General features: G+C 38.6%; 3 protein-coding genes across 3 annotated transcripts; 2 read left to right on the top strand and 1 right to left on the bottom strand.

Annotated features, from left to right (window-relative positions):
• The first annotated feature begins 30,296 nt into the window (after positions 1-30,296).
• On the top strand, positions 30,297-40,727 carry DPPA4 (developmental pluripotency associated 4). Its single transcript, XM_081077411.1, has 7 exons — positions 30,297-30,426; positions 32,264-32,420; positions 34,074-34,234; positions 34,321-34,371; positions 34,613-34,874; positions 36,191-36,386; positions 38,249-40,727. Exons 1-7 carry the CDS (start codon positions 30,385-30,387, stop codon positions 38,277-38,279), a joined length of 900 nt encoding a protein of 299 aa, XP_080933537.1. The 5' UTR covers positions 30,297-30,384; the 3' UTR covers positions 38,280-40,727.
• Positions 40,728-42,969: 2,242 nt separating this feature from the next.
• Positions 42,970-43,440, bottom strand: LOC308506602 (large ribosomal subunit protein eL21-like; the record flags this gene model as incomplete). The annotated part of the gene is made up of 1 exon (XM_081070292.1): positions 42,970-43,440. One exon carries the CDS (start codon positions 43,438-43,440, stop codon positions 42,970-42,972), a length of 471 nt encoding a protein of 156 aa, XP_080926418.1.
• Positions 43,441-53,986: 10,546 nt separating this feature from the next.
• Positions 53,987-64,929, top strand: DPPA2 (developmental pluripotency associated 2). Its single transcript, XM_081075466.1, has 7 exons — positions 53,987-54,089; positions 55,900-56,047; positions 57,446-57,591; positions 57,681-57,734; positions 58,165-58,414; positions 60,932-61,127; positions 63,860-64,929. Exons 1-7 carry the CDS (start codon positions 54,057-54,059, stop codon positions 63,900-63,902), a joined length of 870 nt encoding a protein of 289 aa, XP_080931592.1. The 5' UTR covers positions 53,987-54,056; the 3' UTR covers positions 63,903-64,929.
• Positions 64,930-72,089: the final 7,160 nt, after the last annotated feature.

Raw genomic sequence — 72,089 nt, 5'->3', positions numbered from 1 at the left:
AGTAGAGAGAGACCGGCAGCTAGGGCTTGTCCAGAGGTCTATCTAAGGGTCCCCGGTAGGTGAACAAATCCCGATGAGGATGCTGTTGTCTTGTAGGCCATTATAGCCATCCAGTGGGTAGTTTGTAAGCTGAGATGCATTGTAAGCAACAGCATGAGAGAATACCTATAATAATGGATACAAGAAAAATGAGAAAAGTTTCCTTAAGTACCACTAAACTGGGAAGCTAGGAAGTAAGGAAGGAAAAATCTAGGCCAAAGAATCTTGTTTTCAGTTTAATATTAGAAACTGTATTGTGAATTTGTTGAACTTCTTAAGTTAACATAGGAAATAACAGAATTGAGATTAGAATTTAAAGCAATGGGCAGCAGTTAGTCAGGGCTTTGAGGTCTTTTGATAAAACTTTTCTAGAGTCTTTTTTTAAGTTTAATTTGTTTATTTTACATTTTCTTTAAGGTATAGACCAATGATAAGAAACTGGCTGAGTAAAATGAGCCCAAATCTGGGAGCCACCTTTATCTTTAAAACCAAGCAGTTTTTAGAGGAAAAAGGTCCAGAGTGAGCAGTTGAGACAGAATAAACAGCTTCTATATCAATTAGGAAATTAATAGGCTTACCTGCCACGTCAAGATCACCTGTTGTTTTACGCCCTGTTATAAGAATAGCTTGGGACACGCTGCGAACTTCAGGCCCAACAGTGATGACAGTCATTTTTGGGGAGCGAGTTGGTCCTTGCTCCCTTCAGAACAAGGGGTACTCCCTCCTCTAGTGCCCTTTAATTTGTACAGGGAACACGGCTGTTTTGGAGGATTAGGACTCCAGTGATCAGGTCTTGCACGTCCAGAGTATGCTTCTTATACCAGGCGTTTTCTCTTCTGGGGCTTTTGTGGTGCCTTGAGATGACTTCAGCCCTGGGTTGTCTCTAACTGTGGCCAAAACTTTATTTCTCATTTTTCTGTTTTGGTTGTTAAAGACATTTAAACAAATTCCTGGCCTTCTCTAGGATCTGAGCCTCTTAATCAGGGATGTAACAGTGGGCCAGAACCATTAGAATTCCCTGCCAATTAGGGAAAAACATCAGGCTAAGCTTCCTTATATTGGCCTATAGCTGATACCGAGGAAGGTACATGAACTCTAGCAGTTCTAAAGTATAGAAGTTCACTGAACTATTAGCAAAACTTAGTTTTAGATTTAATTTTTGAATAACCAATGACCTGATTGAGAAAGTATAAAACATAGAAAATTATTTGGGTGACATATATAATTCTTGTTTTTTTAGGTAGAAAACTTTTTTTATAATGTCAGTAGCAGACCAATAGTCTAATAAACTTTATCTTAGTAGAGACAACTTAACTTTTACTTTGTACCAGCTTACTTTTGAGATTTAAATTTACTTAGTTGACTGTATTTAGCTTAACCATGTATAAAACTCTCAAAACTTCTCACAAACCTATAATTTTCTCAGTCCCTCTTAGTTTGTCTCTTTTTACTCATTCAGAAATAACCATCTTTAGTACAAACTGTTTTATTTCAGTACATTCAAAAATGTATTTCCATACCTTATACCTTCCTTGAAAACACACACCATTTTTTTCCAGATTAGAATCCATAACCTTCAGAGCCTTAATTTTTACTGACAACTAAAAGCAAGCAATTAGTACTTCCGCTGGCAAATCCAGGAATATATTTGGCAACCTTCAAAAGCATAGGCTTTTGTCATAAGATATAAGATAGATTTATTAACAGATCTTAATTTATCTCTTATCATTCCTGTGACAAGAAGCCAGAAATAGATGAACTTAGACCTACCTAATAATTAACACCTCAGCATTTTGTTATTCTGAAATACCTAGATATTTAATCTAAGCAATTTTTTTGACAAATTCTGTAACAGAGATAACATGACTTTAAAAGTAGGCTTGTTTAGAATGTTAGTACTCTGGGACTCCAATCTAAAGGCGAGTTCCCTTATAATGAATCCCATTATGGGTGGTCCCTGCAGGACTTAAAGCAGCTAAGTAAGGGAGATGACAGGGGTCTGGCTTAAGAATTAGCTGCTTGGTTTTTAAAAGTGCCACTTTTTTCCTTCAGTTACCTCAGCCTCAGGCATTCCTGTTTATAGGTTGATTAGGAGATGGGTGTTTGTGATGGGGAAACTGACCTTAAAATGGTTCCCTGCCATGTGGACTGAGCTAAAATGGTGGCCCAAGCGGAGAGAGAAGTCCCCAGCCTAAGCCCCAGGCCACTTCGGCATAACCCCCTCCAAGCCACACCTTGAGCCAATCACCAGAAGACACCTACCCCTCCCCCAACTGAAGGATGGCCCCAACCCATAAAAACCTGCTCAAAACCTTGCTAGGGGCTCAGTCTTTTGGGAAGAACCCCGCTGAGCCCGCCGGCATAACAAAGCTGACTCTCCTAACTCTCTGAGTGCCACTTGGGTTCTTTCTGGTCTTGGATTCTGCAACATTTGTTGAAGGGTTCTCCTCAGGAGAGGAGGATCCCGCTGGAGGTTCCTTTGGAGGAGTCCTTTTAGGAGGAGTCTCCTTAGAGAGAGTCTCCTTAGAAGTAGACTCCCTAAGAGGAGTCCCCCCAGAAGGGGTCTCCTTGGGAGGGAGGCAAGAGATCACAGCCAAAAGAGCCAGGCCAACTCCACATTTTTTACAGAGATCTGTGTTGTCCCTCAGGGTGAATAAAGCCTGAACATATGGAACTTCTGACCATTTGTCCTCCTGTCTGAAAAACAGGTCAAGCTATATGATAGTATTGTAATTAATACTTCCCTCAGAAGGCCAAATCTCCCCATTTTCTAACGTGTATTTAGGCCAAATCACTGAACAAAAGAAAACCAGGCACCTGTTCTTCAAAGTCTGAGGGTCAAATTTGTCCCAATGTTTCAAGATGCAATTCAGGGGGGTGAAGGAACGTGAGGGCTGATTGCCCATCTGAAAGGGAAGAACAACAAAAAGGCGTCCCTTTGCAATTCATATCCCACAACTTGCTCTAGGGCGTCCCCTAGAGGCGTGGGCCACGGACATCGCACGACCGATTCCGGGGTGAGTGGGGAGACACCGCACGCCAGGATTATTTGTGCTTATCTGGGCGGCCCGGCCCGTGCCTCCGGGTGGGCACCTACCCGAGCCCCGCCTGAATGTTTGGTGCTGGCCCACATGCCAATTAAGGCTGTGGCCAATAATGAGGTGCCTTAAGGAGGTAGAGGGGTATATATGTCCCGACCCTGGGCATCACAAAAATTGATGACACGATTAATATAATAGTGGCCTTCTAAATAAAGAAGTTTAAAGAGGGAGTATATACGTAAAGCTTGTAGGGAAGGCATACGGCCTAGGCAAAAGGGAGCGGAAGGAGTCCCTGAAGCCCAATATGTGAGGGGGGGGGACAAAAAGAGATATCTGAAGCCCCAAAAAGCTTCAGAGGAGGCTGTTTTCTTAAGGAAGAGCAAATCCGGAATGTGTTGGTCCTCCTTAACAACTTTGCCTCATGGTGGCTGAGGTGGCCTGACTCTCTGGTGGCCCCTTTGTCTCTGCTGTCCCTGCAGTAGTGCCGGTCTAGGGGTGGAGCCAGGTGGCAGAAAAGCCACGTGGTACCCAGAGGAATACAGCAATAGAATAGAGATGAAAAATTATGAGATGAAAAACTACATACAAACACAGACCTCACTGGTGCTTGGATTTGTCTTGAGACTGGCAGGTCCTGAATGACCTTTTCCAAAACCGGGTTATCCTATCATGGGAGTTTTCAAGCAGTGGACACCCTAATGGCCATTTAACTGACCTACCTGTGCCTGCAAAGGACGGCAAACAAAAGAGGTGAGTGATAGGAAAGTGAGAGGTTTTGGGGTCCCCTAAAAGGGGCTTACCTCCTGGCTGGCTTGTTAAAATATGTTACTGCAGAGTGTTGAGGAGTCTCACAGGGAAGGGACCCCAGACCCTCAAGAGCTAGGGAGAGATAGTGACAGGATGAAAGAACAGCAGAGACAAAGGAGTCATCTTGCTGTCACCCTTATGGGTAGTCAGGCTGGGAAGGGACCACAGGGACTTTGGGACCTACCATAGAGTAGCTACCACTAGGATCCCTCAGTTGTCTGCAAAGGCCCACAGTCCTGGCCACACACCAGTATTCAGTCTCCTTATGGAAAGGAAAAAGGCAGCAGAAGGATATGAGAAAATAGCAGAGAGATGCGGAGGGAAGCCTCCAAATGGCACCCTTACAGGCAGTCGGGCTGAGGGAAGACCCAGGGAGCCTTTGGGACACACTGCCGAGTAGCTACAGTCAGAGTCCCACAATTGCTGCCAAGGGCCATTCACCTCAACCTCGCGCCATCTTTGGGCTTTACTCAACCCAAGAGAAAAAGCAAGAGAGAAGGCAGTTGAACTGTGGCAGACATTCCTCCAGTTAAGTGCCAAAGGGGATCAACCATAGCTCTTCTGCAAGACCTGCCCTCCAATGCTTAAAGTCGGCAGCCAGGCTAGTTGCTTTTAAATGGCTGATGGAGGCCCAGTATTTGTGTGACAGGAGAAAGAGACAAAAATTAATGAAGACTCATAGGGTGGGCAAGTAGAAAGGCACAGATAATATTTACATCTCCTTCAATCCTGGACACGAGCCCCCAAATGATGTAAATGATGTTGGATCTGTTGACAGTTTCTGGGTGTAGGCCCGGATCGTGTCTCGTGAGACCGAAGAATGGAAATATGGACCCAGGAGAGACAATGAGTTTTAAAAAGATGATAGTTTATTAAAGTCAGGAGAAAAAGTTGCAGCTTCTGAGCAAGATGGGGTACCCAAAACTGGGAAGCCCAGTGACTGAAGTAAAAGCTCTTACTTTTATACCTTCCCTTGCCTGCTTGGGGGACGGGGTTGGAGCCTTCTAATGGAATTAATCTATCAAGTTTGTCCTGCTTGCCCATCCTGAAGGGATTAACGAAATAACCCATTCCTATCTATCAGATCTGCTCCTTTGTCCAGCCAAAAGGGATTTGAGATAATTTATTAACCTCAAGGCACATTCTCATATCTTTGTCCTGGAGTGAAGAAGACATTCCAGAACCTGGAGTTTCAGGATATGACTGCTTTTTGTTTATTCTACCAGGGACCCCCCTGTCTACCTAGCAACATGCTAAGTAATTTGTCTCAGGAGCAGGGTGAGCCAGCAGAGAGTGGTGGGGATAGGTACCCTCAGACTGCAGTAGGTGTCACTGTGGGAACAGAGCCAGGAGTGCAGTTTCGAGGCTCTCAGCCTCAAGTGGAAAGGTGCTGGCTCAGGTAGTAAATGGCCACCAACTGTGATTGGATGGCCATCAGCTGTGGCTAGTTGGCTGTCAGCTGTAACCAGTGAGCCATTGGCCACTAATATAACTGCTGTGAATACGCTAGCAGTAAATGGGGGGCTAGCAAGAAGATGGTGGCTGAGCTAGCAAGAACGGATTACAGTTAGCAAGGGGTTGGTTGGTTGGCAGAGAAGCCGACAGGTTGCGGATTGTGTGGCTCCTGTTTCCTGTGTCTCTAACCCAACCCCCAGCGAGAATATAATGGTATGCCTCCCGTATCTATGGCTCCCTGGGTGTTCCTTTTTGGCCTCACCATGTCCTGCGTTCTTATGTGGGGAGCGGGAGCTGAGACCCTGCATGACACCCATCATGATAGTCACATTAAAAGACGTAAGCCATAGTCATAGGTTTAGATTTTATTCTAAATTCAATGGGATTTTCAAGATTTCTATTTTTAAATGTCTGCCACTGAAATGTTGAGCACTGGCTCAATGGTAGGCAGTGGAATTATTGTGCAGGATCAACTGGTGTCCGGGAGTTAATATCAAAGTCTTCTGCTGCTCAGCATGTGTTCCCCCCTCCATTCCTCGAATCCCCCACCACTACTACTAATAGTAATTCCTGGGAGCAGGGTTGAAAATGTGGAAACTTAGGTCCTGCCCCAGGCAGACAGGATCAGAATCTGCATTTAATAAGCTGTGAAGATTCAAGAACATTTAAAGTTTAGGAAGTGAGCCCTAAAGCAGGAAGTCTAGACACTAACTTCATTTTGGAAATCACCTTGAGAACTGTAAAAAAACAAAACAAAACTGATGTCTGTGTCATTCCAAAAAGGGTGGTGCAATTGGTCTGGGGTCCAATCAGGGCATCAGAAACTTTGGAAGCCCCATATCTTCCAAAGGTTGAAAACCACGGCCCCAAAAAAGAAATTAACGAACCAAAAAGAAAGAAAACCGCTGCCCTAAAGTCCCAGTGGGTGACCAGCAGCTGGTTTTCAATTTCAGCTGATTTCCCCTGCTCTTTTATTCTTTATTTTTCTTCTTGCAGTCCCCAGTGACTCACCTTGTTTTCCTTTCTCTGGTCACTAGCAAAAGTGCTTTCTCTCCCTGGGGATTTTCAAATGGACCATACTGAGAAAAGCTATGGGACTGGTTCTGCCAATATGAAAAACATACTGACTTTTAATGTTAAGGATTAACCACTCTCTCTAATAAGCCACAAGCTGTCAAATAAAAAACCCTAAACAAGTTGCAAAACCTACAATGTTCTTACAAAAGCAATCCTAAAGTTCCTGATTCCCTTCAAATGGAAGGCCCACTGTGTTTCCCCGAAAATAAGACCTAACCAGACAATCAGCTCTAATGCCTCTTTTGGAGCAAAAATTAATATAAGACCCGGTCTTATAGTAAAATAAGACCAGGTATAATAGAATATAATACAATACAGTATAATATAATACTGGGTCCTATATTAATTTTTGCTCCAAAAGACTCATTAGAGCTGATTGTCCAGCTAGGTCTTTTTTTCGGGAAACACGGTAGCATGAAGAACTCAACTCTCTCGTCAATCCCCAGCTTTTCAAGTTGACAAGCATTCAGAAAAACCTTTTCTTCCAACTAATTATGGTAGAAAAATAGGTAGTACTCAGCAGTTAATTTGCATCTCTGAGGAGTTGGTTCCTCCCAAATCCCACCCAGCACAGAAATGAAGCCCCTGGGCATTTCCTGCCAGAACTTGAAGTCAATTCCTAGACTGACTTCTGGAGCAGACAATAAGGGTCCCTCAATTGCTAAATTACAAAATGTCTACAACAGCTCTCCCTCCCTTAATAAAGTGATTTATTTTCACACATTAAACTTCTATAGGGACAAGATGGGTATAAGGAAAATGGAAACAGACTCTCCAGATTTTCACACAATGATTTCACCTTCAGTCTTCAATGTAGTACCGCAAAAGTTTTAGCTGAAATTGTCTAAGTATCATTATTTAAGAGGAAAATTACAAAGAACAGCATCTCATTTCTCCTTATTTTATTTTATTTTATTTTTATTTATTTTTTATGAATTTATTTTTAATTATAATTGACATATGGTATTATATTAGTTTCAGGTGATTCAACATTTATATACTTTACAAAATGACCACCACAATAATGATATAGGAATATTTCTCTGTGAGTCTCCAAATGATGTAGGGGACTTTGGAGTGAGTGCCGGGGTTTTGTCTCAGGACAGCTGAAGAATGGAAAACATGGAACCAGTGATGGAGAAACTGCCTAAAATGGTGGTCCAAGTGGAAAGAGAAGTCCCCAGCCTAAGCCCCAGCCCACTTCCCCATAACCCCTCCAAGCCACACCCCGAGCCAATCACCAGAAGACACCTACCTCTCCCCCAACTCAAGGAAGTCCCTAATTCATAAAAACCTGCTCAAAACCTCCTAGGGGCTCAGTCTTTGGGAAGGATCCCGCTGAGCCCACAAGCGTAATAAAGCTGACCTTCCTAACTCTCTGAGTGCTGCTTGGGTTCTTTCTGGTGCTGGTATCCATAACACCACGAAAGGCAAAGAGTTTTAAAAAGAGGATAGTTTATTGAAAGCAAAGGGTCAGAACTCCCAAGCGGGAGGGGGTACCGAAAGGGGGTGCCCAGTGACTGAGGCAGAAGTTCTTACTTTTATACCTTTCCTTGCCTGCTTGTGGAAGGGGGCTGGAGCCTTCTAATGGAATTCATCTTTCAGGTTTGTCCTGTTTGACCATCCTGAAGGGATTAATGAACTAGCCTATTCCTATCTATTAGATCTTCTCCTTTGTCTAGCCAAAAGGGATTTGAGATTATTTATTAACCTCAAGGTATATTCTCATGTCTTTGTCCCGGAGTGAAGGAGACATTCCAGGGCCTGGAGTTCCAGGATATGGCTGCCTTTTGCTTATTTTACCAGGGACCTCCCTGTCTACCTAGCTACATACTAACTAACCTGTTTCAATAAGGCGAGTAACCATCTCAGCCAATCAATAATATAGTTAGACTTAGCTAGTTTGCAGTTTGATCCACCCTGATATTCAGCTGTTTTCTCTTCATTTCTCCCTTTACTTATTGACTTAAGAACTCTGTTTTGTTCCCTATTTTAAGGCTACACATACTTTGTTAAACCATTTAATCAGCAGAATTATAAACAGAAAATAGCAATTTCTTAATCCTCAGGTGCAGGTCCTGGGGACCTATGATTGCAATTCCCTAGCAGGTTGTTGCTAATGACACATACAGCACTCTGGCCATGGATGATAAATTTAAGACAACATTATATTGGAGCAGACTTGAAGCCTCAGGAGACCTCCAGGAGGCAATTTCTCAACTATCAGCCCTAAGATCCTAATGATGACCCCCACTTCTCTTTCTTCTTTCCCATATACCTGCCTATAAAAACTCTTAATCATTCTTGTTTCAGAGAAAGTGTGTTTTCTTTTCCTAGACATTAGTCTGCCATCTACTCTAGCTGCTGACATCTAGAATAAAAAACACTTTTCTCCTCACCAACCCTTGTCACTCGAGTTTTTTGGGCTCTCCAGATGAGACAAGTTAGTTAACATGTCATTCGGTAGACAGGAAGGTCCCGGGTGGAATAAACAAAAAAGCAGCCATATCCTGAAACTCCAGGTCCTGGAATGTCTCCTTCAATCCAGGACAGAGACATGAGATTACGCTTTGAGATTAATAAATAATCTCAAATCCCTTCTGGCTGGACAAAGGAGCAGATCTGATAGATAGGAATGGGTTAGCTCATTAATCCCTTCAGGATGGGCAAACAGGACAAACCTGATAGATGAATTCCATCAGAAAGCTCCAAGCAATTGCTTCTCAGCCTTTTGGCTAAGATCAAATGTAGAAAGCTCCAAGCAGTCAAGGGAAGGTATAAAAATAAGAACTTTTGCCTCAGTCACTGGGCACCCCCATTCAGTACCCCCTCCCTCTCGGGAGCTCTGACCCTTTGCTTTCAATAAACTATCCTCTTTTTAAAAGTCTTTGCCTCTCCCGGATCTGTGTTTCCATTCTTCGGTCTCATGAGACATGATCCCAGCACTCACTCAAGAGTCCCCTACATCTTTGAGGACACAGAAATATTCCTACCATCACAGACAACAAGAGGCACTGAACCTTAGTTTTGTAACATACGTATGAGGTCTGAAATTAAGTTCATGAACTAATACTAGAAAAAGTGCTACATACCTCATTGCTGAATATCACTATGGTCACCTTCAAAGTACTCCCCTTGTAAAGCTATGCACTGATGCCAGCGCCTAGTCCACCCTACAAAGCAATTTTGGAACTCTTTCTGGGATGGCTATCAGAGCTGTCGTCATATTACCCTTGATGTCCTGAATGTTATCAAAATGTCTTTCTTTCAACATTTCCTTTTTCTTCTGGTAAAGAAAGAGGTCATTGGCTCCAGATCAAGTGAGTAGGGAGGGTGTTCCAATACAGTTATTTGTTTACTGGCTAAAAACTCCCTCACAGACAGTGCCTTGTGAACTGGTGCATTTTCATGAAGCAAGAGCCATGAATTGTTGGTGAAAGTTTAGGTTGTCTAACTTTTTTATGCAGCCTTTTCAGCACTTCCAAATAGTAAACTTGAACTGTTTGTCCAGTTGGTACAAATTCATAATGAATAATCCCTCTGATATCAGAAAAGGTTAGCAACAAACTTACCATGTCTCCCCAAAAATAAACCCTAGCATGAGTTTTTTAGAATATCCCCTGAACATAAGCCCTAATGTGTCTTTTGGAGCAAAACTTAATATAAGACTTGGTCTTATTTTCAGGGAAACATGGTAGTTGTCTGACCTCATAGTTATTGAAATGCTATTAATTCTATTCCCTTTGCTGTGCATTACATCCCCGTGACTCATTTTCTGACTGGAAGTTTGTACTTCTCTTTTTTTTTCTTTTTTTTCTTTTTTTAAAGGAGGGCGCAGCTCACGTGGTCCATGAAGGGATCGAACCAGCAACTTTGGTATTATTAACACCATGCTTTAACCAACTGAGCAACTGGCCACCCCTGAAGTTCGTACTTTTTTATCCCTTTACCTTTTTTCACCTCTCCTCCTACCCCCCTCATTTCTATAGGTTTTCTACACAAAGAGCCTAAACAAGTAGTTATTTTAAATCTACTGCTTGACAATTTGTTAGCAAAGGCATTTAAACTGCCACTGGAACATCAGACTAAAATGATCAGTAAATTCACGAAAATGCAATCTTTATTCAAAACTCACTTAAAAATAATTAGATTGTGAGAGTGGAAATATAAGACTTATTTCCTTTATTGATGATAAATATGAATATTTAGTGACCAGTACTGCAAGAGAACCAAAAGATGTTTTATGAAATATTTTGCAGTGCTTTCTCAGGAGGGCTTTAAAAGAGAGACAAGGGAGTGGTTAGAAGTCATTGCTTTTTACAATGGTGACGTTATAATCAGTCTTCTTCCTAATGTTCAAACTATGAAAAAAATATTCTACTCTTTGAGTCCATTTGGTTGGTGTTCTTATGTTGACTCTGGATCTAGGCCAAGAATAATTGAAATTAATCCAGGAATTGAACTTACTCATTCTGTAACATCTGGGCCTTTGTCAACTGGCCTTGCTCCTTCTCACAGTTACATTGCAATTATCAGCACCAGTCTCCGATACTTTGAACTTCATTTCCCTCCCAAGGACTAGTTTTTCTATTAGTACTATCATCTTAAGCATATATAATGCAATCAGTAACTTCATTACGTCTGCATTATATTTTCCATGTTTTGTTCCTGATCAAGTTTATTCCTGTCCTAGGGCCTTAGCACTAGCTCTGCCCTTTGTCTAGAATGTTCTTGCCTCAGCTCTTGTTATTTAATTCTCTGTTTTTATGTTCCCTTTGGTCACTGTCTGAAATGATTTGTTTTATTTGTCTCTCCTTCCACTAAACTGAAGCTTCATATGCTTGGGGTCTATTTAGAGCCCTATTCCTCGCACCTAGAACTCTAATTGTAACATAGTGTGTTCTCAATAAATATTGGTGACTACTGGGGCGGCCAGTTAGCTCAGTTTGTTAGAGCCTTGTGCTAATTAACACCAAGGGTGCGGTTTCGATCCCTGCATGGGTCACTGTGAGCTGCATCTTCCTTAAAAAACAAACAAACAACAACAAAAAATGTTGACTACCTTTCAGAAAAAAGTTGTGGATTTTCTGTTATTTCATCCAGTTGTGGCAACTAGAACAAAAATTTATGGATCATTATCTTTAATGCATCAGAAAAACACCAGATTTTAAAAAATATATTATTGTGTTTCAAAAGACTTGAAAATGACCATTCTTCAATAATGAAACATTTAATGGTGGAGGTTGAATTGCAAACCTGAGATCCCCCCTCCCACCCCCAAAGTCAGAGAATAACAAAAATGGATCTTTGATACCATTTTAATTTCTGTCTCTGTGACTAAAATTCAGATTGGATTCACTGTCTCAGAAAGATATCAGACCATTGTTATATAGAATATAAAGTATCCAGAAGAGAAATCTTTGTATGAATGGCATCTTAATAATATTGATAACTCAGAATATTTTATAAGTAAATTTATCTCAGAAAAAAGTTTTATTACTGTCATGAGTCTGTAATTACTTACCAATATATTCTGTTTTGTTTCTGAAAAAAATATTTGTATATGTTTGCCTTGTACATACTGATGATAATCTGATAAACCACAGCAATTTCAGGAGGAAGACAAATTCACTATATTTTATACCATAAACCACTGCCAGAGTTAATACACCATTTAGATTATCTATAAACTGCCTTCTTCTTACATCCTAATTGCTTTAAATCCAGCTGCATATGCCACATGTTTAAAGGAGGATTTTATTTTTTTAACTGCATCTTTGGTTTTCACATATAACATAACTCTTATTGGCAGTTATGTTCCTGCAGAAAGAAGAAGAGATCATCTGCTACTTGGACCTTTGTTTAGTTTGTAAGGTATTTCACTGGCTCTAATGTGCCAGATGTTATCCAATTGTTAGCAAAAGAGTGTTTTCTTAACCGTTTGTGGGCTTATGTCTCCATTTCATTCTTCAGCTGTATTGCACTCTGCCCCCTATTGTACAAATAACAATATTGAAATATTTCCCAAGAAAACATGCCACTTCTTAGCTTTTACTTCCTTGTCTACAAGGAATCTGGAGTCATCTGCACTTGCCTCCCAGGATCCTCTGGGTCTCCTTCCACAGTACTAAATGCATCACAGCTGCAATACTGACCTTCCATCTGTAAGGGTAAGACAAATCTGAAGCTGACTGAGTCGACTGAGATTATAGCTTACTTATAAATTCAGCTATGCACTATGAAGAGCTTTAGCAAAGATATTTACCTGTTCTGAAGAATGTACATAGATTATTTATGCAAACTAAGAGCAAGTCATGCTATACTAGCATCAATGAATGATAAAATTATGTTTGTTTTATAATCATTTTCCCAAACCCCAAAACCCATTGAAAATACTTTAATGTCATTAACAAATGGTATATATTTAAATAATCTTATAAGCTTATACATCAACTATACCAGTAGAACTCATCACTTTAAAATTTATACAAAATAAAAAAAAAATTTTGACAAAATTCTTGCTATTAGCTAATATTTCCTTTACAAATGCACAAAAACTAAGAGGAAAAGAAAGTAACTCTTGATTCATTACAGAAGGGTAGGAAGAAAAAAACAATTATTTATACAATAATAATAACTATTATTATTATTATTATTATTATTATTAAGTTATAATTACTTTACCCAAGGTCACATAGTGAATAAGCAATGAAGGCAAAATTCTAAATATCAGGAAAATGTATCACAATTACATCTTAAGGCATATACATATTGAATCATTATGTTGTACACCTGAAACTATAACTAAACTAATATTGTATGTCAACTACACTTTAATTTTAAAAAAGAATATCAGGAAATTAAAAATTTACTTTGGATTTTTAAAGTTATCATAAATTAAGGTTAAAACAAGAAAAGCTATAGAGGCTGGGTTACTCATTCCAATATTTTTTATTATGATAACTTAGACACACACACAGTAGAGAGAATACTATAGTGCATTTCCGTATACCCATTATCCAGACACTATTCTTATCAAACTTTTGTCACTTAACTTTGTCTATCCTTTCCCTTTGTGAAACTGTTTTAAAGCATATCCTAGATATCATATTATTTTATATCTACATATTTCAGCATGCATCTCTGACTAAAGAAATGTTAACATTCACTGAATAAAATTACGAATAAATCTTTGGGGGGGTGGCTGGTTAGCTCATTTGGTTAGAGCATGGTGCTTGTAACACCATGGTTGCTGGTTCAATCCCTGCATGGGCCAGTGTGAGTTGCGCCCTCCACAACTAGGTTGAAACAGCTACTTGACCTGGAGCTGATGGGTCCTAGAAAAACACACTTAAATAAAAGTTAAAAAAAAAAAAGTAAATAAATAAACAAATTTTCAGTGTTGGCTAATACCCAGGCCATACATTATCCCTGTCTTAAAATGTTCTTGTATTAATTTGTTCAAAGCAGGATCCAAAAAAGATCCACATCTCACATTTGCTTCTTAAGTCTCTCTGAATCTAGAGTAAGATACTCTAACATTTTCCTCTATGTCATTGATTTGTCCTGTAGAATATTCCATATTCTGGATGTGTTTGTTTCCTTCCCTGTGCCAACACTTAATTTGTTTCTTTCTCCCATAATTTTTGTCAATGGAAGTGAGCCCCAGTCTTGATTGATTAAATTCAGGGTCACCATTTTTAGCAAGAACACTTAGCATGTGGTATTTTTCTTGTTGCATTTCATAAAACACTACAATGTTTGATTGTTTCTTTATATTTATGTTAAGATTGATCAGTGGATATATGTAGTAACTGCTGAATCCCTCCATTATAAAGTTCATTATAGGCCTTTCAAGTACTGATATCATCCATTGATAATTGTTGCCTGAATTATTATAATAGGAATTGCAAAATTTGACTTTTTAATTCTATCATTCCTTCCACATTCAATATCTGTAACCTTTCTGTAGAGAACTTTCCAACACTTACTGGGGCTATTGCTTAACTTGACATGCTGATTGTACAAGAAAAGCTTAATCCTTTCCATTTAATTGTAAAATTTAGGATAAAAGGTTGATGTCTTAGCAATTACCAATGTTATACGATGGATTGGAAGGGATGAGGTTGTTGGGGATCCAGAGGGGGGTTTGCTCTTGCTCGAACAAGCATATTGTCTCTCTCCTCATTAGTTCCATTATGAATTTATTATCCTCTACAAATAATGTGTTTCCTTGAAAACAAGACCTAGTCGGACCATCAGCTCTAATATGTCTTTTGGAGCAAAAATTAATGTAAGACCCGGTCTTATTTTACTATAATACTGGGTATAATACAACATAATGTAATATAATATAATGTAATATAATATAATATAATATAATATCGGGTCTTATATTAATTTTTGTTCAAAAAGATGCATTAGAGCTGATGGCCTGGCTAGGTCTTATTTTCAGGGAAACAGGGTAAATATACATCTATCTCATCAGTTTCAGTGATGTCCAGTGTTCTATTGTTTGGCTAGATTAATGGTGCTCGAAATGTGATCCCTGAACCAGAAGCATCGACATCACCTAGGAACTGATTGGAAACACAAATACTCCAGCTGCACACCACACCTACTGAATCAGAAACTCTGAGGTGAAGCCCAGAAAGCTATGTTTTAACAGTCCCTCGGGGTGGATCTGATACTCACCAAAGTTTGAGATTCAGTGGGCTAAATCATATTGGAATTAACTATTCATTTGATATTGCTTTTATAACTTTGCCTCACACGTCTCAACTTCATCTGCTTCCCTTTAGAACAGGGGTGTCCAAACTGTGGCCCGCAGGCCAACTGCGGCCCGCGATCCATTTTTTATTGGCCCACAGCAAATTCCAAAAACATATTTAGTTTACTTAAATAAAGCAGGTGAGGCAATATGTACTTCACCTTGAGAGAGTGGCCCGGCTGTTTGTGTATTTTACCTTACATGGCCCTTGGTGAAAAACGTTGAAAAAAGTTTGGACACCCCTGCTTTAGAATGATAGGCTTGTTTTATATCCTTTTCCAGGGTGCCCATAGTTGTGTACTTGCACTTTGGCGGGTAGAGGGGGCCTTTTTTTTTTTTTATTACTGTCTCCAATTTTAGTGAGTTCGTGTCAGGGTTTGGCAAATTCCATTTTAGTTATTTTATTTTTCTCGCATAATTCTTAGTTAGAAGCAGTAAAATATTTATAAGAATCATTAAATAGGAATCTACTTTTCATGTAAGAAAATGTGATGCATTTATTTCTCACATAGGAAGAAGACAATCATAAAGAACAAGGAAGTAGAAGAGTCATTTGTAAATGCTGCTTTGTTTAGAAGTTGGTTAAAAAAAAAAAAAATGCTGGGCTGGCCTGGTGGCTCAGGCAGTTGCATCTCCTAACTCTGAAGGCTGCCAGTTCGAGTCCCACAGGGGCCAGTGGGCTCTCAACCACAAAGTTGCCAGTTCGATTCCTCGACTCCCACAAGGGATGGTGGGCTGCGCCCCCTCCAACTAGTAACTGGCAACTGGACCTGGAGCTGAGCTGCGCCCTCCACAACTAAGACTGAAAGGACAACAACTTGAAGCTGAACTGCACCCTCCACAACTAAGATTTAAAGGACAACAACTTGACTTGGAAAAAAGTCCTGGAAGTACACACTGTTCCCCAATAAAGCCCTGTTCCCCATCCCCAATAAAATCTTTAAAAAAAAAAAAATTGCTTCCCAAACAAAGGTCAGTGCTTTAAAAAATATATATGCACCTGAAACTAATAATAGATACATACATATATACATTTACTCTGGGTTTTAACCAGTGTGTTACTTGAGATCATTGTCAAATCCAAAGCAGATACTGGATCTATATTATAATCACTGAAAAAAAGACTTGCTTTAAAGTATAAAGCATCAGTGTTGGGAGTTTGCTGAATCTCATCAATGATTATCAAGATGCTACTCAATTGTAAAGGAGAGTAAATATATATCTTACAACTAGTAAAGCCCCAATGTTAATTTTTTATTGAGGTTGATACATTTGCCCCATGAAACATAAGAGTGTTGAAAAGAATAAAAAAGGAAGACTTTTTTAGTAAGACAGATTTTATTATGCATTTTTTCAAAGTAAAGAGGAATCTTTCAAAAAGAAATGATGCAATATAACATAAACATGGATTATCATATTGCATTGAAAAGGAAGAAAGCCATCAGACTCACTGGGCATGCCAACATGAGTTATAGAGAACAGTGCAGTCCCCATGGATGAGATATCTTGCACTCCAGGACTTGCTTTCTGTATTTTGTATTCCAACACTTATTTAGCGCAGTAGTTATAGAATTAGGGAAGGAAAAATCTAATTTGACCAAAATGATAGGAAGAGAAGTAGAAGGGCACTAAAAATAAATGTACCTACTTAAATATCTTCCATTCTATTTTCCCTACATCCATCATCACGATACCTTCCCCCAACCTCACACCACATACCATCACAACCATCATCACCCCTACTTGCCAACTAAAGCCTTGACTTGTGCCACATACCCAACATTAATATAGCCCATCTGAGTGACTAATCTGAGCCAGCATCAGGATGTCTGTTCCAGACACTCAAACTTAGCCTCAGAAACAATGAGAAGCCTGAACCAAGTCCCTGGAACATTTTATTTGTCATCATTCAGTCTTCAACTCCTTCCTTAGCCAATTCCTTTGCCAATATTTTTGTGCTAGGCCCTTAACCTAGGGCTGACAATAAAAAGTTAAATTAAGATGCAGACCTTTTAATCAAGAAACTCCCAATCTAGCAAATCATTATATATTGTAGAATAAGAGTGCAAGATCTGCAAAAATCAAGGACAGAATTAACTGGAATGAAGCAATATGTCAGATAATTAACTAGGACATGTTATCAGTCTGGTTATAATTTAGAACACTAGATCGACTCCAGAATTTGTAATACTAGGCTGTTTAACAAAGAAAGATATATTATGGTTCTCTCCTCTATGCTGCCTCCAGAATCTTAACAAAAGCCTGAGAGGTACTCGGTTATATACCCTTGGATTCATTTTCTGCCATGTTGGGTCATGGCAGGAAATAACAGCTATCAACAGTTACCAAGTGCTGCACAACTACTCTCTTCCACATCTTCTCTTCAGTTCAAATGTGGTGTTCCTAATACCACTATCTTCCTGGTGCCCTAATTTAAACCTCACTTTTATAACAAAGTTTAACACACATCCTACCCAATATCTAATAAGTTCCTGTGGGACTCTACCTCTGCAATGCTTTACATAACCTTCATTGTGTTTTTAGTCCCACCAACAACCACCTCATTCTGGTGTTCGTGGTCCCTCAGAGAGGGCCCATAATAGCTCCTTACCAGAGTAGTTTTCCTGAAGCACAACTCCCATCATGCCTCACTCAGTAACATAGCTGTGCTCATCATTAACTTTGCATCAGTGGTGACACATAAGTAGTCAATAAATGTTTGTTGGAATTGACCCCTGATTCCTGCTAATGAACTTTCCAACGTAAGCAGAGAGAATTTAATATTCATAGTATTTGCTTTACTGTAGTATGAAGAGTGTTTATGTCCATTAGCTTGGAGTTTCTCCTCTGGACAGCTGTAAACAAAATCAAACACCTACATATTCTTTTTCTCCTCCCTTTGGTTTATAACAGGGCAAAAACACACTGCCTTTCTTTTCTTCCACTGCTTTCAAACCAGGTTACAATTGTGAAAATTACAGACTCTTACCTTTACTGCTTTTCTGATTGGTTACTTCCTAATAATATAAAGGGCCAAAATCTTGTTGGAAAATTGGCCTTGAATCACGTTAATTGAGTTATCATAGCTTTATTCTTAAATGCTTTTGAAAAAAAAAGATATATTTGGGACGTTCGGATAGGTCAGTTGTTAGAGCATGAGCTCCTAACAATAAAGGTGTCAGTTTGACTATCACATGGGATGGTGGGGTGCGCCCCCGGGAACTAGATTGAAAATGGTGACTGGACTTGGAGCTGAGCTGCACCCTCCTCAACTAGATTGAAGGACAACGACTTGACTTGGAGCTGATGGGTCCTCGGAAAAACATGCTGCTCCCCAGTAAAGTCCTGGAAAAACACACTGTTCTCCTTCCCCAATAAAGTCTTTAAAATAAAATAAAAAAAGAGATATACATATATATATATATATATATATATATATATATATATATATATATATATATATAGAGAGAGAGAGAGAGAGAGAGAGAGAGAGAGAGAGAGAGAGAGAGAGAGACCAAAATTCTGAATATATTCCAGAATTTTTAATGATATTTTACTGATGTCATATCTAGGACAATATTTGTGAGATTCATCTTACTTGTGCATCAAAACTATTGTTCACTGTCTACATAGGATCATCAATCTTTGTAAACACCTAATTTGGTATTGTGGAAACCAATATAAGGGACATGTGGGTTGAATGATCTCATCTATTCTTTTTTGGAACTAACTACACATAGACAACATGGGAAACTTTCTGAGTAATATGTTCTACACAAGACTGCACTGATTCCCATGTGTTTCTAACACCATTCTGCTTTAATCATCGCTAATTGACTTTGTTAGTAGTGCTCCTTAGAGGGATAATCTAAAAAAAAACAGAATCAAAGCTATAAGGAAACAATAGCTGTGCCATTCAACAGAGTAGCCACTAACCATATGTGGCTATTTAATTTTTAATTAAAATAAGTAAAATTTAAAATGTCGTTTCTTAGTCACACTAGCTGCATTCCAGATGCTCAATACCCACATGTGGCTAGTTGCAACCTTTTAGACAGTGGATTGTATAAAACATTCCCATCATCCCAGAAAGATCAATTAGACAACTCTGCTCTCTAATTTAGGGCATTATTGTGCTTTAAAATCATCTATAGGGCATTTTAAAAAATAGCACTCTAGGCCCAAGAACTCATTTCTAATCATTCTCAGGTGACGCTGGTGCTGCCGCTGATGGTCACATTTTGGTAACCACTGCTTTAGGGGTTCACATCTCAGGTTACTGAGACCGAAACGTGTGAGTTTGAATCTTAAGCTCACTTCTCATTAACTGTATGGTGCTAAATAACCTTCTGATCATCAGTTTTCCTCACCTGTAAAGCGGGAATAATGACAATGATAACTAATGAGATAATATAAATATAACGCTTGGCACACATGTGTTCAAGAAATGTTAATTGTTTTAATTATCTGCATTTGCCTAGAGTTTTCCTATTACCTAATGTTCCTATAGAACACAACTAGAGGAAATCAGTCAAAAAATGGGTAGATTTTGCTGGATCAATGGGAAGCAAGTATTAGCAATCACTGTAAGTGTTCTCAGACTATTCTCTAAGGAAAGTGCCTTCATGTGGACTATTCTGGGCTGTTGGGGTAATGTCTATATCACTGAATAAAGAAGGTCGGAGTCCAAGGGCATCAGGGGAGGATGGAAACATTGAACACAAACTGTACAAGTCTCGTCACTTTATAAGGATGTCCCTACCTCTCACCCTTAATAAAATTTAGGATACTTGTTCCATTCAGAGACTTTGCCTGATAAATTGGAAAGTTATGTTTTCCTTTCTTCTCATTGGCCTGAATCCACACTCTGAACAAAAAGGGAAGATCTTTTACCCTATTGTACCATCATTAACATTGTACATACGTTGAATCTCTTTTTAGTGTAGTTTGATTGTCAAGTGGTTAAAATACTCTTAGGTAAAGAAATACTTTATTTTAAAATACAGTCTCAACACAGAAGACAGTGGCTAATTCTTTTTTTTTTTTAATTGGGGTGACAATTGTTAATGAAATTACATAATTTCAGGTGTACAATTCTGTATTACATCATCTATAAATCCCATTGTGTGTTCACCACCCAGAGTCAGTTCTCCTTCCATCACCATATATTTAAGCTAATTCTTTTTAATATTTTTCTCCCTAATTATAAAAATAATGCATGTAAGTTGCAAGACTTTCAAATATTACACAAATGTCTGCCATAGAAAATAACAATGCCCAATAATTCCTTCCCCCATTCTCAACATTATCACTGTACAAAATGATGTCATTGCATATACATTGCTCTGAAATTTGCTTTTTTACTTAAAAATACTTAAGTTTTCTTTCCTACGTGAAAGTACATTGCTCTACCTCATGATTTTTAGCAGCTGGAAAGCATTGTGTTTTATGACTGCATCACAAATTCACCTAATCAGTTATCTATGGTTGGATATTTGGGCTATTTTAAGTTTTTCCGTATTTCATATTTTCTAATAAATTTCATATTTTGGAACATTTTTATATAGTCTAGGTTGTATTTTCTTTCAGTGAAACTTTGATTCACTTAAAATTTATTATATTTTATGTCTTAGTGATGCATTAAAATGCACTAATATTCTTTAAAATATTGTGTACTTAAGACTCTTCATTCAATTTAACTAATCTTATTCAATAATTCTGAATGAATGCATGTGAAGAAGATAGATGAGAGGAAGTGGAAAGACTGCAGGCCACTGCCACAGGTGCACCTCTCCTGTCACAGAATTCTAGGGCCTCATACTCCAGTTTACAAACCTGAAAATCTAAGTTCTTCACCTTTAAATGAATAATCTTGGTACACAATCTCACAGGAAACAGGTGTTAAAAAGAATGTTGCCAATTTACAAGGACAAATGTAATTGTCAAGAGAATCATATAATCGCTTTCATTCTCTCTCCAGTCAATGATCATAGTTAGACAACTTCTAGTTGGAATGTCATTTGGTAAGAAAACACAGCCTAAAGAGTTAGTTGAAGGTTCTCCATGGCTCCTGTCATCAGGCCCTAACGGTCAACAGCACCTATCTTTCCCTTGCTGCACAGACTGGACCATGTTAGACAGTTGGAAAGCAAAACACTCAGGAATCAGAAAATTACATAGTTGTAATATTCAACTAATTTTCAATGTGTTCGTTACAAAAAGTCAAATAATATAGTAATACATAAAGTTAATATTGAACACTTAGTCCCTACCTTTCTCTTTTTTCCTTGTGTTTCTCTCCTTTGCTCCCATGTTTATATTCCTCTCTGAAATTCTTTCACTTTGTGCTGCTTTTCTTTTCCTATTTTGTCTTTGTTTCTCTTGCTGTCCTCCCCGCTGCCCCTCTCCCCTTTCCTCCCTTTCACCAACAACCAATTCTTCTTCTAGCTGGGTGTCCTACAATTTAACTCAATTCTGACATTATCTTCTTAAAGATAGCATCATATCTCAGAGGCTAAGGGCTCAGTTCTACAAGACTGCCCACCCTCACCCCCACTTCAGACCAGTAGTAAGTCCAAGTTGTCACTTGTTGCTTCTCACCCACCAACTATACATTGGAGGTTCCAACGATTTCCTCCTTAGGTTCAGTTAATGTGCTATGGTGGCTCCCAGAACTCAGAGAAACATTTTGATCACTGGTTTACTGTAAAATAATATAACACAGGAACAGCAAGGTGGAGAAGATGCACAGAGCAAGGTATGGGGAAAGGATATGGAGCTTCTATGCCCTCTCCAGGTATGCCAGTCACCCACCCAACACCATCCACGTGTTCACCAACTGAAGTTTTCAAAACCCCATTCTTTTGATTTTTTATGGAGGCTTCATTACATAGACATAATTGATTAAATCATTGTCCATTGGGGATTGATTCAACCTCCAGCCCCTCCCCCTCTCTAGGGGTGGGAAGGAACTGAAAGTTCCAAAGCTCTAATCACGTGGCTGGTTCACAGGCAATCAGCCCCCATTCTTAAGTACTTTCCTAATTCATCTCATTAACATAACAAAAGACTCTTTTACTGCCCCCATCACTTAGAAAATTCCAAGTGTTCCAGGAGTTTTGTGCCAGAAATGAGCATGAAGACCAAATACATATTTATTATTATAAATCATAATATCACAATGTGGAAGGCGCAAGACACTTGCATTGTTTTGAGATTCCATGTATATTAAAAAATGAACAAATGACAACATAAATTTACAGAAAATGTATAATTGTAGACAACATTTGCTTCTAACAAATTTGCATGATTGACATATTTTTCATTTAATCCTTGTAGTGATAATTGGCTGCATGGGTAACCTCATTCGGAGATCATTTGAGGTGTCTAAAAGTGGGGCTATTTGAGCCTGTGAAGCCTGGATCTCTTGGTTCCCTTTATAGTAAGACCTAATCTTGATTATCATGAAAAATTTAATTAACTTGGGGAAAAAAATACTGTTTGCCTTTTGCTTATATTAGTTTTTCTGTGAGTGATTAACTTTCAAAAAAATGTTCTTTTTCTATCTATTTACAGATTTAGAGTTTCACTGTTTAACTTCTATTATGTAAGGACCCAAAAGTTCATGTGCCTATAGATAGGTATTATATGAACATTTAAAGCCACCAAAAAAAATACAAGAAAAAGTGTATTTTTTCTTGTATTAAAAGAGGATTAGTAGCAATGTATTTCTGGGGATTTCTAGATCTATCATTGATATACAGAATATTTACAGTAGTGTATTTCAAGACTCTAACTGGAATAATTCCTATACCCTTGAGTAAATTCTGTAAATCTTTTGCTTCAGTAGAGTGGACAGGCCAGTTCTCTGACACATTCTTGAAATGGGGATTGAGTTGATTCTGGGGGAGCAAAAAATTCTGTCTCCATTTTCATCTCTGTATGTTTCCACCACAACTTTAGAACAGCTCAGAAGATGTCCCTTATCATTACGTTTTTCTCCAACGATAGCAAATGCTTCAAAGCCACAAATCGGGTGGTCCAACAATGCCTTTGCAACTAGGGGTTGACGTTAGAAGGGTAGAAAAACAGAAAGAGAAAAGTGCTTTCAAAATCAAAATACATTAAATTCTAGAGACGCTTTCACTCCGTATTATATTTGAGAAAGGAAACACGCAAGAATAAGGGAATTGCAGAGTTGCAATTTTCCACTATAACACACCATCACCTACATTTTGCTTTCCTTTGAGAAACTCAGATAAAAGGCATGAATGCAAAAGTGTATGAATGCAAAGTGTTGTTACCTATCTTTTCTTTGAGGTTTTGGTTATTTAGTAATTATTCTTTTACTGTTCTATACATGGTTATGCTTCTAGCTCAGGAGGAACGCAATTATTATAAAAGCCACCCTATTTTAGAGCCAGGTAAAATTTAAAGCCACAAGAAAGTGAATTATATTGAATAGAAGTTAAGGCTTCTGAGCAAAAATGCAGACATGCTGCAGAATTTAAGCCTGCTTTTATCAATTCTCACCGCTAAATTCCTTGGGATGGTTATTTCGACGATAGAGCTGAAAGGACTCCAGGGGGCGCCATTCAGGCCATGCGCAGGACCCCTCGAGGTGGACCCACAGCCTAACATACTAGCAAGCCTAGTGTGCAGGATGGTAGGAAGAAGGAGCCTGAATGAAGATAAGAACCTCCTTAAGGAGGCTATTACTGTGGTGCAGGTGAGAGCACACAAAATCCTGAATGCAGACAGTAGCTGTGATGACGAAGGTGAGGAATCAGTGCTGGGAAGGAAGCATTTAGGAGGTGGACTCAGTAGGACTTGTTGGGTAAGGAGAAGTAAGGATTCTGCCCTCACACTGGGAACTGAGGAACGTTCTCAGTCAACACATCCTGCGTAAATCTTTGTGTTCTCTTTCCTTTCCTTCAAAGTAGGTCATCGTATGCAGGTGAGTTCTTATGATCCACAAAGACCACTACAGAGCTAGATACTTCGCATTTTCAAATAAAAGTCGTTCATTAAGGTCTGCAGACTCTCCCACGCCTCTCTCCCTCAGCAACGTACCAGCAAATGATTTGGGAAATCAATACCAATTAATCTGCAAGCACTATCAGTTGGCTTGGCGAAGAACAAACTTTAGGAAACATCAATATCCTCTATGGCAGTGATGAATCTCCTGGAGTATTGATAGATATAATTTATCTTGGCTTCAAAAAGCATTTACATATGTCCTCAGTAACATATTTGAAACAAACTAGGGACACAGAGCCATCATGGTAATTGTGTAGGTTGTGGTCTCCACCTGAATGCTGCAGCGAAAGGAGATGAATGGAGACTGAAATAAAACTCCTGGACCACTTGCCAAGCCCTGTGGCCATCCTCAAAGCTGCATCAGCGAGGAAGAAGTGGCGGCAACTTTTTTCTAATTGGTCCGTTTAAGGGGATGTTTTTTGCAATTTGTCAGCCCCAATGTGTTTTCCTATGTATAGAATCTTTTCAAATCTTTTTTGAATGCATACTAAATTTTGTATGTGTGAAGGAGACCAAAAGTTTTACCTTTGAGGATATTGATTTTAAGCTAGTAATTAAGAAACAAAAGACTCAAAAAGAAACTTTGACCCGCCCCCCCCTTTCCTGCCCAAGAAATTCAGAAAGACAAACCTGCTTCAGGAAGGAAATCTTTGGATCTTGCCTTAGCCTACGTTGAATTAAGCAAGGTAAATAGAAGGGTTTCAGGCAGGGGCCTGTTAGCTAGATGTGCCCTGTGTCCCAGTGTTTCTGAATTGCCTAGCAAGAGTTTGCCTGTCCTGTATGTTCTACTCTTCCTCGTCTACCTCTAACTCACCCATTCTCATTTTTGAAATCTAAGACCCTGTTCCCTTCCTTTTCTCCTTTGTCTAAAATGTCTTATATACCCAAAATTGTTACTTTTGGAATTTTCATGCTTATGTGAATTCTCCACGTGCATGTATTAAAAATTTGATTTTCTCCTGTTAATTTGTCTCTGGTAATTTGATTATTAGGCCAGTTAGAAGAACTTAGAAGTTGGGAGGAAAAGTATTATAATTGTTTTAGTCCCCACGTGTGCTAGTGATGGCCCTAGGATACACAATTTCTTTGGTACTTTGCACATACAGGAGGATCAGAAGCTGGAAACTTAATAACCAAGTAATGATTCCTTGGTGCACAGTTAATGGGGAGGAGGGTGGGAGTAGTAGGGGGAAGCAAAAAGGACAGCATATTAAGTGAGATTTTCAAGGAATATTATTGTTTTATACAACCATTTCAGTACTTATATATGTACTGGACAAATGCATAGGGCCTGAGGCTTACACAACTTTGGAGGTCCCACTTTAAGAAAAAGAATGTAAAATTATGAATGCAAATTTTCTTGGGTCCTCACAGGAGTGAATTAATGCAAGTCAAGTACCCGAAGCCTTAAACTTCAATAGCTTCATGGTAACTGCCCCATTAGCATGTCCTGATCTTTACAATAGATGCCGAAGGAAACTAAATACGTAATTCAATGACATAATGTTTGCTCATATTTTGGAACCCTTCCTACTGTGACATAATTAAGGGCCAGAACCACCTTTTTAATCACTCTTGCCTGACACGTGATGGAAGGAAGAAAGGAAAGAAGGAAGGAAGAGAAGGAAGGGAGGGAGGGAAGTTGGGAGATAGTTTATAAAGAAACAGCTTTGTTATTTTCCTTTCATGCTATTGTATCAGGTCTACCCACCTAGAACTTTTCTCTTTTTTCATCAAAGTTATTAACTAACCTGATGACCCATCGTACATTCCAGATTTACTTCTAAATGACTAACCTGTTTCATAAAACAACCTCATAAGAGCAATGATGTCCCATTACAGGAGATACCCAAATGGTAGATTGTTGTAAATTAGGTGTGTTGAGTTCCAGTAGTTAAAATAGCAATATCTTGGATATGGAGAAAGAGGTGCTCTCATACACTGTTATAAATTGGTAAAATCACTCTGGATATAAATTTCACTACATAAAAATTTTAAATAAGCCTAGCTTTTGACACAGCACTTGGAGGAAAACACAGCACAGAAAGATTCCGAAAGTGCTGCATCCGGCCTCCACAGTCATGGCTCCTACCAAATCTCTCCATTCTATCAAATATGAAATGCAGGCTATGTATGATACAATCCCATTTTGTCTTCTATAAATGCAGATTAATTCCTTTGGAAGATCCATTGCCTTCAGGTAAACAACGAAAGGCCTCATTAACACAGCTCATTTTATCCAATCAAACATTTTTTTGGAAGAGCAAATACACCCAAAAACAAAGAAAAAAGAAAACCGGGCAGGAATATTCTACATCTCTCAAATCTGACTTTCTCTTCAACACTATAATAATAGAAACATCTAACCTTGATCCAACATGTACTGTGCCTCAGACACTTTATTTGGGACATGTGACAGCCCACTTCACTCACCCACAACCCTCTGAGTAAGGGCTAGTATTTCGTTTTTATCTTTTTTTATTAGTTTCAGGCGTATCAAACAACATAATTTAGACGTTTACACTCCTAGCAAAATGATAAACCCTCCACAATTCTACTACCCCTCTGGCATCGTACGTAACAATTACAATACCATTGACTATATTCCCTGTACTGTGCTTTCAATCCCGTGACTATATTATATATATATATAAAATTGTAGTTGACATTCAATATTATTTTATATTATTTCAGGTGTATAGTGCAGTGGTCAGGCATCTACACAATCTCTGGAGTGATCCCTCTGATAAGTCCAGTACCCATCTGGCACCCTACGTAGTCTTTACAACATTATTGATTATATTCCTCATACTGTAATCCACATCCTTGGGACTATTTTGTGACTACCAATTTGTACTTCCTAATCCCTTTATCTTCTCCCCCATACCCCCAAGCTCGCTCCCATCCGGCAACCATCAGTTTGTTCTCTGTATCTGAGTCTATTTTTGTTTTGTTTGATCGTTTGTTCAGTTCTTTAGATTCCCATAAGGGCTAGTATTTTTATCAGCCCCATTTTACTAGCGAGGAAAGGGAGAGACCTAAAGATGTAAGATAACTTGCTCAAGTTGCCGCAGTGAGGAAAGGGAATGTTGGGGTTTGAATACAGCCTGGCTTTGAGCCTGTCTTTTAAGGACAACTCTACATTACCACTCCAGTTGCCAGTACCTCAGGCCTGAAAGTGCTGCAGGAGCTCCTAACTTACCTTCCTCTGTCTACTCTGATCTATCTCCACTTTCTCCTTGTTGCAGTTGAGAGATTTTACAAAATGCTCATCAGAGTCTGCCCAACATCTCCCCCACCTTGAATTTTTCAATAGCTTCCCATTGCTCTTTAGCTAAAGATCAAAAGGCCAACCTCTCCAGACTCAGTGTGGGGACAGAGCCAGGAGTGCAGTTTCCAGGCTCTCACCCTCACGTGTAAAGGTTCCGGCTCGGGTAATAAATGGCCATCAACTGTGATCAGATGGCCAGCAGCTGTGGCTAGTTGGCCGTCAGCTGTAACCAGTGAGCCATTGGCCACTAATATAACTGCTGTGGCTACGCTAGCAGCAAATGGGGACTAGCAAGAAGATGGTGGCTGAGCTAACAAGGGCAGATTGCAGTTAGCACGGCAGATTGCAGCTAGCAAATGAGTTTGGTTGGCAGAGAGAAGTGGATGGCAGTTTGCGGATAATGTGGCTCCTGCTTCCTATGTCTCCAACCCAGCGGCCAGCGAGAATATAGTGGTAAGACTCCCCTATCTATAGCTCCGTGGGTGTTCCTTTTTGGCCTTAACCATGTCCTGCGTTCTTATGTGGGGAGCGGGACCAAGAGCCCACATGACACCCGGCATGACACTCAGTTTACGTTTTCTTTCTCTCCTTCAGAGCCACACAGCCCTTCTTTCAGTTCCCGAATTGAGCTAGACTGTTCAGGAGTGCTGCCTTTCTGGCCAGATCATCCCCGTTCTCTGTTCAGTTAGGTCTAAGGTCCCCTGGTCCTTCAGATCTGATACTTTCCTGACTTCTTGAAGAGATCAAAGTCCCTACTGCAGGATGGCATACTTAGGGAGCTTTCCTGTTTTTCAAGTGTCATAACTGAATAGTTTATATTTGTCTTAATAATACATACAAATACAATCCATTAAAAATCACGTAAAAGAGCATTTGTTTATGTTATTGGTGATTAATATTATTTGTTTAATGTTTGTTCTAAGAGACTTGTAAGCCCATCAGGTCATGGTTCTTGTCTGCTTTTGCCCACCCCTCTATTTTCGGCATCTGGCAAATAGATGCCCAATACAATTTTGTTCCATAAATTAATGAGAATCAATTATGAGTATTTATTGAACTCAAGATAGATAGAACTTTCTTTAAGCATTGACATAATAACATTTTAAAAAGTATTAAACAGTTTTTCTTTCAACTATAAAACAGTTGTAAGAAATTTTACACTTAAATTTGTATTAACTATTTCTCTAAAAAAACACAATGAACTTACAGTTATTCCTATTTTACATTTGAGAAGCCAAAGTACAAATACATTATACTTTGCCCAAGATTGCTTATAAATTACCACAATTCAACAAGCCGACAAAAAGATACTTGGTTTTTTGTTTTATTCAAAACTCAGTACTATTATTTCCAATTATGCTCAGGGATTTTAAATTTAATTGTACTAATCTTCTTTGTATATAGGACATCAGCTAATCCAATTTCTTTTAATGGTTGGTACAATCCTTTTAGAATTGTGTTTCCCAAAATGGTGGTGAGTCTAAGAATTCCTAAATCATAATCTGAACGCACACTTCATCTGTTGATATACAAATTATTGATTGTATCTTGCCCAGGATGAGTTATCTCAATATCTGGATTTGTACTTAATTTAGAATTCAGCAATGTTACTTCCGATTATACTAGGAAAAGAAAGATGACCCTATTTATATATTGCTAGTATATATAAACCTTAAATGATAAGTTTTTACAGGCTGTTGTCTATGAGTCAGAGTAAAAATCTGATCCATCAAAGCCCAATACAACCTCTCAGATGATCTAGAGTCTAAATACATACTTGATTTCCTCTTTGGTGCTTTTGGGGCTTGCTCAGTGCACACCTACACTTCCTGCTCTTCTCCAACGTCCCATTTACTTTTTGCTAGCCTGTGAGCAGATTATCACCTGCATCTGGGTAAGGACCATCTTCATCATTTTAGGGCAAGCAACGAGATGTAGAAAAACAAAACAAAGCAAAGGAACAAAACAGGCTTTGTAACCTGACAAAGGAAAGTTTGAATTCCAGCTGTCACTGGCTTTTAACATAGGTGATTCCTTCACTTCATATCTCTAATATTTGGCAGTTTGGAAATGAGGAGCAATCTAAGGAGGCATTTCTCAGACAATTTTTAAGAAGAGAATCTTGACCTTGTTTGGGAGTCAGTAGGTTAGGGGCTTGAGTGGTATAATCAGGCCTACCTAGACTTGATTTCTTGTTCTCTCACTGTGCCATCGAACAAGATACCAATATACTTTTACATCATTTATAAAATGGAGAACAACAAAATAATGGCTGTGAATTTTTAAATCTGGAATTTGGTACATAACAAATACTCAATGGACTTTAAAAACTATTATTAGCCAGTGGCAGGCAGGAAGGTTCTAGGTATTACTATTAGTACACATGGAAAGCTAGAGTTTTTATTGGTTGAGTAACTTGCCTAATTAATGAAATGTATGTGATACATGAAAACGGTTTTGCTTTCTTCAAGCCACCAGTTCAGACCCAGAATTCTACTGTTTCCACAAGTTCCAGCATTAAATCCCTTCATACATCTTGTTGAGAAGTCTCTGGAACTTTTGTTTTTCCTTTGGAATTTTTCTGAAGTTTTTAACTTCTCTAGTTCTCCTGAGCCACACCTTAGATAATGATTAAAACGCTTACTAAATAAGGGCCAGGAATGGTATTAATTCATTCATACAAGAATTTACTCATGAATAAGAAAAGTACACACATTTAGCATTCACAAAATTGTCAGGGAGGGAACAGAGAGGAGGAGAAAAAGAAAAGTGCCTCTCAGTGGCAGGAAGTGGGAGGAGACTTTTTTAAAAAGCAATCTTGGGCCAGGAGCCATTTCATAAGTACGAAGATCTTCTTTTTATCAACCTCTACTTCTTTTTTGAGTATGGAGAATGCAAAAGGTATGGAGAATGCAAAAGGCAACAAAGTAAGTACATTTTAGTGAGTTTGTTTTCTGTTTTTAAGTCTCGTCATGCTCTCTCTCTCTCTCTCTCTCTCTCTCTCTCTCTCTCTCTCTCTCTCTCTTTCTCGCTACAAGCACACTTCTCTTTTTGAGGAGAAAAGAATGTGCCTTAGAATTTCCTTCTTTTCACTTGAAGGAAAAAGTAAAGTCCATGATTGCAGCCTGGTACATTTGAGTGAGGAAATAATAAGAAATGGAGTTTCCTGTTTGGGTTTTGAAGAGATGATTTATCCTGTCAGAAGCATCTAGTATCAGCTAGAAGGAAATGGTAACAGGAGAAAAGGCGAGGGGAGAGAAAGACTTTAGGAAGAGGTAGATGAACTGAGTCTGAGAAAGAACGAGATTCTTTAATTTCCCTTCAACAGCTATAGGTCCTAACTAAAGGTGCTGGGTTTGAGCTAGTCTTTTTCTCCCAGGGACGGGGAAATATTTTTTTTTCCCCCAAGTCCAAAAAATAATTAGAAGCCAAATAAAGTGATGAGGACTCCAGACTGAAACTATAGGTGAAGAGGCTTTGAGGCATGGTACCGAAGAATTGGACTACTGTGCTAGGGAACCCTGGCGTTCTCCGGGTCTCTAGTAGAACCAGTTCATCTTTGCCCTCTCAATTTTAAGACTTGTGGTATCCCAAAGTGAGTATTTTGTGAAAGGATTATGCATATGTACGATTTGAATATGAATGTTAAACTGCTATAGAGATGTAAAAATGCCATACAATTGTTAATTTGTCTAGTACTCCCCCATTGATGGGTGCTGGAAAGGATTTAGATTTGGGAGCAAGTTGACCTTGGATTTAATGTTTATCTGAAGTGCCTATCTGTGCCTTTAGTTCTGTAGCCTCTCAGCCTCAACACCTGAAAAACAAACTAATAAATTGTCATAAGAGTGCTGTGAGGATTAAATGAAGGAAAATAAGGAAAGTGTCAAACAGTACCTGATACAAGATAGAGGCTCAACAAATATTAGTTTCTCTGTATCACGCAACTTTTATTCCCGCTGTCATTGTTTCTTTGAATTCAATGAACCAATAAGTATTGAGTGCCTGCAATGAAAGGGAAAGAAATTCTACCTTGTTAGAGCTTACAGTCAAATGGAGTAACAGGCATTGATCAAATCACACAGGCAAATAGGAAGTTGCAATTGACAAATGGTAGAAATGAGGAAATCAGAAGTAGATTTGATTTGGCCTATAAAGGCAAGAAAGGGTTGTCAGATGAACCAACACTTGAAGTGAGATTCTAGAAGAAGAATAAGATTTTAAAATGTAAATAGAAATGGGTGGGGGTAGAGCTGAGGGAAATCCCTTCAGGCCAAAGTAACTAGGTTGGAAAGGAATGCTGTGACTGGAACTTGGGGCTGTGGAGAGCAAGCAGCTTGAAAAGAAGCTGGTAAGTTATATTAAAGACATTGATTATTTTCATATTTTACTGCTAAGAACAATAAACCATTGAATCAATGTATGGCATCCCTCTGGGAAACATTTATTTGAAAGAGGTCAAGAATAAAGGAATGAAAACAAAAATCTTCCTGGTGAGAGATAAAGATAGTGGGTGATATAAGGCCTTCCTCCATATTTCGTCTTTTCTCATACATTCAAGTTGGCCTTCTCCCATTTCCCCACCACTGCTTCGCTCTCTTATAAATACCTGGGCATTAAGGTGATACCTGGAGAATACACACTGCCAGTGGAATTTAGTGGCTGCCTTGATGTCTTGGGTGTGGGTTATCTTAAGGCAGGCAGTATTAATGTGGTAGGTCAGGCACCAGAGGAATGACTGACTGCCTCCTCTTTTCCTAGCAGAACTCCTCAAAGAAGTCAAAGGAGAAGAAAAAGACTTGCAAATCCCAAGCTCTCTCAGTAGAAGCTGAAGAGAAACAGCAGGCTGTTGGTGAACCAAGTACAAAAGGAAACTCAGGGAAAGGAACCAAACGAGAAAGGTCCATGAAAGAGGATGAAGGTAAGAGGTCCACACACAAGTCCTCAAATCCCATTTCCTTGGGTTGAAGAATCCTGAGGAATTTTTCTGTAGTAGAAAAGGTAGAAAAGAAATTTTTGATCTCTATTCTACAAATCCTATACTTCCTTCGAGACCTTGCTTAAATTTCACCTCCTTAATGCCTTCTTTTGGTCACCTCTGTTAAATCTTACCACTTCCTGTCTCCAAACTCCCCCAATATATTTGGTTCTGATTTTCATTTTGCTTTCACTCTGACAAGGAGAAAATTCTGTGATATTCTAAATTAAATTACAGCAGCCCGAGAGTGAGCGAAAGGGAACTGTTAGTCTGTTTAATGGCCCTGGACCAGCTAAGAAAAGATGCCTCACATCCCTCTATTGTCTGTTGGAACTTCAGATTAATTTCCAGATTATTTTAGCCAGGTACCATCAAACTCCAGAAGCGTTGGCTGCTTCTTTACACATTGGCTTTGTGGACTCTGCACAGATCCCAGGGCCAGCCTCACCTCACTTTCTCCCACCCTTTTGCCTATAGCTAAGGTAAATTCTTTCAGATGGCTTACTTCTTTCTTCCCCCTCCCTGCTGCTTGATGTATAAAAACACTTAAAAACTCCGAGACCATGGACATGTGTGTTTTTCCCACCTAGCCAATCTGCTTGGTGGTTTGGACTATATGCCCCAAGACCCATCTTTTTGGCTAGCATTTTTGGCTCCATTATACCTCTCTTTTAAAATAGACTTTCAGCTGTAGAAGTTAAAATTTTTAACAACTCACTGCTTGGAGTTAAGGATCTTGATGTGCCATGATTTGAGGACAGACTGATGTAAGATTGAAGTCCCACTCTTGAAACTCCACACCCTATTCTAAAAAGTGAGGGTGATACCTACTGTGTTGAGTCGTAGTGGGTTGGAGGGTCAGTTGTAATGTAATATAGGTAACATGCCTATATTATACCTGACTAGTAATGTGGACTCAGTAAACCCTAGCAATTATTAGTGTTAACATATCTGTGTCTATTCTGGAGCTGTGTTCTGTCTTTTCCTGAATGGTGCTGTGTGTGAGGTGCAGTAGGAGACCTGTGTGCGATGAGAGGGGAGTGCTGTTCTGATGGGGTGGGCTGGCAGAATTATGGGTAATAGTGGTTGTGCTTATAGCTGGGTGCTTATTGCTGAGTGGTTTGTTTGTTTCATAGTGAAAAGGAGGACAAGGCACCATTGAGTATTTATGATCTCCCATTAAAACTTCTATCATTCCCCTGGATTGGGAATGATAGGAGGTTGCAGTCTCCTTGGAGTCTGGGTTAAGAAGTTCACAAGTGTGTGTGAGTAGTGGGGAGTCATAGGAAGAAAAAACTGGGATTTGGAAGTATTAAGCCCTAGGTTTCAAGTTCTGTGCCCTGGAGGTTTTGTGGTCTTTGGTAAGTCATTTAACTGTACAATGGAAACTGGACTCTGAGAACTAAAAAAGTGATGATACTTTTTTAATTTTTATTTTATGTTTTCATTTTTCTGAGAGTTCATTTGAGTCAAACTGACGACTTCCTGGCGGGGCGCGGGGACCAAGATCTCAAATGCTCCCATACTTTTGACGTTTTCAAAGGTTACACAAAAGTTGAAGTTAATTATTACTGATTTTAGCTCATTCTCCTTCAGCTTCCTGTCCACAAAAGATGGCACAAGACAATAAAAAAGTAAGACTTCGGAAGAAGATACCAGTTCCTCCGTTGCCCTCTAAACTGCCACCTGTAAACCTGATTCACCGAGACATCGTGAGGGCCTGGTGCCAGCAATTAAATCTGGGCACCAAAGGCTTGGTAAGAGGCTCAGAGTGTTAGTGTTACTGGGAGGAATGGTGAGAACTATTAACTGTCATTATTAACTCATTTTTCTCTTGTCTTAGAAATTGGAAGCATATAGGCGACTCTGCGAACATGCTTACCCTCATCAAAAGGTGAGTAATTTGTAAGAAGTTTGGCAGAGTAGAAAGCTTAGTTCTCATTCTAATTACTTATATTAGCATCGGAAAGTGAGTAAAGGAATTAAATTATCCAAGCCACTCTTTCCCCTCTCCACTTCTTCTTCTAAAGAGGAACAACATCCCCGTGTCCTCACTCTTCACCAGCTCTGCAAAGAGGAATAGAAATGAGGTTGCTCTTCGGATGGCACTTTAATCTTTTCAATCCTATTTATAGGTTATTCCCGTCACATCAGCAGAGTCCAAGATACTGACCACAACACAAAGAAAATTAAGGATGGAAAAGTGGAAAATGACTCTGGAAAATTCTGATCCTTCTAAAGTGACTGCTCCCCCTGAGGAAGGGATGCCTGCTCTTGAAGGACTGGACAAGGTTGTCATGACAACTTCCCCCCAAGATGCTGTGTTTGCTTCCTGGACCAGAATTGCAGCCAGAGCTGGGAAGATGGAGGCTGAGGAATCACCACAAGAGACTTCTAGTAAGCCCCAAATTAAGAGCTGGTTCTGGTTCAGATGAGGAAATAAGTTTGGTCAATATTAACCTCTGATCAATCACCACCTGAAAGGCTGGAGATTCCTGGGGCGCCCCACCCACAAAGTTTCTGATTCAGGTCTGAGATAGAGCCTGGGAATTTGCATTTCTAACAATTTCCCAGGCACTGCTGATGATGCTATTTGGGGTACCACTCTTAAAGGACGACTGCTCTAAATTGCTGATGTCATCAGAAGGGGATAGCAATCTGTTTGGCTTCATTTCTTTCCTTTTTAAGGAATCAGAAGTGAAGGCAGGTTCTAAAATCAACTGCCTGAGCTTACTTAAGCCCGGAATCTTCTAAGCATCTATTGAGTGACATTAACAGATTGTTTAAACTAGTTCCCAGTTCTCTTATTGTAAAATAGGTTAATAATACCTATAATATCTACCTCATATTGTAAGAATTACAGAGGATACAATTAAGGGAGACCATAAACTGGTTAGCACAATACAATGCTTGTTAAGTGTTGACAGCTCTGAACTTACTTCATGAAGGCCGCCCCAGACCACTTTGGGTTAGTTTTTCTATTGAAGGAAACCAGAATAAGTCATCCACAAATATGCCTCTTTGACATAAAAAATTAGTTTGAGCTGCAGGCAATTAAAAAGAAAAAGCCTCCCAAAATTGCCCTTTTTCTGCTTAAAGACAAGATATGAATTCTCTTTTTGCTGAGATACTCTCTCAACTGAGAGATGGCACCAGAGGAATCTGCATGCAAACAAACCTTACTCCATTATTTTCCTCCCATATATTTACCTTCCCACAGTTTGGCACCCTTGGGGGCCCAAAACTGGCATCCTTTGTCCTGTCATTTATCTACAAATTTATTCTTTGTAGAAGATGTTATAAGATGGAATTCTAAGCTGTCATTTTTAGTTAGTTTTTGTTGTGTTTTCTGCATTATGTACACTGCATGCATTAATAAACGTTTTTTTCTTGTTAATCTTTTTGTTAGAATCCCAGCTGAAAGCCTGAAGATGGGTAGAGGTAAAGTTTTACCTCCCCTACACTATCATCTACCCGTTTGCAGCTATACCACTTCCCACTATATTTTTTGTTTCTTTCTAAAGTTGTGAAAAGAACTGTTTTGCATTGTTTTGTACAGGGGAACACACAGAGTAAGTTAAGTTAGGATTCCAGAGTTCATATATCAAAGGTTCACACTTGCAAAAGAGAGTAGAGTCAAAGGCCATGATGCAATCTCGAACATGAGAATTTGGTCTTGCTCTGTTCACATTTACCCCTCTTTCCTTCCCCAGGTGTCAGGTGGTGTGTGGTCCATGGGCGATGTCTTCCTGCACATAAAGAGGGTTGGGTCCAGCTACAGTTCTATGCTGGGCAAACCTGGGTTCCTGAAAAACACGGGAGAGTGTGTGCACTCTTCTTGCTACCTGCAAGCAAATTTCCACCCCCATTCCTGGAGGACAATATGTTGTGCCCCAAATGTGTTCAGAGGTAATTACCTAGTGCTTTTCTACATACTAAAAGTGGGCACCTGGCTTTTAGTTGAGAAAGAGAGAAGAATATATGTTAATCTTGATTTCTAAGTGTTAATCTGTATTTCAAGCATAAGTTATCAGTAAAGAGTTTCAAGCAAAGGATTACCCATAGATATAATCCTAGGGAAAAGAGCATCTATCTCTTGGGGCTAAATGCTTCTACCTGGAGACCCGTAATTCTGGAGACACAAACATTTATAATTACTGTATTCCAGGTATATGCACCACACAAAAATAATGACTAGAAGGAAAAAAAAACCCTTTAAGTAAAGTAGCCTACAGTCTACTGGAGATGATTTGTTTGTAAATAATTGTTATACCATGTGGTAACTGATAAAACTTAAGGGAATAAGTGATTAGATGGAAAGGTCATTTTTCAATATAGGGACCAGAGCCAATGCTGTGAAGGAATTTAGGAAAACATAGCAATTGCGAATAGTTTACTGTGACAGAATATGGTGGTATATAATGGAAAATAAACTTCACTTTTGTCACTTACCAATTGGGCTTTAAAATGCCTATCTGAAGATACTGTGAAAATTAAATGAGCAAACCTGAAAAAATGCACCCCTACAAAATTTTGTGAACAATTTCTAGGTGTCAGGGATGCACAAGGAATGTGGAATCTGGCAGCCCACCCCTGGGTGATGGGTCCCTGAAGTATTTTAAGCAAGTAAATGGACTGAGACTTACACTGCCAAAGAGGGAATGGTATAAAATCTATTAGAAAAATCTTGTGGGAAAATTCAGTTTTTCGTTGTTTAAAGGGCCTGGCACCTTCTTTGGGTGCCCCCAAAAGAAATCTGGTGTCTACGTAATTATTTGGTTGTTATTTAAATATTGATAAGGGTAATAGTTGCACTGGGGCTGAGGACAGCTTCAAGAAACGGCAGTATTTGGGGTCATGTTAAAGCAGAAAAGAGAAAAACTAGAATATGAAGTTAATGGGGAGAGTTTGCATGGGGAAATTGTCTTAAGTAGTATCAACCGAAGCTGAAGAAGCTATAAATAAAACACTTGTCGTGGATGATAGATTTGAAGCAGTAAGGGATACAAAAAATTCCGTGTTGGTTGAATAGGGGAGAAGTAGTTATATTAACAATGGGAGACACTAAGGATGCTTCTGGGCTTAGCTTGGGAGAGGGGCCTACAGAGCGGAAGGATAAAAAGATAACCCCTCTGAATAGAGGGAATTGGTGCAGCCCAGTCTTGGCTCCCGAGGATCTGTTCCCCTTCCCCTAAGTTGTCCAGGAACCATTGTGGCTCCATCCTGAGCTCTCTGTTCTTTTGCTGGGGAAGGGTGGGGGGGGCATCATTGGTGTCACGATTACTGAACACCAGAGATGTAGGACAGTTGTCAGAGGATAGAAGTCTGAAGTGGGAGGCCCCTCAGGCTAGACTTCCCCCTCCATCAGCCAGGAGTGGCGGCCCTCAGCTCCCACAGGAGGAGGTAAGTGAGTGTGGCTTGTCTTTTCCCCTTTTGGCTGCCCTCTTTTCTGCCACAATTAGTTGACTACAACTTTGGATAGCCCTTTAATGACATATTTGGCCCTCTGGGCTAAAGGTGAAAGATCCTTTCTGGGGCCTCCTGTCCACGGGCTGTATAGGACAGGAACATGTTAGAGACACGGAGTGGCTGATAATGTCATTCCTGGAGGACATGGCCAAATACTTCCTACCCACTATCTTCAAGTTTAAGGGCAGTTTTATTGGCATTCCAGCAGTGGGTTTCTTGGCTATTTTCAAGGATGCAGCTTGATATTTATTTCTTCGAGAATCTCAACTTCTTTAAAAATACACATTTTGTTTGCTTTATAGGAATAAGGTATTGATGAAAAGCCTTCAATGAGACTACAATGCCAGGAAAAAGGGTACAGCGATGATGCTAATTAACCATAGAAAGGAGACTACTATCAACTTCATGATGCCACTGACCACTGAACTCCAGGCTGCTCCACACCCACCATGCTTTCTGCTTAGAAGAAGACACACAGGCTGGGGGGGTGCAGATCTTACCCTCAGACTCCCAACAGTGCCTGCTGCTTCGTCTGTCGGGATACAGACTCTTAGTTTTTAATGTGGAAAAGTATTTCACAAATTATCATTCATTGTGATTAATAAGACCAAAAAAAAAGTCAATACTATCAAATGATTATCCTTCTGAAATAGAAGTGACCTCAGCAGCTCTTTAAAGTGGGAACTTGAGCATTGTAAAGGGCTGAGTGGAACAGTATTGCACTCACATGCTGGATTCCTCGCCTCAGAATTCTGTCTTTCTGGGGTCTCCTGCCTTAGTTCAAGCTCGACTGCTTTATGACAAAGGGAATGCTGTTATTCTCTCCACTCCCCAAAACATGTTCTTAATATACAACACAACATTTTTCTAAACTTTCTTAACCTGAATTTCTATGATGTGTCTCTGGGATAAAAACAAAGGGTACTCTGTCATTGTTATTTCCATTTGTAATTATTTTGTACATTTTTACTGATTAAAAATGTTCAAGTCTACTTCTAAATCATAAATACATATGTTTAAAATGTATATATATAAAATCCTCTATTTAGGAAACTCGTATGCAAATAAATGTTAATAGTATTAAGCCAAATGACATTAGTAGTGATCAGAATTTTTCAGTGTAGTACATTTTATTCCTTATATCTTATTGTATGTATACTAAATTTTAAACATTTTTTTTTCTCTATTTTCATTGGATTGCTGAAGTTTCTATTCTATTTTCCTTCTCTGTCTTTATTAATTTTGGAATTTTACTTTGCTTTCTGATTTTGCTTCTAGGCTCCTAACACCTTAAACTTAAAATTCTCTCTTTAAAATCATTCTACCACTAAAATGGCTTATTTACCCCATCTTACTGCCACTGGCAAGATAAAATCTCTAAAGTCATATATATTCCCCAACTCTTCCTAAAATGCACGTCTCCCCCAAATTTCTATATAGTTTTAACTACCTTACTCTATCCTCCCTCATGGTCTCTGTCCCATGCTCTCAATATTTCAAGGATGAGAGCTATATACTCTGCCTCAGATGAATTCCATGGCAAAGGGATACTGTGGTATGACCTTGATTGGGGGGAGCTAAGAGTAGAGCCATTTTCCCATCTTTTGCAAAGACATTTAAGTCCAAGAGTTGGACATTTAAGGCTCCAACAATGAGTCCAGTCCTGGACAAGACATGGTGACTGATGCAAATCATGAAAAAATTCTGTGAACTCACTGATGGTAAGCAAAAGTGAAAGTGGGCATATCCAAGGATCCTCAGCCCTAAGGAGCAGAGATAGAAAAATGTTTAAAATACCAATTCACTGAGTTGGAATTAATTTACCTGTAAATGTTTCAAGTAAATTTTTACATTTGGCAAGACAGGGCTTATAGACAAAAATTGGTTATGTCCATTTTAACAGTATTCAAGCTTATCACCTGGAATAGTACAAACAAATGTGTTTTCTGATGGGATACAATATATGACTATTTTTGCCAAAAGATCTAACAGGAATCTACTCAAAAGGATGCCATCAGTCCTGATTATACTCACCTCAGCATAATTAAATGAGCTTACTTAGTTTTGTGTGGTAGTTACTTAGGCTCATATATATCCATATGTGAAAATTCAGAGCTGTGTGCTTAAGATGTGTATATTTTACTACATACAGGTTATATATTTTTAAAAGTGTGATTTGAATGATAAAATACAGTTCTACTTAAAAGGATGTTTTTTGGAATAATTGGGGAAATTTGAATATGAAGTGGATATTAGATGACATTAGATGCAGATTAGTGGATATTAGATGCAGTAACAGCCATGTTAAATATCTTGGTTGTAATAACCATATTGTGGTTATACAGACATATACATGTATATATATGTATATAAAATCTTCAACATTGTTTTTTTTAAAATTATTATAAAGGTGTATGTATATACACCTGTGGTGCCAAAAAAAAATGTATACAAGTGGACACTGGCCAACGTTGCTCAAGCATTAGTCCGCTGTAATCAGAAGTGTCTGGACGCTGATGGTAACCACTTTGAGCACCTCTTGTAATTGCAGAAGTCGAAGGTGACTTGTATTCATCTTTTGTTATTGGTATATATTGAGTATTACAATTTTAATAAAGTTTTCCTTTCTTAAAATGTGTATACATTTTTTTGCACCCTCTGTATATGTATACACCCATAACAGAAAAATATTGCATCAGCAATTGGTTAATGAGGTACAGAATATATGGGTGTTGTCCCAACTTTTATGTTTGAAAATTTTTAAATAAAAACTTTAATTTTAAAATACTCAATTGCCCATATGGAAAGATCCTTTCAAAATACAAATCAGATTATGACACTCCTCTGCTCAGATCCCTCCCATGGATCCCACTTTATTCAGAAGAAAATCCAAAATTCTTGTAATGATGGCCAAGACCTTACTTCAAGTGTTTCCTTCCCTGTATGCCTTCACCTCTGACCTCATCTCCAGCACCTTGCGTTCACTGTTCCTTTACCATAGCTAACATTGCTTCCATCTTAGGACCTTGTCGCTAGTTGGAATGCTCTTTCCCCAAGTATCAATATGGTAAACTTCCTTTTAAGTCTTTCTTCAAATGTCACTTTGTCAAAAAGGTATAATATAACCTCCTATTTAAAATCACAAGCCATTTCTCACCTCCAATCAGCACCATTTATGCCCCCTCACCCTGCTCTAGTTTTCTAAATAAATGATAAATTAAAAGGTATGACCTGAATTATAAAAGGAAATGGATCACAACTTACTTAGGAATCAATATAAGAAAATTGATCTTTGTCCTCTATCTAACATATTACTATGTGGTTAATACAACACAGCTACAATCTGATGCAATCACCTGAACTGTGAGTGGGGGTTACAAAACAGAAAAAGATGGCAGGCATGTATGTTGGGTAAAGTGTTAATGATCTGCAGAGGTGAAGGAGTAAGAAGTCTGAGACCTAGGTTTGAGGACCGTCTTTGCTATTTTAATTGTTGGTTGGTCTTGAGTATCTTACCTATAAATGGCAATAACTTTAATTATTTCACAGGATTATAAGAATTAATGAGAATATATATAACATACTTCACAAATTGAATGTCTATGCAAATGTTATTTATGACTATTCTATTAAATTCTTTCTTAGCTTCTGTTCTTCAGAGCTAGATTTCCCTAAACTGAGTGCTTCCCTGTCTCACCACTCTGCTCCTCATGGATGGCCCACCCTGAGACACTTTATGTAGCTCGTGCCAACAACAAAATTTTATTGCTAGCAGGCTTAGTAAATTGGGAATTTGCACTGCTCAGAAGAAAGATGGGAATATGAGTCCTTTTACTAACTTTTATTTCCCCCCTATTCTCTGTAAAAAAGGTAATTTGAGAGACCGTAAAAAAGCATTTTTAAAAAGTCACTTGTTGGGAAGGCAGTGATGGTATAAAATCTTAATTCTTATATTGAATAATTTTGTCCAAGTTTGGTATGAAGCAAGGTCAGAGAAAGCGGAGGGATAGAGACAGGGAGGACGTTATTCTTGGTTTTTACTCCATACATTACTTTTGCCATACCCTGTTATACCCTGTTCAGCTTCCATCTGTTTTGAACTATTGGGATAAGTAACATTCATTTTTAAAACACAATAATAGTACCTTACCTTTGGACACTGACCATGAGACATGTTTGCAGAATATGCTCCCCTCAGCAGCAGTAGTCCAGAAATTGTCATACTCAAGACGAGCTTTGGCACTGATTAGTTAGGCAACGCCACAGCACAGACCTAAATGAGGGAAGAAGCCTGAAGTCGCCATTACCCTTGATGTAGCTAAAAGATTTACAATAAATAACTCAGACCATAATCAAGAAAAGGATCAAGCTATGATAACTGCATGCAGTAGCCTCACGTGTCATTACAACCACTTCTGAGTCCAGGACCCAAAAAGTCTCTGGTAAGACTGATAATAGTACTGATCTGGAAGAAGAAACAGCTCAATTTAAATTAGCTTCAAATGGAAAAGAAGTGATGTTGTGAACAAGCCTCTTATCATTTAACAGTCCACGGATTGGAAAATGGTAACTCATAAGTCATCTCTTCATTTACTGGAGCTCACTTTCTACTGGCATCTGTCAATGTTCTTCCTAAATTGATTTCTAAGCCAAGTGATTTGGCCCTGTTCTTTTCCAATCATTGATTGTAATGATAATTTCAGAGGAAAGTATAAAGTGTTAATGTGCTCAGAAGAAGAGTGCCACAAACTGAGTATACTTTATTTCTCTTCCCTTTCTTCCAGGCATTCAGACAAACAACGTATGGCATTATGGCGTGGTGATTATGCATATGTGCCTTTCAGCTCTGTCCTGCAGGGATAGTAGTTGGTCAGTGGCCTCAACTTTAACTTCACTATGTTCTCGCCTATGCTCTTAACTCCTACGGCTACTCCCAGCCACAAAGTGTAGCATGGCTTCTAAGGTAGAGCTATTTTTTCTTTTTCTTTTTTTTTTTTTACAGCGGTCTTTTATTTTTTTACACTTATGCCATGAATTCATAGGGAATGCATTCCAGCAGCTCAGTCTCCTTTCCATTGGTTCTCACAAAGTGTGCTTCTCTGGGTGGGGCAGGCTTCAGTTGAATCCAAGTACCTTTCTCTTTGGCTTCCTTCTTTTTCTGATCATTTTCCTTCACCTGTTTCAGGAAGCTATCTCGGCTCTTAGAGTGCTTAATATGCTCAATATGAACATTAATTCTCTTGGCAAGAATCTTGCCCTTCACTTGTTTGTTTACAACAATGCCAACCGCATGCTGAGTAACATTGTAGACAGTTTCGCCGTGGTAACATTTGTGTGGCATTCCTTTTTGAACAGTGCCCATTCCCTTGATGTCTACAATATCACCTTTCTTGTAGATTCGCATGTATATGGCCAAAGGAACAACTCCATGTTTTCTAAAAGGCCTAGAGAGCATATAGCGGGTGCCTCTCCTCTTTCCCTTTGTGTCGGTCATTTTGACGAATTACTGGAAGATGGCGGTCCCAGCCAAAAAGCGATAGGGCTATTCTTATGGTTAAGACTCAAGGACTCCTCATCCATTTTGCTTACACTTTCTTAGAACTGCCCTGCAATTTGAGACTCTTCCTACCCAAATTTTTTGTTGTCTCCTTCACCAGGGGCCAGACATACATTATGGTAGATAGTCCTCCCAGCCTCCTAGCTCCCTTCTTATTTGTCTTCACAGTTGCTTTCTACAATAAATCTCTTGTGCAACTAACTCCATTTTGGCATCTGCTTCTTGGAGGACATGAAGAATTACATATGGTGCCAGGAGCAGTCAGAGAAAACAGATGATAACATAGAATTCTGGAACTGGCTTATTGACCTGCTGGTGAACACAAATGGACATCACGCTGAGTGCTGTGTGAAGGGTGGGTCATCCCTGACACACCTGGTGGTCCAATTGCTGAAGATTTCACGAGAGGTAACCTGGAAAAAAAAATGTCCTGTTAGAGGGGATTGCCCTTGCAAATGCAATAATTCAGGCATTTGGAAAACACAGGTATAAAAGGCTCTAAAAGATAATGGAGTTGTCTGGTTATTGGTAAGTTCTATTAGTGCCTATCAATGGGATAATGAGAAACTGAGGGTCATTAACAAGCATTGAAAGAGTATGAGATGCAATAGCCAGAAACCCTCTAGTAGTTGACAGAGGTCCATATTTCCTGTTGCTAGAATAATGGACATAGCTGAGTAGCAAACAAAAGCTCTAATAACTGAGCTGCAGAGCTATAGAGACTTAAAATTTTAGCAAAGGCAGGTCTGCCATGCTAAAGTCAGCAACCTGCTTGGGAAAATCTTGGACCATGAAACATTGGTGGGGACACTGGAATAGATGTCCCTGAGAGTGTCTGCTCTGCAGACCCCTATAGATTCTCAGAACTTGCAGAGGTGGTTGATGGTTCCCTAGTAAGAGCTAGCGCTACCTCTATGCTGGAAGGTGCTGCACAAGCCCCTCCCCCTCAAAGGTAACAGATAACAGTGCCCCCCTCAAAAACTCCTAGAGCTGCTCTCCCAGCTATTAGGCAAATAACTGAGAGTTAAATTCCAGAATAACTCTGCTGGGGAATGAGGGGCCTGGCAAGGAATGAAAGAGAATATGCACCAAATGATCAGCAAACATTAGCCAGTATGCATTGGCAGGAGTTAGGGGAATAATTCTCAAATTAGATTTTGAGCGCAATTGATCAAAAGAGCTGGATTACAACAAAGAATTAATTGTCTTGGGGGATTTAAAATCCTTGCAAGGATCCCAGGAGATGGGACAAATTCACTGCTAAGATGATTCTTAGAGGCCCAGAAAAAGTGACTGCCAGCACTAGGGAAAGCATGCCCAAACTTCCCTGGCTAAGGGTAAAGGAGGGAATAAAGAAGCTGAGGAATGTGGGCCTGCAGGGATGGATATGTTCTATGTGAGGCCATACACTCACCAGAGTTGTTCCTCAGGTGGGCCCAGAGGACACAGCACTCCCCTAGACCATCAGGAACGTGCTGACGAGGAGGCATAGCACTGCTGAGAAGCTCAGCAGTCCTCTGTCGAAAGGGCTGTTGATAGGTGAGGCAGTCACAGAGCTGAGTTTGTTAACGGCATTCTGGGGATGATGGGGCCTGAAGTAAATGAGCCAGATGGTGGCACTTTACCAGCAGAAACCAGGAGGCTGCAATTACCAGGCAAGTTGGAGGGCAGCCAAAGGGTCTTAATTCACAAGGTCTGTGTAGATGGTTAATAAAATACGACGTCCCTAGGAGCAAAGTAGATGCGCAGCCAATAAGGATGTGTGTATTTATATATATATTTTTGGCACAATATATACATATCTTGCCAAAAATATATATACACATTTTAAGAAAGGAAACCTGTATTAAAATTATTATACTCAATATATACCGGTAACAAAAGATGAATACAAGTCACATTTGACTTCTGCAATTACAAGAGGTGCTCAAAGTGGTTACCATCAGTGTCCAGACACTTCTGATCATGGTGAACTATCATTGGAAGTAAATAATTACTTTTATTTTGAATTTTTCCAGTTTTATTGTGATGTAATTGACATTACATTGTATAAATTTAAGGTATAGTTTAACATAATGATTTGATGCTTCCTAACATGTACAATCAAATGTCAAGAATAGAAGAGCAGGAGGCTGGGGGCAATCATCCTCGTTCAGAGTCACCATCTCTAAAAGGGAACCCTCGTGTACTATTGGTGGGATTGCAGATTGGTGCAGCCACTATGGAAAAAGTATGGAAGTATCTCAAAAAATTGAAAATGAACTACCTTATGACCCAGCAATTCCACTCTTGGGTATCTATCAAAAGAAATCTAAAACACTAATTTGGAGAAATATATGCACCCCTATGTCTATTACAGCACTATTCACAATAGCCAAGATATGGAAACAACCGAAATGCCCATTGATACACAATTGGATAAAGAAACTGTGGTACATTTATACAATGGAGTATTACTCGGCCATAAAAAAGAATGAAATCTTACCATTTGCAACTACACGGATGGACCTAGAGAATATTATGCTAAGTGAAACAAGTCAAACTTAGAAAGACAAATACCATATGATCTCCCTTATATGTGGAATCTAAAGAACAAAACAAATGAGCAAACAAAACAGGAATAGACTCAGAGATATAGGGAAGGAAAAAAAAAACCTGTTGGTTGCTAGACGGGAGGAGGGTGGAAATGGAGGAGAAGGTGAAGGATTAGAAAGTACAAATTAGTGATCACAATATAGTCACAGGGATATGAAATCCAGTATGGGGAATATAATTAATAATGTTGTAAAGATTATGTAGGGTGCCAGATGGCACTAGATTTATCAGGGGGATCACATCATTGACTGTGCTATACACCTGAAGCTGAAGTAGCATAATATTGAATGTTAACTATAATATCTATATCTATATCTACATCTATATCTATACCATCTATATCTATATTATCTATATCATCTATATCATCTATATCATCTGGAGTCACAGGATATAGAGTACAGCATAGGGAAGATAGTCAATGGTATTGTAATAGCTATTGATGATGTCAGAGGGGTAGTAGATTTGGGAGGTTATCACTTTGTGAGGTGTGTAAGTGTCTAACTATTACATTGCTCTGTACACCTGAAACTAGTAAAAAAAAAAAAAAGTCACCATCTCTGGCTCAGCTCCCAGACTTGAGCTGATTTTCAGATCCAAAACCCACTAGGTGATGAGATGGCTGGCTTCCCAGGAGGAAGAACCCTGTACCAACATGACAAGTATTTTTTATATTGATTCCCTCATACCTTCCCCAAAGAGATCTATAGTCCTTTAACCATGTACACTGGAAAAGAGAAAAGACATTTTGAAGACTATTGGACACAAGGTCTGAATTAACATTGATACTCAAATTATCATCATGACCGCTTCTTCCCCGCTTTGTTAGATTAGAAGTTAAAGGTTCCAGGTAATAAGTGGAGTCCGGGCTAACATCTAGTTCACTCAAGGAGGCCAACTGGTTTTATGAACACAACCTAGGGATCATTTTCCCAGTCTCTAAATGTTTACAATTAGAACGGTTATACTTGATAGTTGAAGTAGCCCCCACATTGGGTCCTTGGCCTATTAGGTAAAAACTATAGTGGGAAGACCAATTCAAAACCTCTGAATCTACTTCCTAGCTCACCCTGGTGTATATAGATCCTAAATTCTCCAGTTCTGAAACTCAGCTTGAGGTAGCATATAATCAGTATTTTGTATCATCAAGAATGAGTTGGCTAGGAGGTAATATGACCGGTTAGAAATTTCAAGTACTGCTTAGAGATGCTTTAGACAAGAAATAAGGCAGTGGTATTAGAATTACAGGAGAGACACAATTAAGCAAGATGTGTACACGTTTTATTCCATAGGACTTTGACCCATTAGAGTTTAAGAAGAAGGGGTGTTTCAAGGTATTTGTTATGTTTCTGCCTTTAGATGACTGGGTGGATGACACTACACCTCAAAAAAGAAGAAGTACAGGAGATTGAAAGTTGTTGGGGAAGATAGTGAATTTATTTTTTAATATGTTTAAAGTGCATAATAGGATATGCCAAAACTTGGGTCAGTAATGCAATTGAAAAGATTGGGCTAGGGCTAGCCCGGTGGCTCAGGTGGTTGGAGCCCCGTGTTCCTAACCCTGAGGTTGTAGGTTCGATTCCCACATGATCCAGTGAGCTGCGCCCTCCGCAACTAGAATGAAGTCAATGAGCTGCCACTCAGCTCCCTGGTGGCCAGATGGCTCAGTTGGTTGGAGCACAGGCTCTCAACCACAAGGTTGCTGGGTTGATTCCCGCAAGGGATGGTGGTCTGCACCCCCTGCAACTAACAACAAGAACTGGACCTGGAGCTGAGCTGTGCCCTCCACAACTAAAATTGAAAGGACAACAACTTGAAGCTGAATGGCTCCCTCCACAACTAAGATTTGAAAGGACAACAACTTGACTTGGAAAAGTCCCGGAAGAACACGCTGTTCCCCAAAAAAGTCCTGTTCCCCTTCCCCAATAAAAAAATAAAATAAATAAAACAGTTTCTGATACACTCCCCACCCCAATCCACAGTTAACAACCACACACACACAAAATTGGGCTAGAAATACATAGGGAGTAGTCAGCCTGTACGTAGTAGTTGAAATGGAGAAATGAATGAAGCTGCTCTAGGAAAGTATGAGTCATGACCAAGAACAGAGAAATAAACCCTATGAAACATCAATGTTTTAGGAATTAGGTAGGAAAAAGAGACAGAAAAACCATTAGACTACAATGGAGAGGAACTAGATAGAGTAAGAAGATGATGTTCAGAATGTTGAATTTTGAAAGGGTAGAGAATAGTAGTTTAAATAGAAAGATAATGTCAAAGGAGACACATGTGTGTTTTGTTTTAAGTGAGAGAGGCTTGAAAATGTTTGTGTGCTGGTAGGGAAGAACCTGTAGAGATGGAGAGGTGGAAAACTCAAGGAGGAACAAGTGACTGACGTGTACATAGGAGGGAGTAGCCTTGGCGTACGTTGCTTGTCCTGAGTTCCTATCCTTCTTCATCCACAATGTTTAGATAGTGGGGCAATTGCTCAGGGGTCCAAAACTTCTTAACACCAATTATCAGCCACGTCAAGAGGACAACATAAATTGAGTTTTCAAATTCCAACATTTTGAACACATATTCCACTTGTCCTATAGGAAAAAGATCTTGATGGAGTGTAATGTGCATTCAATATGCAAAGAGGAAGACAAGAAAGGACTTGGTTTGACCAGCCAAAGACACTTGCTGGTGGGGCTATACCTAAATTTGAAACTGTCATCGAACAACCTACAGCCAAATCAATTCCTTGTCCAGTCACCAAAAGTTACCCTTACCCTCTCCTTCCCCATGACTGCCACCTGTCCAAACCCTGTCCTCTGAGTCATACAGAATGGAGGAGGACAGACCTTACTGATCTGGATTCTGAATTTAAGATTCTCCTAGTACTGACTGTTGTGTATAGTTTTTTTTCTTTTTTCTTTTTTTTTAACTGATTTCTTTACTTTCTTTTTTTAAAATTTTTATTGGGGATCAGTGTGTTTTATCCAGGACCCATCAGCTCCAAGTCAAATCATTGTCCTTCAATCTAGTTGAGGAGGGTGCAGCTCAGCTCCAAGTCCAATCACCATTTTCAATCTAGTTGCAGGGGCATAGCCCACCATCCCATGCGGGAATCAAACCGGCAATGTTGTTAAGAGCCCACATTCGGCCGACCTGTGTATATGTTTAATATGATTTCAAATCCACTTGTTTATGACTTAAATGAAGTTATTTCAATCTACTTCTTAATGACAGTTGTAAAGACAAAAAGAGTTATTTTTCTTTAGAAGTTGTTGGGACATAAAACATCATTGTACATCTGTCATCACTAATAAGCAGTCAGCAGCCCAGCAACTGAGGGGCCCAACTGGGGGCTTATAGATAAGAACAAATGGAGAAGCAACTATGGCAAGGGGACATTCAGACTAAATAGAGAGTTTGTGAAGATTATTAAGAGTTTCTATTTGGGTGAGGTGACTCTGCTAATCTAAAAACTCCCCAAAGACTCTAGGGACATTCTCTCCTGTCATGGCAATGCATTCGTCTTAGAGAGTGTTGATAAACCCAGTAGCTGCCAGGTCAAAGACATCAGCCAAACTACCAACAGGGGTGTCTCCGTTCCCTAGCAACATGTTCTAGCAACAGGGCACTTTTACTTTGCACTGGTGGCTGGAAATCAGCTTTAGGTTGGATGCCATCTCTCCAGGGTGTCTACTTGTATAAAAAAGGTACATCTCATATTAAATTTAGACTTTATTTCTTTACCTCCCCTTACCTAGAACAATAGAGTGATTAACTTGTCATTTGTTTGTAGTATTTCTTTATTTTGCTTATTAAAAGATATTATCCTGTATGCTATTGGCTTGCGAACTTCTAATTCCCACAGCAAACCTGTGCTAAGACAACTCAGTCTCTGAGCATAACTTTTGCTGCCCCTCAAAACAAAAGACAAAACAAAACACTGTGGCTCCATGATTCAGAAGACTTTATTGTCAAAAGAAAAATAAAAAATTACAAATGCCCATTTAGTCTGTCAGAAGGTTAAGATTTGTAACTATTGCTCTAAAGTAAAATTAGTTCAATAGTCCTATTAAATGGGAATTTCTTGAAATGGAGGATGTGGAAAAGTTGGGAATATTTTTCAGTGCAATTTTTATTTTTCTCCTCAGAAAATTAGAATCAGTAGCTGTCCCTTCCACCTGGAAGTGGTACTGAACCATAGTCTCCAAACTGTTTCTCAGAGCCTTAAGGTTCTGTGGGATGCCTTACGCGTTTTATTTCTCAATCAGAGTTGCTCCACTGTTACCTGTTATATGTTAGTGGTTCATAAGTATTTATCTTTAGAGCATGTTCTTTTAAATTTTTTTAAGAAAAAAAGGATTTTGAAAAGCATTTATCTAAATAAGAACTACAATGCATTTATAAATATTTAACTTACAATCTAGTAAATATGATATATTTGAAATAGGCAATTTGTTTTTTATTTCAGAACTATTGTCTGTTATTGGAATAAATATTAGAATGCAAGTGGTCATAAACAATTTCCTTCTTTCTTTTAAAAATCTATACCCTATAGCCGCCGCTATTTATTATAGCTTTACAGCTTTTCAGTGGCTGCTTTTTAGCTTTGAGATCTATACCGTCCTGAGCCCCCAAATTAAGTTGTTAACATGATATAGAGTAATTTGTTGCACCTATCTAATTAAGCGTCTTCTCTGAATCAGACACTGTGCTGAGCTCAAGGAGAATAAAGATGACCTTGAGAATTTAAGAATGTCATAGTCTGGTAGGAGAGAGTCACCCCAGTCTGTGATCAACGTTTACATCATATTCTTAGCAACAGCACAGAGAGGGCCATCTACTCTAAAAGGGGTTGCTTGGGATGAGGAAGGCAGGTGGAAAGCTGATGCAATCTGGGTAACTAGCATTGACTGAGCCTCTGTTCTGAGCTAGACACAGTGCAAGGCTCTGGGTAGACCAAAGAGAACCCCAACACATCTAGCCATTGCCCTCTGGAGGCTGCTGTCTAATTTGGGAGATGATGTTAAATAATGAAAATTCCAAATACATACAGAATTACACATTCAAATAAATTTTACAAAGCAAAAGAGTGAGAGAATAACAGGAGCAAACTCTTTTAGGAACATTCCAAGAAATTGGCATTTAGGCTTAAAGAACATGCTAATCACCACTACAATGGCAATACTATTGATGTAGATGATGTTGGATCTGCCAGGAGTTCTGGGTGTGGCCCGCGATCCTGTCTCGTGAAGCCAAAGAATGGACACATGGATCAGGGAGAGGCAAAAAGTTTTAAAAAGAGGACAGTTTATTAGAGGCAGGAGAAGAGGTTGAAGCTCCCCAGTGGGAGGGGATCCCAAATGGGGGTGCCCAGTGACTGAGACTAAAGATCTTACTTTTATACCTTCCCTTGCCTGCTTGGGGTAGGGGGCTGGAGACTGCTAATGGAATTCATCTATCAGGTTTGTCCTGTTTGCCCATCCTGAAGGGATTAACAAACCAACCCATTCCTATCTATCAGATCTGCTCCTTTGTCCGGTCAGAAGGGATTTGAGATTATTTATTAATCTCAAGGCTTAATTTCATGTCTCTGTCATGGAGTGAAGGAGACATTCCAGAACCTGGAGTTTCAGGATATGTCTGCTTTTTTGTTTATTCCACCAGGGACCCCCCCCTCCCCCCCCGCCCCCATCTACCTAGCAACCATACTAACTAACCTGTTTCAGTATTACAATACATAAATGTATAAAATTAACATGTTGTACACACCTTAAATTTACATAATGTTTATGTCAAACACACGTCCATTTAAAAAATATATATGTTTAAAGAATGAGGAATCAGATGTGTGAAGAAGGAGGGAAAGAGTGTTCTTGCTAAAAAGAAAGGAGAAAAATGTCATCCCTGAAACTAATCAAACCAATTTACAATAAATGTAGAGGATAGAAGGATAGAAAAATAGAGGAATAAATGAAATACGCAAAATCAAGTTAGAAAACTACAGGAAATTCACACGACTGTTTTAACAAAAAGAACAATAAAACATAAGAAAAATAGAAGATGAAAGAATTTACAGATTAAAGAAAATTAAGACACATATCAAGAAATCACAACATGTAGACCTTATCTAGATCCTGATTCAGATTGTTAAAACAGAAAATGAGAGAAATATGAGACAACTGGATATTTAAATACTGCTGGATATTTGAACAGACTGAATAATTTAATAATATTAAAGGATTATTTAAAATTATTTTTTAAATATAAAAAAAGATATTGTAATTACACTTTAGCAAAAGTATTCTCCTGTCCAACCCCAAATATATAAACAAAATGAAATGAGTTCTGGTAGTTCCTTCAAAATAACCCAGGGAGGGGGAATAGGTGGTGGTTTAGATGAAATCATATTGGCTGGAAGTCAATAGTTATTGAAGCTGGATTATGGATACATGAGGGTTTGTGATATTATTGTCTGCTTTATACATTTTTGAACTTTCCCATAATATAACATGTTCAAAAAGCAAGGAAGAAACCCAAGAAAACAAATAAGATGATTATATTGTAATAAATGCTAAGAAAAAAAAAATGATAATGAAATTGTTATCCTCCTTGAATTCCTGTCCTAGCCTAAAGTCACTGGGATCAGTCCAGTCTACTAGGTCAGTTCCTCCCTAAATTACTCATAAAAAAGCCCACCAGGTGGGACCACACCCAAGTGAGTAGCTAGAGTGCTTTCACCACTGAATTTCCATGGGCCTATTCTGTTTCTATTCTGGAAGGGAGGATCCAACATTCCAACCATTATCTGCCTAACCCCGAAACCATTTGGTCACACCCTGATCTAGTCTACACTGCTACAATTGAGGTGCACAAGAATTACCCTGAAGGCTTGTTGAAGCGCAGATTCCTGGGTCCCTGTCAATCCCAAGGATCTGATTCTGAGGTCTGGGGTGGAGTCTCATAATTTATTTTTCCAATCTCCAGTAAACTGAAGCTGAACCCTTGCAGACCACACTTTGATTATAGTACATATATCACTAAGTTAAACTGACCTGGGCTCCCTGGATACTGAGACAAATGGATCAAACCATTTTACTAGGGCAGAGAAAGTCCCATGTGAGACCTTTGGATGCCAGTGCCACCATATTGTTTGTTAATATTTCCTTTGGTAGCTATGGCTCCTTAGAGATACATGAAAACAGCTGTGACTTCTCCAGCCTCTTCTCTTGTCACACACATCCTGCCTCCAACATTATGCTCCAGCAGTTCCCAAGTGTTTGCATTCCTTCTCCTGCATTTCTTACTCCATCATTTGCCTTAGTGTTTTGGTTCTTGCTGCTTCTATTCTGAACAGCCAAACCCTTTTCTTCTACCCAGCTGACCAGTATTCAGGCTTAGTATTTGTGTTTCGATCTAAATCCTGGAGGAATAATGTTATTCAACACCTACAATTTAAATATAATCTCCCAGTGAATGTCACACCCGTGGGCATAAATCAGTTACAAAATACCTCTGTATCTCTTTTCTATTTCTTCTATAAAAACATCATTCAACCCATCACCACCATTGTCCTGGAAATGATTAAAAAGATTCTGTTTATTCAATTGTAACTTGTCTGAGTTTTTGACTTCTAGGTTTCTCCCAAGTCTCACTTTAAAGGAATAAAGACAAAAATCTCTCTCTGTATAATTAGGAATCTACTAATGACCCAATAATTCAAAGTTCACCTAATAGACAAGATAAAATATAAAACTGATGAAATTATCAGTCAGATAATGGCGGGGGTGGGGGTGGGAAGAAGATGAGAGAAGAAGAGAGCTTTTTTTGAGTAACAGGAAGTAGAAGGAGACATTTGCTTATAAAAGGAGAAGCCTAGTGAGAAACTCCCAGGTTAAAAGGAGTAAACTGCAGGTATTCTTAACTCTGCTGGCTTTGCTGTTCTCTGAGTGTTCCTGGGAATGGCAAATTCAAATTTTGATAGCAGTGAAAAGGTAAGTTTAATTAGAAAAGAATTATTTTTCCCACAGGTTCAGCTTACAAAGCCTTTCTGAAATTCACTTATGTTTCCCTCTTGCTACGAAACTTGATTTCTCAATGTATAAAATCTCCATCTTAGAACCTCCTTCTCTTTCGGGCGGATTATTAATAGTTTTCTTTCACATGATTGTGGTTCTGTGTGTATTTGGGTGAAAGTAAAAATGAGAAGTAAAGATGCCTTTTCCTAGTGTGAAGTAAGAGGTTTATTTTGTGGAAAGACACGCTGTAGCCAGGCAAGATAAAAATAGTAAAGAAATGGACAGCTATGGTAAAAAGAAAGTGAAAAAGGGTAATGTGGGTAAGGTAAGAAAGTGAAGTGACCAATTAGTTTCTTTTCTCAAGAGTGAAAAGTAACCTACTGCCAGTGGCTTTGGAATCTAATGTGTTTCCAGACTGGGTTTGGGTAGTCCTGGACTGGAGGAGAGGATAGACCGAGAAAGTTTTACAGGTATTTACTGGGACTGCTGTACCAGGCTACAGGACTGAATTAATTGTCCAATAAAAACTGTGATTATGGGCACATCATCTAGCTGCCTTGAGCCACCCCCCACCTCTAGAATGGTGTAATAGTTCTCCAGTAATGCCAATTTTTTTGAAGCTGACCAGTGAATGTGTGTGAGAGTATTTTGAAAAAGTGGTATACAAATGCAAAATTCCTATACGCACCTAGGAATTTGAGAGCAACAGGAAGCCATTGAGATGATTTAAATAGGGAAAGGGCATGGCTGCATCAGATTTTGCCTGGCTGCTGTGGGTGTTTTTCTTTTTTTTTTAAAGTATTGTAATAAGGCTGGAATGGAGTTTATTCACTCTTGGGTTTGAGAGGAAAACCTAAGTTCAGAAATTGACTCACGCATATGTTACTCTGTGGCATCGATTATTTAATTTCTGAGACTCAGTGGCCTAATTTGCAAAATAGGAAAACTAAGAAATTACTACAAGCATGCTATGATGATTAAATGAGAGAAATACAGAAAGCACCTAGCACAGTTCGTGTATACTGTACAAAACCAGTAAATTTTAGTTCCTTCCTACCTGTCTACTTTACCTTTCAGACATTAGATTATTAACAGAACATTGAGTGCCCAATCTGTGCTGGGTACTGTGTCAGTTACTGTGGTGGCATGAGAGTAAAGCAGATATATATTCACTTCACTTGAATCATGGGGCTGAAGTAAGGCCAGTGTGGCTGGAGCTCAGAAAGCTCTTGAGCTGCAGTGGTAGGCATGGAGCAGATAGCTAGGGAGGGAATTTTGTCTTTAACCTGAATAGCAATGATAAGCCATTGAAGTATTTTAAATAAGTAGGACAGCAGTCTGAAGAAAGAGTGGAGTCAAAATGGATTTTGGAGTAACAGGAGATTTTTGCATCTGCCAGTGAGAGTTAATGATAGCTTGAATTGTGTATAATGTGATAGAAAATGGGAAGGTGGAAACACATTTCATACAGATTTAGGAGATAAAATGAAAGTATTTAATGTTTTAGCTGGTAGAAAGATGCCATGAGGAAATGGTTTTCACAAATTCAAGACCTACCCTTCCATTTCCTCTATCACCCACTTGTAAATCTATATTTGCTCATTTCCTTATTGCTCCTCTTATCTAATAGAGAGGGTCTACTAATCAACATCAAATTTAAGGAAATCTCAGTAAGTTTTCAATCCATCCATCTTCCCAGTTTCTTACTCAGTAGTTGTGATTTGAAAAGAAGAAGTTTAATTGTAAGTTTCAATTAAGAATCAGTGATTGACGCTTCCCTTTCCAGGACTACTTTAAGGTTGAATTAGAGGAAGAAAGTGTGATTCTCACATTGGTTCCAGTTAGTGAGGAACCTAATGAAGAACATCAAATGGAACCAAGCATTTCTTCAATCTCAGAAGACAACCTGATGATTCCTAGGCTAGATAATGAAGGTATGAGGACAAGAATTGCTCAATTTGCTGCTCCTCTAGCTCTGGGAAACCCAGGAAGAGTAAGATTTTTTCTTTTCTATCCTCTGACTATACAATGCCCATCTTAAATCTCATGCCAATTACCTGTGGTAAGAGATTTCTCAAACTCCTCCCATACTTCTCATTTGCTAACAGCATGTACAGTCATGCTTTTAAACTGAAAAACAGGCATGTGGAATGCTTTGGACAGAGCATAGTCTTATGGGACAGCTAGACATGAGTTGAAATTTCCAACCCATGAAGCTTAATCTTCATTTTGATTAGTGCATACTTTACATACCTCTTATGAAGACTAATTTTCCTCCCAGGTTTATTGAGATACAACTGACACATAATAACAGTGTGTAATTTTAAGTTATATTGTGTGATGATTGGGACATGTACATACTGTGAAATAATTACCATAATAAGGTTAATTAACACATTCATTACCTTACACAATTACCTTCCCCCGCCACTCTGTGGTAAGAATATTTTAGATTTACAATCTTAGCAACTTTCAAGCATATACTATAGTATTGTCAACTATAATAAACATGCTGTGCATTACATCCCCAGAACTTAATTCATCTTATAACAGAAATTTGCACCTTTTGATCGACATCACCCCATTTCCCCTGTCCCCCAAACCCTGGCAACCACCAGTCTATTCTGTTTCTTTGAGTTCTGCTTTTTTCAGATTCCACATATACTCATAAGTGAGATCATACAGTATTTGGAAGACAAAATAATTTAAAAATTCATCTAGTATTTTGCTTGGTGAGTAATTACTGATTAAATGTGTAACAACTCTTAATATCATGACACTTTGTGTCCTCAGTGCTTTTTTATAAAGGCATTGAGTAAGTATTTTCAGAATGATTTCATTTTCTGGGCCAATAACAAGGACTTCAAGATGAAGATAATACAAGTTAGGGCTAAGCAGAGTGAGTTGAGAAAAGTTGCTATTGAGAAAAATGAGGCAGGCTGACAGAATGGTGGACCATTTTTGGTTGGGGTGCTTTCTTTGATTTCTATAGGTCCAAAATCTAGACATTTTAGAGGAGCAATCCAATGCAATGTTCTATCCAGGTGTTGATGGCCACAAAAAACAACAGGTTGCTCTATGTAGTGTAGAAAATAGGGAATTTAGAATTTCAGAATGTAGGTTTGAGTCCCAGGTCTCTCATTTTAATGGAGATGTTATTTTGGGTAAGTCCTTTAATTCTTGAATCGATTACCTTATTTGCAATATGAGAAGAAATATTTGAAATGTATATTTGCAAATTAGGTTATGAGAAATAAATGAGAACTTTGTAAAATTATAAAGAATCTTACAAAATTTAAATTATTAGTTCTTTGGTTTCCTTCTTTTCTCAGTTTATCTTCCTCAAACGAGTGAACAGTTCAAAGCTTGTCCAAAACCAATGCTCCCCTTGCCGACCATTTTGCCTTCAATTAATAAAGTGCGTTGGGACACTTTGCGGAACTGGTGCCAACAATTTAATTTGAGTACTGATGGCAAGGTAAGTACACTGGTGAGCATCTCTGCTGCTCAGAACAAATATGGGAGGTTTAGTCAACTTTTAATTTTCTCCCCTCTTAATGTCCTTAGAAAATAGACGTTTATCTGAGGCTCAAGGAACATGCGTACTCTGAAGAAAAACAAGTGAGTGAGGAGTGTGGAGACAGTGTAAAGTTAAGTTCTGATTGTGAATTATTCTACCTATCCCAGCCTCTCTATATATGTTGTACCTCCAAAGCAAGGTTTCTCAACCAAGACTATTGACATTTGGGGACAAATAATTTATTTTTGTTTTGGAGGCTCTCCTGTGTATTTTAAGATGTTTAGACCAAACATCCCTGGCCTCTACCCACTAACCATCAGTAGCAACCCCTTAACCCTGTTCCCAGTCCCCTCAGTTTTAACGATCAACAATTTTTCCCAGTTGAGCACTGCTGTAAGGGAACTAAAGTTCCTAAATCCTTCCCACACTGACCTACCAGGATCAATGTATGAAGAATAATAACATTGATACAGAAGTTATTATTGTGTCAGTAGCACTTTACTGAATAATCATCAAGAATCCCATTTGCAGAACATTCCTGAAATACTACAGGAGTCAAGTTCAAAGAAATGCAAGATGGTGACCAAGAAAGTAAGGAGTAAGAAAAGTTGTAAGATGAGTGAGAGAGAGCAAATGACCAATAGCGTTGAAGTGATAACTTCAGCTCAGGAAGCCATGTTGGCAGCATGGGCAAGACTTGCTGCAAGAGCCGTTCAACCTAAGGCTATGAATTCATGTCCCATTCCTACTTCTGCTGAGAACTTTCTGCTGCAAACCTCTGGTAAGATCAACTTTAGAGTGAATACCACTCCAGAGAAAGAAAGTTAACTTTTATTAGTCCAATATTGAAAGGTAGTAAAAGGCAAAGTGTTAGTTAAAATATCTGCAGATTGGATATTAGGTTCATAGAGGGCTTATCTTTTGATAGCCAAGTTTTGCCTGGATGGGATCTCTAAGCTAGGTAATGGAGTGGTGACCCTTTCTTATCAGTAAGCAGAAGTCCAAGGTGGGAAGAAAGCATAATCTGATAATGTGGTCAACCACAGCCTGAGATCTTTTGCCTTTCTCTCTCACTTCTGCAAGCCCTTCATAGAATACTGAATAAGAATGCAGGTGTTACCAGATGGCCTCAGGGTTTTTTGAAAATTAATTTGGGGAACGTATTCAATAATGTTGTAAAGATTTTGTTGGGTATCCGATGGACATGCATCCTATTTGAGAGACCACTTCAGGGATACTGTGGATGCCTGATCATGGCATTGTACACCAGAAGCTAAACATTAATGAATGCCAACTATAATTATATATATATAATGTGATGGCTCAGTGTGAGGTCGGAGGGATAGTGGATAGGGGGAGGGGGGTTCACAGTGTGAGGGATATAAATGATGAACGTCTAAGTATTACCTTGTCTTGTACACCTGAAACTAATAAATTTAAAAAAATTAAAAAAAAAAAAGAATGCAGGTGTTAGAATTGAAAAACCTTCATTCAAATCCTTGTCTTACGATTTCCTATGTATGTGACATTGGCAAGTTACTTAGTGTAAGCCCTGGTATCCTGATTTATAAAATAAATATTACAACTAGTCTGCTTCTTAGAATGATTGTGAGACTTATGAGAGAACGTGGCACATTAAAAGTAGGCAATAATAACATGTTTGGGGCCCCTGTCCCCTTAAGAAATCTTGAGAATAACTTAGCCTACTTTTCTCCAACTCCCCTCCTTCTCTCCTTGGTATTTTTGTTTAGCCAACCCTATCTCTGGTCAGCACAGTCACCTTCGTCACCTTCCTTTTTTTTTTCTTTTTTTTTAATGATTTTATTGGGGAAGGGGAACAGGACTTTATTGGGGAACAGTGTGTACTTCCAGGACTTTTTTCCAAGTCAAGTTTTTGTCGTTTCAATCTTAGTTGTGGAGGGTACCATTCAACTTCAAGTTGTTGTCCTTTTAATCTTAGTTGTGGAGGGTGCAGCTCAGCTCCAGGTCCAGTTGCTGTTGCTAGTTGCAGGGGGCACAGCCCACCATCACTTACATGAGTCGAACTGGCAACCTTGTGATTGAGAGTCCGCGCTCCAACCAACTGAGCCATCCAGGAGGCAGCTCAGCTCAAGGTGCCATGTTCAATCTTAGTTGCAGGGCGTGGAGTCCCTTGTGGGACTCGAGGAGTTTAACCAGCAACCTTGTGGTTGAGAGCCCACTGGCCCATGTGGGAATCGAACCGGCAGCCTTCAGAGTTAGGAGCATGGAGCTCCAACCACCTGAGCCACTGGGCCGACCCTCACCCTCCTGTTTTGCTTGAATTCTTTTCTTCTCTCCACCCCATTCCCCAAAGTGGAAAATCCTCTTTTATTCAGGGCTGACTTGTATGGTAAGACACCTTGTTCATTGCACAAGGAACCCAGCCAAAAGGAAGATGGAAGCTGAAATTGGCCTACTGTCTGCTTCCCAAGCTGCACTCCCTTTTGTGAAAAGGAATGGGCACCTTTTTGCTAATTTCCAAAAGCACTGTCCCGCCACAAAGCTGTCTCTAGAGAACTGCTTCGCCAAAGATAGCATCTTTTTCTAATTTTCATTAATGTGCCATATGGGTCAGTAACATCCCACAATTAATCATTCTTTTAGTTCCTCCTCATTTAGTAGTTGTTAAACACCTGTGATTCAAGAGTGTGCCTAGCCAACAGGCTTTCCACTCTTGTTTTACAGTCTGAATGGAGAGATTTTTATGGATATTTAAGCTCACAGTGACTGCTCCTTTCTCTGAGTTTCAGATACTTGGTATTTTTATAACTTCTCTTGTTTTCTCTCAGATATACCATCTACTCAATTAGATTGTTCCCTAGGCTTCTAAACAAAGATGCTTTTGCCTGTTTTTCATATTTGCGGCAGTACAATGTTAGGCAAATGTTAGGCAAATGGGCTGTGAATCAGAATATCTGGATCCATGTCTTAGATCTGGGAAAATTATAATATTTAACACCATAAGCTTCAGTTACCTCACCTATAAATAAGAAAAGTAAATAGAAGGTAAATATTAGTAATGTTCTTAGTAAATCTATGAATATATGTAAACCACTTAGCAATATCCTGGAAAAGCAAGCATTCTAAGAAATTAATTGTTATTAATCCTCATACTATATAATTTGTGAAGTTAGTTTATTGTGCCTTTTGGTCTACAATTCAGTTGATTCATCAACAGAATATAGGAGCAAAGTCAAGAGTGACTTGCTGAGAGGTTGGATTGGGGTGTGGTTACTTAATCTTCGCTGTTTATATTTGTTTCTCCTTCTCACCCCAGGTGTCAGGTGGTGTGTGGTCCATGGCAGACCTCTCTTGGCAGACAGAGAGGGTTGGGTTCGCCTGCAGTTCTATGCAGGTCAGGCGTGGGTGCCTGACCCTCCTAAGAAGATGATCTCTCTCTTCCTATTACCGGCCTGCACTTTCCCATACCCAGACCTAGAAGATAATATGTTATGCCCTGATTGTGTTAAGAAGTAGGTAACTCTTAACTATTTGTATGGCACACAGAAAAGTAGGTATCTAGATGGATTTCTGAATAATTTAGTAGGAGAAAGCAGAAGGCAAACATGCTGTTTTCTTAATTTGCCATATAGATCAGGCAAGAATAGGAAGGAAAAAGAACTTGGTAGTGGATTAGAATTCAGATAAATGTGGCTTTTTAGCAACCCTAAAAAAGTATGTGACAAGTTAGAATATTTGTCTCAATTTTAGAGACCTGTTTTAAGGAAAGAAAAAAACAAAACCTTAACATTAGAGTTTTACCACAAGTTCTATACTTAGCTGGGGTTATAAAAATTAGTAAGCCAAAATCCACGTACTATATTAGAATGAAAATGAATAAGATGCTGTGAAAATACATGGATAGTATCTATATTGGAGTAAGTTAGGGAAACTTCAGAAAGGATTGCATATACTGAGGAAGAGCTTACCATTTAGAAAGTAAATAATTGGGGAATTTTGGTAGCGGAAACAGCACATACAAATACATGGAAATGAAAAAATATGACATAGTTAGAAATTGCAAATAGGTCAATATGACTGAAGCTTGTGTTAACTAAATCTGGGAAGGGGAGGAGTTGGCCACTCAAGTTTTTATATTCTACATTAAAGGTTTCAAATATTATCCTGTGAGTCATAATGTCTCAGTCACTTTTGGGACATAGACTCCTTTGAGAATATAACTAAATACTTCCAGCCAGGAAAATATACACTGGACACACACATAAACACTGCATTAGCTTTTATATGAACTGTAGAACTAATGTTCATTCATGGGTTTAAAATTCAGCTTTTGATGATAGAATTGGGTGGATGGAGGTGATGTGAGATGGGTGTAGAGGGAAACTAAAGCTTCTTAGGAAGTGGATTGATAAACTTGCAAAAGAAACTAGACTAGAGGATAAGACATTACTATAATTCTGGAAAGGTAGAATTTATGACCTTGGCAAAGAACTTAAAAGGGAATGGGGCAAATTTAAGAGATGTAGGGATAAGAGAAATAGAATGCTATCTAGACAGAGGAATGGTAGAAGTCCAGTTCAGTGGTGAAGAATATGATACATGGGACATGCTGGACATGGGTCTAGAGTTCTGAGAGCAGTATGGGTTAGAGAAACATCTGAGAGTCATTAGCTTTTATTTTTTTATTTTTTATTTTTATTATTTTTATTTTTTAAAGATTTTTTTTGGGGGAAAGGGAATAGGACTTTATTGGGGAACAGTGTGTACTTCCAGACCTTTTTTTTTTTTTTTTCCAAGTCAAGTTGTTGTCCTTTCAGTCTTAGTTGTGGAGGGTGTAGCTCAGCTCCAGGTCCAGTTGCCAGTTGCTAGTTGCAGGGGGCACAGCCCACCATCCCTTGCGGGAGTCGAACCAGCAACCTTATGGTTGAGAGGATGCACTCCAACCAACTGAGCCATCTGGGAGCTCAGCGGCAGCTCAGCTCAAGGTACCGTGTTCAATCTTAGTTTCAGGGGGCGCTGCCCACCATCCCTTGTGGGACTTGAGGAATCAAACTGGCATCCTTGTGGTTGAGAGCCCACTGGTCCATGTGGGAATGGAACCGGCAGCCTTCGGAGTTAGGAGCACGGAGCTCTAACCTCCTGAGCCACCGGGCCGGTCCCTGGGAGTCATTAGCTTTTAAATTGTACATAAGAGTATGTAGGAATTAGAAAGGACACAGGAAGGAACCCTAAAGGAGACCAGCATATTGATGGCAGGTGAGAAACGGAGAAACTGAAACTGCAGTTAAAAGTTGGGATGTAGGGCCGGCCTGGTGGCTCAGGCGGTTAGAGCTCCATGTTCCTAACTCCGAAGGCTGCTGGTTCGATTCCCACATGGGCCAGTGTGCTCTCAACCACAAGGTTGACAGTTCAACTCCTCAAGTCCCACAAGGGATGGTGGGCTGCGCCCCCTGCAACTAGCAATGGCAACTGGACCTGGAGCTGAGCTGCGCCCTCCACAACTAAGACTGAAAGGACAACAACTTGACTTGGAAAAAGTCCTGGAAGTACACCCTGTTCCCCTTCCCCAATAAAATCTTATATAAAAAAAGAAGTTGGGATGTAAATGAGAAAAGGAAGCAATGAGCAGTGTTTCAGAAGTGGTTAGTAGTGAGATGGCTGTGTAAGATTGATTAATGCAGTGCTGTTGGGAGTGTCAATTTTGGACATGATTGGTGGCCTTTTTGAGAGTAGATTGAAAGGGTCAGTGGAAGCAGAAATGTGATGTGGCAAGTTGCACTAGAACACGGGAAGAACTAAGGCAGGACATATTGACACGTCCTGAGAGAGAAGGAGATAGCAGTTAGTTGTAGTAGTAATATCAAGGGAGCTTGTTTCCTTCTTTCTTTCCTTCTTTTCTTCCTTCCTTCTTTCCTTCCTTCCTTCCCTCCTTTTTATTTCCATTTTTTCATGGGAAAACAGGGGATATGGGGAGAAGCTGTGGGAAAGGAAAGGGAGGGAGAGTACAAAGATAAAGAAAGTAGAACCAATTTAGCATATACAATATGAGGCCTGATATTAAGTGGACAATCTTTGTTTGCTACATAAATCCTTTTACCGACCATTCTTACTCAGGTGATGGGCAGACTACTAAGGAACTTCAGAAGTGGATTTCTTATCTTACTGGTCATTTTGAAGGGGGTGGTAGGGAATGGTAGATCTTATTCTAACAGTTTTTCAAAATTATTTTCTAACTTGTTTATAGGAATAAGAGGATGATGGAAAGATTAACTACAATGAAGAAGTAGAAGCAACCTGGTTTGAACACAACCACATCATTCCTTTTGGACTGGCCATGTCTTAATAAAAAATAAACGGTGGATAGATAGCTCACAGATACATTGATTTGTATCCCAATGATTGCTGTGCTCTGTCCTGGCCATCCTCTGTTGCCTGATGCCTTGAGTACAGAGGTGAATGTTTGGATTCTGTACTTGAGGTCTGCCAAAAAGTGACTGCCACTGTTGCTTCGGGTATTTAGCTATAACATATAGAATATAAGTTGGTTTTCTTTTAATTAATAGATTTTTTAAGCAGTTTTAGATTTTCAGAAAAAATTGAGCAGGAACTAGAGTTCCAGATTTCTGTTCCCTGCACTCCCCCATTTTCCCTACTGTCAACATCCTGCACCGGAGAGGTACATTTATTGAACCTACATTGACACATCATTATCACCGAAAGCCCATAGTTTACATTAGGGTCCATTCTTTATGTTTTACATTCTATGGGTTTTGAGAAATGTATAATGACATATCCACCATTATAGTGTCATACAAAATAGCTTCACTGCCCTAAAAGTTATGTGCTCCACCTATTTAACCCCTGACACATTTTCTGTATTCATAGCTTTGCCTTTTCCAGAATGTCATACAGTTGAAATCATACAGTTGCCTTTTCAGATTGACTTCTTTCAGAGCAATGTAAATTTAGGATTCCTTCATATCTTTTGATGGCTCAACAGCCCACTTCTTTTTTTGTTTTTGTTTTAAATTAAAGTTTATTGGGGTGACAATGGTTAGCAACATTACATAGGTTTCAAGTGTACAATTCTGTATTATATCATCTATATATCACATTGTGTGTTCACCAGAGTCAGTTCTCTTTCCATCACCATATATTTGATCCCTTAGCCCACTTTTGTTTCTTTTTTGTCAGTGAATACTCCATTTGTCTGGATGTACCATAATTTGTTTATCCATTCACATATTGAAGGCCATCTTGGTGGCTTCCAAGTTTTGGCAATTATGAATAAAGCTGCTATAAACATTTGTGTTCAGGTTTTTGTGGACATAGATTTTGAACTTATTTGAGTAAATACCAAGGAGCATCTTATAAGAGTGTGTTTAGTTTTATAAGGAACTGCCAAACTCAGAGTAGTTGTACCATTTTGCATTCCCAGCAGCAATGATCGAGAGTTCATGCAGGTCCATATCCTCACCAGCATATGGTGTTCTCAGTGCTTTGGATTTTGGCCGTTCCAATAGGTGTGTAGTAGTATCTCATTGTTTTAATTTGCAATTTTATAATTACATATGTGGATGATCTTTTAATATCTTATTTGTAATCTACATCTTAGGTGAGGTGTCTATTCAGGTCTTTTGCCTTTTTTTTTTAAACGTGGCTGTTCATTTTGTTAATAAGTTTTAAGAGTTCTTTTTATATTTTGGATAGCAGTCCTTTATCAGGTGAGTCTTTTGCAAACACTTTTTCCAGTCGGTGGCTTGTCTTCTCCTTCTCTTGATTAATTGGTATAATTAGATCATTGATGTTTAAAGCAATTGATACAAATGAATTGAGATATTCTTCATTACTCATTTTTTATTTGCACTTTTTTTTGTCTTCCTCTCTTTCCCTTCTCTGGTTTTAATTAAGCATTTTATGTGATGCCCATTAATAGAATGAATACTCATTAATAGACTAAAAGAACATGTCTTGATGCAGAAAAAGCATTGAACAAAATCCAGCACCCCCATAATGAAAATATCAATAAGCAAAGAGTAAACAGGAACAACTTCAACATGATAAAGGTCACATGTTCCTGACTATAAGGAAAAATCTTTCAGCCTTTCATCTCTTAGTATGAGGTTAACTGGGCTTTTCACATGTGACCTTTCTTCAGAGAAGTTAGGCAAGAAAAAGAAATAAAGGTCATCTAAATCGTAAAGGCAGAAGTGAAACTGCATAGATAATATGCTATTACATACAGAAAACGAAATCATCCTTCAAAAAACTTAGAGCTAAGTGTCAAAGCAAATTTACAGAATATAAAAATTGCAAAATCAGTTGTATTTCTATATACTAGCAATAATTTGACCAAAAAAATTAAGAAAATGACTTTACAATAGCATCGAAAAAAAGCACATAATACTAAGAAATAAACTACGAAGAAAAGACATGTCCACTGAGGACTACAAAGCATTGCTGAAAGAAATTACTTTTACCCCTTAGTTCATAAGCAGTTAAAAAAAAAGCACACAAAACACTGATCAATTTGAAATACAGAAACATGGTTGTATTTTTTATACTGCTAGCTTATGCATTTTATGGCATTTTATACATTTTATTTGAAAAATTTTACACCAAACTTGAAAGAGTAGAAACAACTCATTAACATTTTTGCCACATCTGATAAACCTTCCATTTGTTTTTGATAGGTTACTCTGCCATATAGAGTAAGCAGACACATTCTTTACTCCTAAATACTTCAGCATGTGTTCTAAAAATAAGGACATTCTTCTATAAAAATCACAGTATCATCAAACCTAAGAAATAGTCATTTTATAATGGCATCTAATAGTTCATATTCAAATAGGCTTAATCGTCTGAAAAATATTTTGTACTTTTTTAAAAATCCAGGTTCAATAGCGTTTCAGGCATTCTATTTGATTGTAACATGTTTCTAGTTTCCTTTAATCAAAAAGTTTTTCTTTTTTTTATGACATTGGCTTTGAAGAGAAAAGGCCTTGTACGACATACCACATTCTGGATTATTTCCTCATGGTATTGTTTGACTAATTCTCTATTTCCTATAAACTCAAAATTAAGACTGGAGGCTTGATTAGATTGAGGGAAAACATTTGGAAGAATACTCCATGCATGAGGTTGAGGAATTGCTATTTCATCGCTGAGAAGGTACAGATTGTCTCATCATTATATTAAAAATGTTACACTTTATTAAAGTGATGCCCACCTCTGTCTTCAAGGTCTAGGTGAAATTTTCACTTTGGAATTTATAACTCTTCTGTAGGATGATACTTTGACACCATGTCATTATCTCGGCCCTTCCTAACAAATCTTCAATGAATTTTAGCATCCAATAGTCACTTGTCTCTGAATTACTACATGGAGGGTTGCAAAACCTGGTCAGTCTTTATTTTTTAGCTGGCATTCTGGTGTGAACTTTTCCTCTCCCCTTTTTGAGTACCGTTATGGCTTCATGAACTTAAAACATATTTTAAATTAATTTTTTAATTTAAACGTTGATTTAAATTTAACTTTGAATTATATGCTATGACCAATTAATATTATGATGCATTAAAATATTAGATTCAATAAAATAAACTCATTTTATTTAAAATTGTATTACATAAGTGATTACTTTTATCATTTTTTACATACCAGTTTACCTAGTTTTATAATATAGATTATACTGGTTTCATTACCAGAGTTGGGAAATGTTATCGCCTTTCTATTTCTGGAATAAGGAGTATAATGAGGGAATTATTCTTGAAAGTTTGTGGTATTCAAATGTAAAAACATCAAGGGAAGGATGTGTACTGAGGGAAGGAATGATGTGATTATTTCAGTTTCTTTAATCACTATTAGTTTATTCAAGTTTTCTATTTAATTTTATGCTACTTGTCTCATCTCATATTTTTCCAGAACTTTGTTTCTTCTAAGTGTTCAAAGTTATCACTACATTTTTTTTTTTTTTTGGCTTCTGTGTCAACAGTTCACTTCTCTTTTAGATTCTATGTTTTGTTTCTTTAACTTTCCTCTTGTGTTTTTATTCAGTCTTGTTAAGAGATTTATTCATTTTATTAATCTCTCCAAAGAACAATGCCTAGGTAGGGTTCTTCAGGAAGCAGACTCTGAGTGTGGGCATACAGGATTTGGGGGAGCAACATTGGGATCAACACACATAGAAGGGAAGGGAAGAAAGCAGGATTGGTGAGAGGGACGAATCAGACTGTGGTGGAAGCTGGAACAGAATCAAAGCGTTGACCAATCTCTGGAGGAAATTTTGGAGCTAAAATGTCACGGTTGTTTCACCTTGGGCCCGTAGCTAATCAAGTTAGTGACTGATGTGGGCTGCTTGGAGAGGCTTGGCTTGGAACAAGGCCATTCGTCCTCAAGTCCTCAACTGACGGTGCGGCTCCTACAGGGGAGGCTGTCTCCTGATGACATTCTCTTTCATGGAAAGGGAATCTAGGCAACTCCTCTCCAAGTCCACTACAGTTGATTTCTGGTTTTGCTCACTTTTTGCCTTGCTGTTTTGTTTTGTATTTCCTTAATTTCTGTGTTTTTTTTTTCCCTTCCTCCATGGTTCTTTGAATTTATTCACTCATTCTTTTTCTAGCTTGAATTGTAATTTTTCTTTTTTTTTCTTCTTTTTCTTCACTCAGACCCAAAATATCAACACTCACTAGGTGAACTGCTGTTGATGAAAAATGTTACCATCATTGTAAGAATTGTAATTTTTCTTGAGTTAAATTTTTGTATATAAATATTTCCTGAACTATGAATTCATTTATATTCTATCTTTTTGTTTTCTGATCAATACTTTTTAAAGCTAGAAATGTTCTTATAAAGAACTGCCTTCTCTAGTTCTGGGAAGTCCTCAATCATTATTTCTTCAATACATTTTCTCTCTTGTATTCTATTGTCCTCCAGGGTTTTTACTAAATATTGTTAACGCTCTTCCTTCATAGCTTTTACTTTTATTTCATAATTTTATCTTGAGTCTGTGTCTGGAAGACCAGGGCTGATAAGGCATTTGCTAGATGGAAGAAGTCCTCAACAAGGAACTTCTAGATTCTTCCCTCTCTTTTGTCAGATAGCCATGCAAATGCCCAGAATAAGTATGTACTACAATAAAAGTCAATAGGCTTTGCTTATGGGCAAGCCAAAAGGATTGCCACCACCTCCAGGAATACCCTCGGGGGAGACAAGTCAGTGCATGTCAATGCTACTTCTGTCTCAGCTGCGGTCTCCGAACTACTTTGCTCTTCTTTTCTATTAATATTTATATCTAATCTTCCAACAGAACAAATGGCTTCAAGTTATTGTACTTTCTCCAAATGCTTCTATTTCATACCTATGTTTTTAAACCTAGCTGCCTTTAATTTTCCATATTTGTCCTCAGCTCTGTAGGGGAAGGGGAAGAGGACAGGGAAGGGAGATACAGTCACAAGTAAGCAGTTAACCTCACCCTTTCCACTTTTATTGCTTACATTTAGAACTCGACGAGCTTGAGAATATGAGTGTTTGTGACCTGCAATATATTTTGTAGAATTAAAGTGAGGCTATCTTGAATTTGGGCTATTGATGGCTAATGGTACAGTTGTCCAATCATTAGTCTGTTTTAGAGGGAGCCCAAACTGGCAGGGAGACTAGAACAGAAAGATCAAATGTGGTTGAACACCTCCCAGTAGAGTGCTTAGTTGGGTTCTCAGGGCAAAATAGATTTAAAGTCAAGTGCTATGAGATCTGTGTTTTAAAAGAGTCACAAATGAATTAACATGTAATGGAAAATGAGTGGTTTCAGAGTTGTGATATTAATTTATAATGCTAAGCATGTACTAGTCAGGGAAGGAGATAACTTGATGAAAAAGCACTTCTTTTATTTTTTAAGTTTATTGGGGTGACAATTGTTAGTAAAATTACGTAGATTTCAGGTGTACAATTCTGTATTACATCATCTATAAATTCCATTGTGTGTTCACCACCCAGAGTCAGTTCTTCCATCACCATATATTTGAGAAAACACACTTCTATCTATTATCTTTTGTATGAAAAGAAATTAGTGACTATATGGCCAAAATTGTAAAAAATTGTAAAACTGTCCAACATTACTTGAAAGTGATTTTAGATTTTAAAAAGGGGGCTTTCTAAAAAACCTGCAGATACTTTGCTGTTGGCAAAATGTGCTTTCTGAAATTCTAAATACAAGCAGTAAATGTTCCATAGGGTTAAGGTTTATACCTATTTTGTGTGTGTGTGTGCTTTAAGTAGATATATGATTTTATTTCATTTTTTATACCTATTTTTAAAAATTGAACTTGCCCTTCAAATTGGACAATGGTGTACAAGGTAACAAAATGTACAATTGCTTACTAAGTGTATATAAATATGTGTCATTGGGACATCTCAAGAACCTTTCCATCTTCATTATTGAAGATTAGGATCTCCCATGCCTGTCTTCTTCAGCCTCCCTGAATTTTAAAGGCACAGTGAAGAGAATATTTGTAATGGAATTAAATATCAGTGGCCAAATTCAACATTTAACAGCTATCAGAAAGTACAGTGCTCCTTACCCTTCATTAGTAAAAGAACAGTGATGTTTCTTACCAGACTGGTGGATGCTGTGTAAGAGAATGCTTGTAAAACTCCTTGCAGAAAACAGATCTTTAATAAATGATAACTATTACTGTTAGCAGACAGGAGAAAAGTGTGGAAAGGGAAGGAGAACCTATACTATTATCAGGAAGGAACCCTGAAAAATTATGAAGAGCTTATAGCAGGAACTGAGCACTTTGTCTAGTACCTCCTGTAGAAATTTCCTCCAAAATGTCCAGATTGTCAAATAAATAATCTTTAGCTTTTCTCTTCATTTAACTCTCCTGCTTGAAATTTCTATCTCTCTCTGTCAATGTCTTAATAGGAAGTTCATGTCTGTTCCTAAAATGTTATTTTATTTTCAAATTTCCCATTGCAAAATCTCTACTGCTGACTGGTGCTAGAGAAGGTCTTTTTCTTGTCCATTTTTAGGCGTTAGTTGCAGCTGTCCTCCTACCTTGCCCTGTCATCTTCACTCACCTTTCCCTGTCCCCATCCCCTCCAATAAAAAGACCATGCTGCAAAGCCCTCCTCACATAAAAGTTGAAAGCTGCCTTTCTTGTTTTCCGATTTTTTTATTGTATATACTGCCTCTTATTGTAATTTAACTTTAATTAAGAGTATCACTTGTCTTTTCAATAAGAGTATTTCCTCCAGGCAGTGATTGTACTGTTATATTTCTTGGTGTCCAATCAAGATGCTAATACCTGTAATTTACGTTCCTTAGAGAATTCTACAAAAGGAGTCTGTGGGTTCAATTACCCCTTCACTGATAATTTTGATAATGCATCTAAGGAATTAGAACTGTCGTATGCAAAAACCACATGGGTCTTCAGTTTCCTCAGCTCTGTGTGCCTCAAATACTATTGTTTCCAAGTGGTTATTCCACTGTATATCATTCTATTTCAGGAGCGCCCCCTATTGGTCAAGAGGCTGTTAGGTAACGCATGCTACCTGAAATTTAGAGATACTAGTAATTTCTCAATACCAAAGTTTCAGTCTATAAACAAATACAACATACTTAAAGCAATGATGCAACCCCAATGTAAACTAGTAGTGCTTTTCCCCCCTCCTAATACTACTATGCCCCAATGATTCTTGATGACTTTTTAAATAGAACACTGTTCAAATCATGTCTTTGAAACACATGGATTCCTATCCTTGTTTAAATTTCTTGGCTTCAAAATTTGACTCAAGTAAAGCCAGGATTCCGTTCTTGCACTGCACTTTTAATCCCCTAGGACTGTGTAGTCAATTAAGCTATCCGTCCACGAATGCAAAATACTCATTAACATTATTAATCATTTTAAATTGATTTCCTGACCTGATTTCCTCTGGGAAATGCCAGGTACCGATTTTGAGCATTTCTCCTATCAGGTCTACTACAAAAACCTTTCCTGGGGCCATACCCTTCAACTCCGTTTTCAAATGTGCCGAAGATAAAACTTTCCTGTTGATGGAATAATGACTTTGGGTTTTAGGTACGGTTTTATGGCTTCATAAATCATTTGAGACCCAACATCTGGGTATGGTTCCCTTTTAAAAGAAGTTATTCAAACAGCATAAAAATGTTCAGTGACTAGATCTAGATTAAATCAGAAAACAAGATACACCATTGCTAATGGCACTCGTACAGTCCTTCACATCATCTCCATTTTACTAATAAAGAAACTGAAGCTCAGAGAAGTTAAGTAGTTGACCCTAGGTCGCCCAACTATAAAAGACAGAGCCATAATTCAAACCCCAAGTCACCGTGGACTCAAATTATTTCTCCTAAAACTATGCTGGAAAAGAGCATATCTGTTTGGGGGTAAGTTACTGAAAATAAGATATGTCTAATTTGGTTGGACTATACAAAGGTAGTATTGAGGGTATTG

The sequence above is a fragment of the Rhinolophus hipposideros genome (genome assembly GCF_964194185.1).
Source record: "Rhinolophus hipposideros genome assembly, chromosome: 2".
NCBI lineage: Eukaryota > Metazoa > Chordata > Mammalia > Chiroptera > Rhinolophidae > Rhinolophus > Rhinolophus hipposideros.
Note: the sequence above shows the minus strand (reverse complement) of the source record. Positions and strands in the feature narration are given on the sequence as shown.

Coding starts and splice junctions, on each gene's coding strand:
- DPPA4 (XM_081077411.1), top strand. CDS start 30,385: ATGGAGAATGCAAAAGGTATGGAGAATGCAAAAGGCAACAAA. Junction 34,235..34,320: donor ATCTGGGCACCAAAGGCTTG/GTAAGAGGCTCA, acceptor CTCTTGTCTTAG/AAATTGGAAGCATATAGGCG. Junction 36,387..38,248: donor TGCCCCAAATGTGTTCAGAG/GTAATTACCTAG, acceptor TTTGCTTTATAG/GAATAAGGTATTGATGAAAA.
- DPPA2 (XM_081075466.1), top strand. CDS start 54,057: ATGGCAAATTCAAATTTTGATAGCAGTGAAAAG. Junction 54,090..55,899: donor ATTTTGATAGCAGTGAAAAG/GTAAGTTTAATT, acceptor TTCCCTTTCCAG/GACTACTTTAAGGTTGAATT. Junction 56,048..57,445: donor TCCTAGGCTAGATAATGAAG/GTATGAGGACAA, acceptor TTCTTTTCTCAG/TTTATCTTCCTCAAACGAGT.